Source organism: Rhinichthys klamathensis, unplaced genomic scaffold (genome assembly GCF_029890125.1).
Source record: "Rhinichthys klamathensis goyatoka isolate OS25496 unplaced genomic scaffold, OSU_Roscu_1.1 h1tg000011l_1, whole genome shotgun sequence".
Lineage (NCBI taxonomy): Eukaryota > Metazoa > Chordata > Actinopteri > Cypriniformes > Leuciscidae > Rhinichthys > Rhinichthys klamathensis.
In genome coordinates this window covers 1,140,366-1,212,209 of record NW_026606564.1, presented here as the reverse complement: position 1 = coordinate 1,212,209, position 71,844 = coordinate 1,140,366, and the positions used below count along the sequence as shown (strand labels likewise).

Genomic DNA, 71,844 nt, shown 5'->3' with positions numbered 1-71,844 from the left:
ACAGAAAAAGAGCCATTTGAAAATATGAACTTTTTTGGTGAACTTATTTTAAATGCCTCACTTATCATATATTATACATATTTTTCTGATTCAATATTTTCCCACTGTGTCTGTAAAAATCCATGGATTTCCCCCCTGCCATGACCCTTGATCCCAGGTAAGACAAAACACTGAAACTGAATAATTTAGTTAAGAAATACTTCTTATTTCTACGTGGATTCCACATCATGGCTGGGGGAAATCCATGGATTTATTACTCTTCACAGACAGTGAAGTTTGGAGGTGCTTTCTGACTCTGTGATGAATGGCATTTCTCTCTCCCTGCATAGACACTCATTTTTGAGACTATATGTATCACTTCTCCATTCAAATAGGTGGGGTTTGAGACATGTACAGTAAGTTCATAATAATGGTCACTCAGTCCTGAAAAAAAAAAAGAAGTGCTTTCATTGCGTAGAAATGTTAATTTCCTATACAAAATGTGTTTTCAGAAGGTTATTGCAAAACAATTGCAAACAGTTGCTAGACTAGGCTACACACACCAAAACACTGCATTGAATGAGAACTCTATTATCCCCATTGTCCTGTGCATTGGGTTACCAGCACCAAGTCCAAGCTTATTCATTTACACCCACAATGTAACATCAAATTTAGCATTTTAATCAACAGTACATTTTTTGTTAACCTTGTCTTGGAGTATTAGAATGACATCGTATCGTGAGTTCAGTGAACGCTGAAGTAAAGCTATGCAGAAAGTGAAATTCGGATTGTAACTTCCGGAATGCGACACTTGCGCTCTTTTAGAAGTAGAGACCAAAAGATGTTACACAAAACCCGACTTGTATATTTTAGATTATTCAATGTAGGTGTTATGTAAATCCTTTTTAAACCTGCGCTTTCTTGAATCTGCTGTTATTAATCTCTGCTCATAAAGATACCATCTATGTTGTATTGGACTACTTTTGGCTCCAAATAGGCCACAAAGAGATTTTGTCATCCTCAAGTTTGAGTGGCAGGAATAATTCCTCTGAAAATGTATTTATTGCTATTTGCCAACAAATTAGCACTCAAATCAACCATATTCATATTCATATTTTCTTTTCTTTTTTTTTGTTGTTCAAAATGCTTTTATTATTAATTTTACAGTATCTCATTGGATATATTGCATAAAATACAACATTGGGTATACATTAATACAAATAAAAACATTTCAAATCTAGAATTAGTGCTTCTAGATTTTATCCTTTTTTAACAGCAATTTTTAAAAACATTAGTTTTGCATTTGAAGAATTTCGTGGAAAACAACATCTGAACGTTTCTGAAATGTTAATTTTAAAACCATTTTCACTTTTTGAGAGTTTCTTTTATGTAATTCCTCAGAAAAATATATAAAGGCATTTTGCAGAGAGAGGATGATGAAGGTTCTTGTGTTTCTCAGCACATGCGAACAAGATCACTTTTCATACAGCCCACTGAACAGCACGTGGAGGGCAGCGTTTCGTATGTGTCTCTTCTTACTCGATCCATTTCTGCAGAGGTCTCCGTGTCAGTCTCCATTTCATAACCTGTGGGAAATCATTGTCATGTGATGTAAATCATTTTGGTTACCTCCACAGTTGCTGAATGAGTATGAGTTGACAGAAAGTTATTTCAGAACGCATAAGTCATAGGCTTTACAGCAGCAGGTGGCGCACAAGAGCTGAATTTAGAGAAAAACAGTTCTATACGACTCCTTCAGTCCTACCATTTCAATAGCAGAAACAGAATGCCAGTGTGCTGTTCTGTTCCCACATTCAGCCAAGTTTTATATTTATGCTTTGATTTGACGGCATAATTGCATAATTTCAGTGGGTCTTGTGAAAACTAAATTTACATGAGGATGCAAAGTAACTGTAATGCTAAAGTAAATTCCAGTTGATTTATAATCGATTCCCTATATAAATTTTAATCATTTATTTTAGTAAATTCATTCATACAAATATTTTTATAAAATAAGTAATATTTTTTCAATATTTTGATTGTATCATTATATAAAAAAAATATAGGCTAGATATAACAAATAATCCGCTCTTCATTTTTGCAGTTAAATACGTTACATTATTATATTATATTATATTATATTATATTATATTATATTATATTATATTATATTATATTATATTATATTATATTAAAGGCACACTAATTTTGACATTTAATACATTTTATAATTTACATTTATTTATATAAATTATAAATAAAGAATTTATATTTTGAATAATACTATTATTGTTATATAAAAAATTATAATCTTTATAAAATATCCCGTTCTTAATTTTGCAGTTCAATAGATTACATTATATTGTTTATTATATTATATTATATAAAAGGCACATTCATTTTAACATACAATACATTTTATAATTGACATTTATTTATATAAATTATATATATAAATAAAAATATATATATTTGGATTATTATAATTATTATTATATCAAATTAAATTCTATATCAGATTCTCTTCATTTTTGCAGCTCAAAAGATTATATTATATTATCAGTAAACCTGCAGGCCACTTTTAAACTATATAACATAGTTAAAAATTAAAATTAACCACCTGAAATTTTAGTAGCAGTTAGTGTTGATACAGTATAATAATCAACAACCACCGAATATGTAACATTAAGGGTTAGAAACGGATAGTTGTGTTCTGACCTGCATTTGCACTGGGATGAAGACTGCTAAGCAAAGACAAAAATCTATACTGACCATTTACGGGGTCCTCAGACTGGACCCGCCTCCATCTAGAACCCCCACACGTGTAGACGACAGCCCGAAAAAACTCCCGGCCACAGAGTCTCAGAGCTTTCTGGGTCTGGGCCGAATCTGCCCACGCAGCAAACACCAACAGCACTGCCAGCAGCACGACCTTCATGGCTGGAAATAGTGTCAAATCTGGGTCTTCCGCTGACTTTATGGATGTCTTTTGTTAGCTCGTGTTTTCTGACTTCAGAGCGTCTTCGTTTATATACTATGCAAAGCATGATTTATGTGTTATTGACGCACATCTTCTCCGTGACCTTTCAAATGAGGCAAAATGACCCAGAAAGCATTTGACAAAATGGGTTTGTTGGTTTTAAATAAATAGATGATGTGCAAATGGTGTATCAAAATACAGCTAATTTAACAAAGTGGCGTGAGGCCTTTGTTTTATTTGCTACAGCAAAGTGCTCTTTAATGACGTTTTAGAGATCCATGCCCATAAAACGGAATATGGCAAATTTGAGCATGTGTCACACCAGCATTATGGTGTGACACCAGGATAATGACAGCACTTACTTCCTCCCAAACCTTGTTAATTTGACCTAAAAGGCTGAGCACCATAATGCGTCGATTTATTTCTGTCTGGTAAACACTTTGTTGCCAAGTGCTTCCACACAACATCACTGTTTACTGGAGCAAATACCATCCTGTAGTATTTGGCAAAGGCTTTCACATTTAGATTTAATTGCAGTCATTCCTAAAGGAAACTTCTATGAGTCGTCATAAGACACAGCCTACCTAATTCTCTCACTTTGCGTCATTCGTTTTATGTAACTGTCAATTCATTATTTGTTTTTTGACATTGTTCATAAAGCAGCAGCAACTTGATTGACAGTCTGACTTGCTTTCGAACAGGCGGATGTTATAGAGTTGAACTTTGAAGTCTGTCATTGAAATTAAGAGTTTTGGAGCTATTTGAGGATGAACAAATGCAACGCCTCTGTAATGTTTTCTCCTTATGGTGTTTCCAAAGCTTGTATTTGTTGTTATTGTTGACCCGCAGGGCATGGAAGCAAAAGAGAACTATAAAATCTTATCTCAGATGTTTATAGACATATCATATGAAGTTGTAAAATCTCTACCACTACATGATAGTCATCCTTGGCATTGAACACCAGCACTTTGCTTAGCAGTTCAGAGCTTGAAAAGCTACCCCTATATTTCTATATTTAACACATTAATGATGTAAAGGAAAAACTATGTTTACATGAAACATGATTATTGTATGATTTTAACTTTGTAATTTCTTTTGCTCTCTCTGTTGAAAGTGGAACTGAACATTTTAATTGTTTTAGTTATCACTAACGTTGCAAAGGATCAAAGGATGTGTCTTCTGTTTCAAAGGATCTGTACACAAATCAGTTTTAAAAGAGCTTGTGTGTATTGCAATACAAAAACATTTAGAGGTATGTCAAAAATGAAAGTGCCAAATAAAAGCATAATCACGTGTGTTCGATAGAAGGGGTTATGAGAAGAGCTCTCTCGATGGTAGCCTACTGTTAATAACAACTTGATTAAAAAGATAGGCCTAATGATGTGCACGGACGAAACAAATTATAATAAATAGGCTACTGCTGACTTTAAATGAAATGAAATCAAATTACATTAAATTATTATTTTTAGTTAGACTATATAATGTAGATGTCCAAATAATTTCTCTTCTTGAACCCTTAATGCATATGCCTTTTGATATTTGCAATGTAAAGACACTACAGAAGACAACCCGAGCAGAGCCGTCGTTTAAAGGAGATTGATGTAGGCAGAGAAATTCTAATGTAGGAATGAGTGGCAGCAATGAGAAGCTCACGCGATCCAATAGTTGAAATTCCATCGCAGCAGTTTCAACGAAGTTGATCTTCAGTTCTTCAATTAAGACAAAAATGAAGCATGGTGTCCTTTCAAACACACTGGCGTTTATCAATATTAGATGTAGCCTTTAACTTGATCAACACTATTGATTTAATAATAAGATAATTTTAAAGATGTTTGTTTGTCCACCAGGAGGCGCATTGAAAACAGATTCGCGCTGTTAGGTCGAGCTCTTGTTTTTGAACAACACGTTCACTCTGCATTCCTAGAAAGCCACACTCTTCACTTAGCTGACAGTCTTGGCAGACACCTTTGCACATAAGGTGGGGTTTACTGTAATGTTCAACCTCTGAAAATGTCCTCTATTCAACCTGCTGTGTCTTGCCTCGCCCATTCGAACATAGTAACTTGTAATGCCTGAGGGGAGGAATATCCAGTTTCGCATCATGTTTTCCAGTAACTATGTGATCTTAATTGCTTGTAGGCTACAACACACACACACACACACACACACAAAACAACAAATCAGAGCACTGATAGGCTAGCCTATTTATCACCAGATCACCTTCCTTGTCAGTTTAACTGCTTTGTGATAGCCTAAATCGTTTAAAGTCAGTATTGGGCAATTAATTACTTCATTTTACTATTTAGATCGAAGTAGGCTACAATGTGAACTTTGGATAACCTCAAGAAGATAATCTGTATGAGCTTATACTGGTTTCTTTCTTGAAGAGAAAGTAGTGATATATAACAGGTCCATGACCATAGCCTGCCAATGATAAGCTGTTTACTCTAAGAATGGAAGTGTCAGAGCTAAAGATAGCTGTAATGTGCGCTTGCAGAAGCAACAAGTGCAGCATATACCACTTCTGACACTTGCGTTCACTGTTGTAGATGCCTTACGTTGATATCGCTTTATGAAAACTTGTATGAGGTGGCAAGATGGGCCTTTTGCCCCCACACAGGGGGTAGAAGGCTCACCACCATGGGGCAAAAGGCACAAAGTATTGATACAAATACTTTAGCTAAAATAATATGTTTTTAATAATGTCTACGTTAATACTCGTTCAAAACAATCACAAAGTTTGCACTATTTTCGGTTTATTTTGATAAATAAAAGAATTCATTTTTGTTCAGTAGACTACTACATATAGGTTATACTGTCATTTAAATATGTTGAATAATTGAATAAAGCTTTACAGTGGTAACAAATAAATATTTTTAAATATGATGGTTTCATTATAAATCTCTAAGGTGCACACCCAACTTAATATATGCTATTTACCATCTGAATCTAACCATGTCATGTCAACAAATGAAAAAGTTAGGCAGCTTTTTATTATCATGTTAATTATTGTGCCTTTAGTCCCGACAGCAGGGGCGCCATTTAGCCGAAATAGTAAATACTAAAAACTGACAGCCTCACAGTCTCCTCAAACATTGTGTTCATCCGCGCTGTGCCATGTCGAGTGTGTCGAAGTACAACTCACGTAAAGTTGATAATTCCGCGAATAACTGCAATTGCAGATTTCGAACAGAGATGGCGACAAAGAGGAAAAACTGCGGACTGCAGCTTTAAGTTTATCGATTGTCATTTCTACATAAATCTACAGCATTTTAAAAAACATTAAATATTAGATCAAATTAGCACAGAATCAACTTTGCATTGCTGTCCGCGATCACGTCAAGATAAGCCAAATTTCCACGTGCATTATCAAAAGCGTTTTTTAAGAAAAGTGCTGAGCTGAATTATTGTGCCACCTAGTGTTTTAAAAGAGAAAGTCAAATGTGCCTTTAGCCCTCTATTTATCCCATAATATTATACTTAAAGGTGCAGTAAGGATTTCTGAGAAGCACTGTTGATATTTGAAATAATCAACAAAAAACCTACCCAATAGGATCACACTACTATCTTGATAGCTCCGCCCTCAAATGCACAAACACACTATGCAACACAGGCCCCTCCCCCCTCATGAGAGGACACGCCCCTTACTGCTGATTGGATGTACGTGTGTTCTGGTGCTCAGGTCAGACCCACTTTTTTAACAGCATTTCTCAGAATTCGCTTACTGCACCTTTTATGCAGGTTCATATTGTTAGAAATATCATGCAACTGTGATTGATTCATTTATTTGTATGTACCCAGCTTAAAGGGAACGTTCTCAGAGCTTCCCCATCATTCTGGCAAGGTTTTTATGAACATTCTCTCTTATGTTAATAGAATGTTTGTACAAAGTTATGGTCTTTCATAACGTTTTCAAAACATTAGAACAAAAGTGTTATTTATACATCCTTCATGGAACGTTTTCATTTGGATGATGATTTTTTTTTTTTAAATGTTACTTGCTACTTTTTTTCAGATTGTTCAGGGAACATTTAAAAGTAACATTCCCATAATACTTGCAAAATGAGAAAATAGAGAAAACATGCCCTTGATGTTTTTTGCAACATTCTCTTAACCAAGAAAAAAGAAAAAAAGTAAAATTGATGTTTCTGAAAACATTCAGAAAAAACATAACTTAATGTGAATGTTAGCAAAACGTTCTTAGTACATTTTTCGGTTATCTTGGTGTGTTCGTTCGTATACACTGAAAAACAATTGGTGTAAATTGTCACTCAGGAACCGCTAGTTAGTTTCACAAACAATTACAAAGAAACGGCAAGTAACACATTGAATTAAACTTGGAAAAATGGAAATGGAAACTTCGAAAAACAATTTCTTACAGTGTACAGTACATGCAAGTCGTTATATAATGTTTGTCAATGACTTAATAATGAAATGATATATTATCAACTACATCAAATGTTAATAGATGTGTTTTGTTTGTTTAGAATGCATGTATACAAGTAAACACACTCGCTTGTGTGCCTATATTTAGCTTGGTCTAAAGTTTAGGATGTGCTCGAGGTATAAGTTCATTGTTTTCCATTTGTTTTGCCTAAGAGTTCATACCATGTTTGTATCAGCCATGCAGAGGTCAGGGTCTGCGAGATGGTTCACGCGCAAACCAACTGATATGTAGCAAACTATCATTATTGTGTATAAATAGTAAAAAAAATTATAATGTAATTTCAGCATCACACAGAGAAAATGTGACTATAAAAACACACACACACAAACTGAACAAACTGATATTGCTGATATGTACAAGCTCCCAGCATGCATTTGCCGCATGAATCAATTATGTCGTTATAGGATTATTTGATTTTGTTGTTGGCAGTGTTAGTTATTTGTTGTGAAAATTACTTGGCTATCAGCAAGTCAAGTCAAGGGTCCTTTAAAAATCAAACCGCACAAACAGAAAGACTCATATAAGGCACAGTTGCATGGACATCCATCAGTGAACTGGGAATGGGATCTTATGCTCACTGGTTTATTCTTGTCTCCAAATATGCTGAAAAATCAGCTTTACCATTACAGGAATACTTTAAAATATATTAAAAACAGTTATTTTATATTGTAAAAAATATTTGACAATATTTCTGTTGTTGCTGTATTAAGAGACAAGAACATTAAAAAAATCTTACCAACCCCCAACTTTTTTTGTATTTGGATAACAATTGTTGTAAATCTTTGCTAAGCTGCATTGGTTCTGCATCATTAAAATGCATAGGCTCTGGTGGAGAAACGTCACAGCAGTGTGAGGAGAGGTATTAGTCCAACATTGGATAGAGGAGAAAGTTTAGTAATCAGATCAGGCGTTGAAACAAGAGATTCATAGAAATCAGTTTAATCCTTTTTTTTCTTTTTTTTTGCTCTGATTTTACAAAGCTGAATCATAGACTTCTGAATCTCACACTTCTCCCCAATAAGCCGCATGATTTGACGTATGATTCATGTCTGTAGCAAAAACAGTAGGCTACAGGATGATTTAAATGCCAAAGTTTAATACTTAGGGATTTTTTGAAAATCCCTATAAGAATGAGCAATAGCAATAGTAGTGCTTTAGAAAACACCATAATGAGGAAACAAGAGTGCATCGTGACCAAAAACAATGTTTTCCTTTCAAAAACTACTCTTTTTTTGGAGAATTATTAAAGGGTTCATCCAAAAATAAAACTTCTGTCATTAATTACTCACGCATTGTCATTATAAAGTTGAATGACCTTCGGTCATCTTCAAAACACAGTGAAGATATATTTAATCAAACCTGATAGATTTCTATCCCTCCATTGAAATTCCGTTTGAAAACGTTGACGCTATATAAATATATCATAAAGGTAATCCATATGAATCAAGCATTTTATTTATTTAATGTACAGGTCCTTCTCCAAAAATTAGTATATTGTGATAAAGTTCATTATTTTCCATAATGTAATGACAAAAATTAAACTTTCATATATTTTAGATGCATTGCACACCAACTGAAATGTTTCAGGTCTTTTATTGTTTTAATACTGATGATTTTGGCATACAGCTCATGAAAACCCAAAATTCCTGTCTCAAAAAAATAGCATATTTCATCCGACCAATAAAAGAAGTGTTTTTAATACAAAAAAAATGTCAACCTTCAAATAATTATGTTCAGTTATGCACTCAATAGTCAATACTTGGTCGGGAATCCTTTTGCAGAAATGACTGCTTCAATGCGGCTTGGCATGGAGGCAATCGGCCTGTGGCACTGCTGAGGTGTTATGGAGGCCCAGGATGCTTCGATAGCGGCCTTAAGCTCATCCAGAGTGCTGGGTCTTGCGTCTCTCAACTTTCTCTTCACAATATCCCACAGATTCTCTATGGGGTTCAGGTCAGGAGAGTTGGCAGGCCAATTGAGCACAGTAATACCATGGTCAGTAAACCATTTACCAGTGGTTTTGGCACTGTGAGCAGGTGCCAGGTCGTGCTGAAAAATGAAGTCTTCATCTCCATAAAGCTTTTCAGCAGATGGAAGCATGAAGTGCTCCAAAATCTCCTGATAGCTAGCTGCATTGACCCTGCCCTTGATAAAACACAGTGCACCAACACCAGCAGCTGACATGGCACCCCAGACCATCACTGACTGTGGGTACTTGACACTGGACTTCAGGCATTTTGGCATTTCCTTCTCCCCAGTCTTCCTCCAGACTCTGGCACCTTGATTTCAGAATGACATGCAAAACTGAGCAACAGTCCAGTGCTGCTTCTCTGTAGCCCAGGTCAGGCGCTTCTGCCGCTGCTTCTGGTTGAAAAGTGGCTTGACTGGGGAATGCGGCACCTGTAGCCCATGTCCTGCACACGCCCGTGCACGGTGGCTCTGGATGTTTCTACTCCAGACTCAGTCCACTGCTTCCGCAGGTCCCCCAAGGTCTGGAATCGGTCCTTCTCCACAATCTTCCTCAGGGTCCGGTCACCTCTTCTCGTTGTGCAGCGTTTTTTGCCACACTTTTTCCTTCCCACTGAGGTGCCTTGATATAGCACTCTGGGAACAGCCTATTTGTTCAGAAATTTCTTTCTGTCTTACCCTCTTGCTTGAGGGTGTCAATGATGGCCTTCTGGACAGCAGTCAGGTCGGCAGTCTTACCCATGATTGCGGTTTTGAGTAATGAAACAGGCTGGGAGTTTTTAAAAGCCTCAGGAATCTTTTGCAGGTGTTTAGAGTTAATTAGTTGATTCAGATGATTAGGTTAATAGCTCGTTTAGAGACCCTTTTCATGATATGCTCATTTTTTGAGACAGGAATTTTGGGTTTTCATGAGCTGTATGCCAAAATCATCCGTACACTAAAAAAAATGATATGTTGGCTTTACTTAACTTTTTTAAGTAAACAGGTTCCACCGGTTCCACATAACTATGTTTCGTTAAACAAACATAATATGTTCATGTAACTTCAACATCATGGAATTTGGTCATTTTAAGCGACCCAATTAAACTCTGAGCTAATGAGTTAATTAAGCGAATAACTGAGTGATGATTGAGCATTATTGAAGACACCTGATGTTAACAAGCAGAATCTCTGAAGGAGAAAACCGGAATGTTTAAGTCACCATTATGGAGATAAGTGTGTTTTAGTTGGGCTCTTGACCATTAACTTATTAACTTTAGATTTTGTTTGGTTGCTGTACATGAGTTATAACAGCCGGATGAACAATAAACAAAGGTCATCTGATGGTGTTGGTTGTGATTTCACGAGTTTACATGTCAATGAAATCTGATGTAATATTATAATGCGTATTTGGCTTGCTGTCCGAGGGGAGGGCTCCGAGCTCAGAATTCGGCCCGACCCCAGAGTACTCCCCCCATAACCTTAGAGATCATAGGTAACTATGAGCGGACCCGGCCGAATGTGGGGTGAAGGGGTGGTGGTGGGATGCTGAGAAATTAGTCATGAGACAGGAGGTAAGGGAAGGCTTTATTTATACTGGCTTCTTCTTGTGCTGATTGGATGATTACCTGAACATGCTGCTCCCGAACTTTGTTTACATAAAACTTCATTTAACATAATCATTATTTCACAATCATTTGACCTCAATCACTGAACTTATATTGAACCCAATTTCTGAGTTAAGTTTACCTTATTGTCATTGTAGAGCATACTATTTTTAGGCTTTTCAATGAAATTCAAATGATCAAATCAAGAAATAAAACATAAACTTCTTTAAAAAATATGTTGAGTAGGCACACACAGACATCAAGAATCAGCATATGAATCTCAGCAATGGTGACAAACAGATCATAAGCTCATTATTTATTCATGCAGCAATGCATGATGGGAGCCATGAATGAGTTTTGATTGGTGGCACCCAGAATGCACTGCAACATGCTTTATAATTGTCACCATTGTTGAGATTCACAGGCTGATTCTTGATGTCTGTGTGTGCCTACTCAAAATATTTTGTAGGAAGTTTATTTTTTATTTATTGATTTGATCATTTGAATTTCATTGAAAAGTCTAAAAATAGTATGCTCTACAATGACAACGCTGCTATTATTCGTAAGGTAAACTTAACTCAGAAATTCGGTTTAATACAAGTTCAGTGACTCGGGTCAAATGATTGTGAAATAATGATTATGTTAAAACACAACCAACACCATCAGATGACCTTTGTTTATTGTTCATCCGGCTGTTATAACTCATGTACAGCAACCAAACAAAATCTAAAGTTAATAAGTTAATGGTCAAGAGCCCAACTAAAACACACACTTATCTCCATAATGGTAACTTAAACATTCCGGTTTTCTCCTTCAGAGATTCTGCTTGTTAACATCAGGTGTCTTCAATAATGCTCAATCATCACTCAATTATTCGCTTAATTAACTCATTAGCTCAGAGTTTATTTGGGTCGCTTAAAATGACCAAATTCCATGATGTTTAAGTTACATGAACATATTATGTTTGTTTAACGAAACATAGTTATGTGGAACCGGTGGAACCTGTTTACTTAAAAAAGTTAAGCCAACATATCATTTTTTTGAGTGTATTAAAACAATAAACAATAGAACATTTCATTTATCTGTTCTCAAACCAGGCTCATGCTCCACTCGTCACCATGATAAAAAACATAACAAAAAAGTATTCTAAATTAACACAGCTAAACATTAAACACTAATTCTCTAACCTTAATTTTGCACAAAAACATTAAAACACTTAATTTCAGCATGTCGAGTGTCATGGCAAAGCATGCTGAGAAATAGAAATCGCAACCCAGTTTCAATTAAATTTAAGTTTGTCTAAATTAAAAGAAACAAGTAAAACTCAAAACAATTCAGGTTACTTAAAATGTGTCAGTTTTGTGAACTCACAAGATTTTGTGAACTCAAAAGAAAAAGAAAGTCCTATATACTTAATATGACTGAACTCATTTGTTTAATTTAAGTTTACTTCTCAAACCAATGGTTTATTTTGCGCAGTGGGGTTTACAGGTGCAGGACTTGACCTCGCATGCAGAGATTCTGAACTGTTGCCCCGAGGCTAAGGTCACATACTCAGTGGAAGATCAATGGACTTCTGGATCTGTTTGGTTGTGTAGGTTGCCACAGCAAATCGAGAGTTATGTTTCCAGTATGAGGTCATGTGTGCTGAATCGATGCTGACCTGAAAAAACTGACACACATGTTTTGAAAGTACATGCAGGTGCAAAGTGCATGCATATCTGTGCAGGTGTGTGCTTGAGACATACACTTTAAAGGCCCAATGAAATCATGCAATGAGCAAAGTTTTCTCTCTTTGCTTTTAATAGTAACACTTAAATAGAGATGTGTTTGGAAATGCCAGCTTTACAATTAGATGAAAGTTGTCCATTAAGATTTCCAGTCGAAAATGTGAGTTATTTGAATGATTTTATTCTTTCTGCATTATTTGACATTTAGACTATAGGTGCTACAAATGCATAATTGGACTGGACTGTTTTTTAATGATTTGCTGGTTCTTAAAAAAATAGTTACCTTAATATTCAATAGATTAAAATAGACTGTTGTAACAATTTAATATGTTCAGTTAAAGTGACCATGAAATCAAAATTGACAATTCGTATTTTTTGTATGGAATATTTCAGTGTTTATTATAAATGATTTATCTGTGCACATAATTTTTATTTATTTATATGTGCCCTCATTTTCTTAAATCAAAATATCTTCCCCTCCTTCTCCTCTGATGATGTGTTTACTGATGTGTCACTCACATGACATCACAGCAATAGCAAACCTCAACCATACAATCAATTCCCCATGGACAAAATCAAGTCCTGCCCTATATTTTGCATTGTTCCAGAAGCAGTTTCACTCAGATATGTATGTCACAATAGGGAAGAAAAGACTATCGCAAATTATGATTCATGCCGACTTTAATATGATTTAAGATTATAATTATATCTTCTCAATTGTGCAATGGAAGGAATTAATTTGTCAGGGTTATTTCTATGTCCTTAGTTTCTTTGCGTTTTATGGTTTTCCCTGTTCCTGTTTGCCAGTGTTCTCATTCATTCAGTTTGTTTCCATGGTTTCTAATTAACTACACACCTGTTCTGTTTCAGTTAATTAGCTTCCTCTGTGTATTTAATCCATGAGTCCTCCTGTGTTCTTTGCCTTGTATTGAAATTATATTGGTTGTATAGTGTTTGTTTCTCCTGAGTTCATTAAAAGTATTATCGCGCATTCTGATCTTTTTGGATTGTTTATACACGCTAACCGGTATATAAGTAAGTTTAATTACGTTTTCTGTGTTTCAAACTGCGCTAAGATATACATTTACATTATGCTGGCTAAAGGTGTGGTCATATTTACTGTTGTTCAATGAATTTTTGTGGTAGAATATACCAGTCATTTCAATAGGAATCCACGCAATCAGGAATTTCCTGTCAGAGCGAAAGATTTTCCCACACACATTTGACAACCGATTCAAGTTGGTCACGTGGATTTGCTTTGTTGACCAATAGAAAGCTGCTTGGTTTGAAAGTACGAGCTAAAATTTATGTAATTGACTTGATTGCCTTAAAATGAGAATTATTTGTTGTTGTTTTTTTTGTTTTGTTTTTAAAGTTGCTGCCTTAAACATCCAGGTTGATTGTAGGCTTCTTAATTTAAGTCATTTCAACTTAAATTTCATTAAACTGACTTAAATGAGTTGATTCTTGTAGAACTTATAAAAAAGTTGAAAATTGCTTAATTTATTTTGATGAGTTAAGGCAATGTAAATACAAATGTTGTCATATCGATCATATAATTTTTTGCAGTGTGAAGTAGGAAGGGACGGGGCTATGGTTTACATCATTAGTAATTTTGTTCTGTTTTTCTGGAAGAGAAATACTGTAAAATTTGAAATATGTTTTTGCTGAAAGATAATATTTTCACTAATTTCCACACAGTAAAAAGGGTACAAAAGCTGTCACTGGGGTAGTACCTTTTTTATACACATTTATACCTTATTAACCACTAAAAGGTGCATATTGAATGTATATTGAAAGTGTACCGCCCCAGTGACAGCTTTTGTAAAAAAAAAAAAAAATCCGACGTGTAGTAAACTAGTATGTAAATGGCTGCTAAAGCTAATTAACATCGACTAAAAGCCACACAGGTCAAATTTTGACCGGTAATATGACATGACCAACAACTGATATGTACAGCACAGAAAAATAAACCACTGTAATGTAAAGAAACGCTTTAACTTTCACACTCATTTCAAAACAAATTCGTGAAATCAGAAAATAATATATATTTATGTTAAGACATGCGTCTGTGTGTTTGTAAATGAATGAGGAACTTTATACCTCTATAGGTGCAACCTTGCCGATCACCAGAAACCTTAAGAACCAAAGCACAGAGTGAACTCATAACCACAGTCATTGAGTCATATGACCTGTAAATGAATGCTTTTCTTGGAACAGCCTCTCAACTTTCTGAACTGTGTCTTTGATGTGTGACAGTGATGAGTAAAAAGGATACAGCATTTTTGCCATTGGCAGGTATATTGATTTGTGTGACAGATATGTGTACGTAATATGTATGTAAGACTGTTACAAAAAAAAAAAAAAAAGTACCTCAATTTATCATTCAAACTAGCATTATAAAGCAGTATAGTCTAATTAAAGTAGAAATGTCTGATAAACTCTAGGTGGGCCAAATATTTTTCAGGGTGGGCCGTAAAAAAAACGCGCACTAAGAAAAAAGTATATTGTAAGTATATGGTCTGTAAAACTATAATAAATATATCATGTGTGCATGTTTCTGAAGGAAAGGATGACCTTCACTTTCAACATGACCAACAGCACAGAAAGCAGTATGAATGTAAAGCGAGCCATGTTTCTCTAGAAAAAGTCATTGTCCATCCAAATTGAGATGAAAGATCTGTGACAGCGTTCGTTTACGATAGGACACTTTCCTCTTCTAAAGAAAGAGGAAGCGTGTATTTGGATATGTGAGAGGTGGGGGCAGTTTCACAATGAGCTTTAAGAGATATGACATGCTGCCAACCTTTCACAAAGAAAGAACTTCACAAACAATTTCCCATACAGAGGCAATACAGAACAAGATGTGCTATAAAAACTCAACATTGTAATGATAGTCTCATAGGCCAGTCTTTCAGCGCTTTGTTTGATTAGAAGTTACAGTCTTCATTTCTAGCATGCTACTTTTTACTATCCAAATGTTGTCATTTCTCCTCATACTGTAGGTACACCTTGCTAGTACCGTGCTGGACCTCCAGAACTGCCTACATTTTTCATGCCATAGATTTAATAAAGTACTGGAAACATTCCTCAGAGATTTTAGTCCATATTGACATGATAGCATCACACAGTCGCTGCAGATTTGTCCGCTGGACATCCATGATGTGAATCTCCCGTTCCTTCACATCCCAAAGCTGCTCTATTGGACTCATTGTCATGTTCAAGAAACCAGTTTGAGATGAGTTGAGCTTTGTGACGTGTGTGTTATCCTCCTGGAAGTGGCCATCAGAAGATGGAAATACTGTGGTCATAAAGAGATGGAGATGGTCAGGTCGGCTGTGGTGTTTGTTTACAGTTTTTCCTAATTGCTAAAACACTTAACTCAATTCTACGAACCAAATTCTCAATAGCCTAAACCAATTTGTCGAATAAATCACTTCATCAAATCGTTTCTGCAAAACAAATTCAGGCAGTTAGACACTGTTTGCAAATCTCTAAACACATTCTCACTCCCTAAAACACATTTTGCACTGTGACACATTTGTATCGCAAAACAACACTAATCAGGCAAAAGAGGCAAAAGGTAAACACAACCACAACACAGTTGTCATCGTTGACAGACAACCGTTTGAAATCGTTCACACTTATTTCTTATAATGTGATCAAACCAACTGTATGAAATATGAGCCAGTTCAGAGTGCATAGATGGACACAGTGATGGAAACAATCTGAGAGGGAGAGGATGAGGACGAGGAAGAGCAAGGTGTGGACAGTGTTGTCAAAGTGCTGGATGTGTCAGACTTGAAGGTTTTTTCCTTTGTTTGGCAAGAAACAACATCACCTGTGAATGTGATGTGGACAAAGTCCTCAGGCCAGAGCCAGCAGGAAGACATGATGCTGAAGCCGAATCAATCTCGCATTGACCTTGATTTTCCAGTTACACAACGTACAGTATTTGAGTGTACCGTAACGTGCTTTTCATTTAGAGTTTTATTTGACCCCTTTGGCTTTTGCAGTTTTTAAAGTATGCAAGTGCTGAATATATAGACATTCAATAGGCCTATACTATTCAATATTCAGTGCAATGCTATACTTGGAGTGCATACAGTCAGTATATATATATATATATATATATACACTCACCGGCCACTTTATTAGGTACCCCATGCTAGTAACGGGTTGGACCCCCTTTTGCCTTCAGAACTGCCTCAATTCTTCGTGGCATAGATTCAACAAGGTGCTGGAAGCATTCCTCAGGGAGTTTGGTTCATATTGACACGATGGCATCACACAGTTGCCGCAGATTTGTCGGCTGCACATCCATGATGCGAATCTCCCGTTCCACCACATCCCAAAGATGCTCTATTGGGTTGAGATCTGGTGACTGTGGAGGCCATTTTAGTACAGTGAACTCATTGTCATGTTCAAGAAACCAATTTGAAATGATTAGAGCTTTGTGACATGGTGGAAGTAGCCATCAGAGGATGGGTACATGGTGGCCATAAAGGGATGGACATGGTCAGAAACAATGCTCAGGTAGGCCGTGGCATTTAAACGATGCCCAATTGGCACTAAGGGGCCTAAAGTGTGCCAGGAAAACATCCCCCACACCATTACACCACCACCACCAGCCTGCACAGTGGTAACAAGGCATGATGGTTCCATGTTCTCATTCTGTTTACGCCAAATTCTGACTCTAACATCTGAATGTCTCAACAGAAATCGAGACTCATCAGACCAGGCAACATTTTTCCAGTCTTCAACTGTTCAATTTTGGTGAGCTCTTGCAAATTGTAGCCTCTTTTTCCTATTTGTAGTGGAGATGAGTGGTACCCGGTGGAGTCTTCTGCTGTTGTAGCCCATCCGCCTCAAGGTTGTGCGTGTTGTGGCTTCACAAATGCTTTGCTGCATACCTCGGTTGTAACGAGTGGTTATTTCAGTCACTGTTGCCCTTCTATCAGCTCGAACCAGTCTGGCCATTCTCCTCTGACCTCTGGCATCAACAAGGCATTTCCGCCCACAGAACTGCCGCTCACTGGATGTTTTTTCTTTTTCGGACCATTCTCTGTAAACCCTAGAGATGGTTGTGCGTGAAAATCCCAGTAGATTAGCAGTTTCTGAAATACTCAGACCAGCCCTTCTGGCACCAACAATCATGCCACGTTCAAAGTCACTCAAATCAACTTTCTTCCCCATACTGATGCTTGGTTTGAACTGCAGGAGATTGTCTTGACCATGTGTACATGCCTAAATGTACTGAGTTGCCGCCATGTGATTGGCTGCTTAGAAATTAAGTGTTAACGAGCAGTTGGACAGGTGTACCTAATAAAGTGGCCGGTGAGTGTATATATATATATATATATATATATATATATATTTTATTGACTCATGTGTGTATGATCTGAAAGCATTGCTTGATTTTGAGTACAGGTGAAATGAAATGGTTTTGAAGCAATTGCTTGACTGCCAGAAGAGTCAATGGTTTTGTGAGTTTAGTTTGAAAAATTGGATTTGAGAAAATGGGTGAAGGTTTCAGGAAAAGTGTCTTAGCAATTGTGAAGAACTGAAAAGGATGCTCAAATTGGTACTGAGGGACCCAAAGTGTGCCAAAAAAATATCCTCCACACCATTAAACATACAAGGCAGGATGAATCCATGCTTTCATGTTGTTTATGCCAAATTCTGGCCCAACCCTCTGAAAGACTCATCAGACCAGGCAACGGTTTCCAAACATTTCTTGTCCAGTTTTGTTGAGCCCGTGTGAATCGTAGCCTCAGTTTGCTGTTGTTATCTCACAGGAGTGTCACTGGTGTCTTCTGCTGTTGTAGCTCTTCTGCTTCAAGGTTCAACATGTTCAGAGATGCTCTTCTGCAGACCTCGGGTGTCACGAGTGGTTATTTGAGTTTCTGTTGTCTTTCTATCAGCTGAACCTGGCCATTCTCCTCTGACCTCTGGCATCAACAAGGCATTTTCTCCCACAGAACTGCAGCTCACAGGATATTTTCTCTTTTTCTGGACCATTCTCTGTAAACCCTAGAGATGGTTGTGTGTGAAAATCCCAATAGATCAGCACTTTCTGAAATACTCAGACCAGCCCGTCTGGCACCAGCAACCCTGTCACATTCAAAGTCACTGAATCACCTTTCTTCCCCATTCTGATGCTCAGTTTGAACTTCAGCAGATCATCCTGACCATGTCTACATGCCTAAACGCATTGAGTCGCTGCAATGTAATTGGCTGATTAGATATTTGGATTTTCAAGCAGTGAACAGGTGTATCATAAAGTGGCCGTATATTGCCTAGTATGATTACGTACACTGTTGGGTGTAATGCGTAACTTGAGCACTTTGCTGTAATTTAATTACTTTTCTCTTTAAAAAGTAAAGGGATTACTCTTAATTTTTCTGTTATTTACTTAATTGTAATACTTGATGTAATTGCATTATTTACTGTAAAGACCAATTTAACATCAAAACAAGTGCATTTAACATAAAAACTTACCGGCTAATGATACAAATTTTAACGTGACCTTCTCCCTTTAAATACTTTGGTCAGTTCAATAATAATTTATGCAATTTTATATAATTTATTTGAAAAAAAAAAAGAGAGAAGAGCAGTTTTACATCTATCTTTGTATTGTTCAACTGGTTGAGGTTGATATGGGATTTAGAAAGTATAGTAATCCAATACTTTTTTAAAGAGAGAGTATTAGTACGGCAATCTAATTACACTGGTGAAGATGTCATTTCTTTTTAGATTAAATTACCCAACACTGATTTTTGAGCTAATTTATAGTCTTAATTAGCATAATGTAAATTATTTAAAACCTTAAATATTTATTCTTAAATCATTTAAGTATTTTAAATATTATATTGAATTTGTTGAAAAATTATATAAGGTAATTATTTTAAGCTATAAAAAGTCAAATTATACAATTTCGAACAAATAAAGTAAGCTAAATACATGTCAAATCATGCATGAAACAACAAAAATAACAAATTTGCATTCATCAGACCTGTTGTAACTTCAGTACTCGATACTTTTATTACAAATGTTTTTTTTTGTTGTTGTTGTTGTTTGTATTTTGGCCTTTGGACCTCTTATCACATAAGGGAATTCATAATAGACTATTATTTCTGAATTTATTTTTTTGCTTTGCTCTTGGAGTACCTGAATGTGTTAGAAGAGAGTTTACAACCTAATGTGTGTGTTTCCAGTACCTCTTTGGGACTGATGTATAAATAGTGTTGAGATCTGTGTGCTCTGCGTTATGGTTCTGAATAGCTGCTTTGCTGAGTGTTAAGTTACACTGCTGAAGCAGTCATGAGCTTATGAGTGTGTGTGAGAGAGAGAGAGACAGAGAGAGAGAGAGAGAGAGAGAGAGAGAGAGAGAGAGAGAGAGAGAGAGAGAGAGAGACAGAGAGAGACAGAGAGAGACAGAGAGAGACAGAGAGAGAGAGAGAGAGAGAGAGAGAGAGAGAGAGAGAGAGAGAGAGAGAGAGAGAGAGAGAGAGAGAGAGAGAGAGAGAGTATTTGCCTCAATTGCCATCTGAAATCTGCTGTAATCAATCTGTGAACTCCCAGATCTTGTGATGTTACTTTAGAGAGCATGAAAATAGTAATATTAAAGGGGAAGTTCACCCAAAAATGGAATTCAGAAATTTAGAAATAACACCTGCTTAAAGTATCAAAGAGCACTGTTTGCCATTATATTACACAATTGTCTGTAAATTGAAGTGCATTTTTATATTCCCTGAAAATGAATGCAGAGAACAATTCTTTATTAATTATTTATTCGAGGTTCATCTTTCAGTTTTAGTAATTTATCTAGCTAACATATCTTTAGATAATGCAAAGGGTCAAAGACAAGTTTGAGGTTTATGAAATATGCAAATGAATATATATATATATATATATATATATATATATATATATATATATAATACTCATTAAATACACCTATGTACAGTAAACACAAATATATAAACAATATAGGCTATAAACATAAAAATGTAAAATAAAACGTAAATTGTGGTATTGGCATAGGTAATAATCTAGAATTGATGAAAAACAAATATCTAATGTCAACAATGTTGCCTTTTTACACATCTGACGTCATGAGAAACTTATCTCGGACAGACAAAAATAGATTGCTTTTTGTACATCTGTCTGATAACTTCATAAGACTCAAATGTAGCCTATGATTACTATACATTCAATAGCTGTGTTAATTCAACATGACATATACATATACATTAATGGAGGGGTCATATCGCGAGGAATCTGTACAGCAGTGAAAGGGTGGCAAGAGTGACGTAGATCATGACCGCGTCCCCGGAGCTATCCACTACATACAGACAAGCGGATTGTAATTACTCCAACGGCGTTAATAACTAAGCTACTAAAAGCAATGAAACGAAGTACGCATGTTAGTTGTAGAGCATTCAGAATGGTTTTTATGATATTTCTGGTAAGCAGTTGTTCAGCACTACAGAAGCGTGAAGCCCGAGAGGTCTGATCCCCCCTCTTGTGTGTCAGTGGTTCAGTCCACTGGTAAAATTCCGAGAATTACGAGCTGCGTCTTCTCAGAAGAGTTCTTCCAAGAACTGTCTTCGCCGGACTCTTCCAAGAAAAACACACCAGGTGACTCTTTTCTATCTAGCAAAAGGTCTAGACTAAACAACAGACGCTCTAGAGAAACGAGCTGTTTCTACAGTTAATTTTATATTGTTTTAAACCAGACTACTTTCTTGTATTTAGACGTGTCGAGTTAATTACGCAACTCCACTGTTGTCGGCCTAATTGCGTGTAAACTAATCTTATTCGTCTCATATGTCAGTTTCAATCTGTTACATTAAATTCAGTGATGTTCGGTAGATTTAGAAAGCTCACTCGGGAGTGTATGATAACGACAGGTTTACGCAACTTTATATGGGTGGGAAACTAAGTTTATTGCCTAGAGTAGACAGTCTGTGTGGTGATAAAACAGCAGACATACATGTTCAATTATGTCATAATCACTGTATTTCTAGAATATTTTTTTTACAGGTTTTCTCTGAATTTGTCATGTGATTATATGCTGGTGAAGTCTCAAAATGATCCATTTAATGGAAAATGTAATAAATGGTCAATGGTTAATTGTCAGCACGCGAACATAATTATTTGATGTTCTGTTACGATTGCGTCAGCTTTCAGCTTTCAGATTATTTACTGTATGTGTACTGCAATCTCTATTTCACTGAACATTCATGTATCAATCCGAAACCCCTGGTGTTTAACTTACTCTAAACACCTGTAACCAGTGCATAACTCATTTGGCTTTTATTTGTATACCGTCATAACATTTAATAAACCGTCAATATACCACGAGGTTTGATTAATACCAACATGCACCTTCGCTGTTCAACAAGTGTCAGTGACGGGAACAACTTCATGCTTGCATCATGCTGGTGTCTTAAATCATACAGCCTATGCTCACTATAGAGTGATGTTTGTCGTAATGCTACATTTCTGAAAATGCTATAAAATGCTTAAAGACGTAGTTATGGCGATACAGTGATATAAAAGCATAAATAATGCCGTTTAAGATTGTTTGCCCCTGTGATGGCCAGTCATGCTGTATAGGTAAGCAGCTCACTAGGATTCGTCTACACACTTTGCCATCGGTCTCTCAAGTGAAGTGCGTTTAGCTAATATGAAAGTCTGAATAGAGTAGTTTCGGGAGAGTTAAAATATTTGAAAGAATGTATGTGTCCTGTTTTTCACTAAAGAGCTAACTAAAATCAAATTAAATAAACAAACTCAAAGCAAACGATGACTACAGGGACACAATCACGAACTGTTATACATTTCACAAGGTATATTTACAAAATATGTTTAGGCTTAATGTGAAAGTTGGTCATACCTTCAGTTTGCAACTGTAACTCTGTGGACATCTAGTGTTCATCTGACTAAACTGGCTCGTCTTCAGTTTTGACGGGAAGATTTTATATAGCTTATTAGATATAACATTACCACTGACATTCAAATGTAAAAATGTTATGGTGTGATTTAGTTTTTTTATTATTATTATTTATTTATTTATTTTAGATAGAGATGTATTCTTTTTTGCAAATGTTTTACTATATTTTGAACTATTTCTGTGCAGGTGAACAAAATGTCAAGTGCAGCAGACGGCTGCGTTAAATTCACTCGCCATGCCGGTGACGTGCTGTTCAACTTCAACCGGCTCCGCAGCAGAAACATCCTGACTGATGTCACCATTGTGGTCGGTGGGCAGCAATTCCAGGCCCATAAGACAGTTCTGATGGCATGCAGGTCAGTGCCATGATTTGAAATAACAAATATTTGGCATGATGCACAGTAAGTGACATCTGTATTCCATCTTATCTTTTCCCAGCGGCCTCTTCTACTCCATGTTTGCAGACACTCATAAGAGCAACTTGAGCTTCATAAGTTTAGATCCAAAGGTGGACCCCGATGGCTTCGCCATACTGCTGGAGTTCATGTATACGTCTTGCCTCACTCTTAAAGATAACTTCATTATTGCCACCCTCAACACAGCCACATACCTACAGATGGACCATGTGATGGACACATGCCAGAGGTATATAGACTCCAGGTGAGTGCTTACAACGTCACAAAAACATTCAAGCACAGACTAGAGAAGATAGTCTGTTCAAAGGCATGTGATTTGTAACTGGACCAATGGTATAATGCTCATTTTTGTCTGTTAAATTATTCTACTTAATATTTGATTCATTCATTCATTAAAAAGCAATTCACTTTATTATGATGAATTTGTTTTTAATTTCTATATATCGAAATTCAAATTCTATTCAGATAGATAGATGGAAATTGGACTTGTTGAAAATGGTATAAAAGTTTTGCAAACCAATATGAAACCAACACAAATACGAAGATCACAGAACTTGACACAAATGTTTTAAATGAGATTTACAATTTCTTTATCTTGGACTGAATCACTGACTCAACTTCTACTGTTTTTCTCAAAGGGGCTTGTGTGTGAAGCAGACCAGAGCGGAGATGCTGGTTAATCACGGCTGTTTAACTCCCTTCATCCTCCGAGATGCCCTGAACAGCCAATCCAGTGTGAACCTCAGCACTTACGGTCCCCCCAACCTGCACTACGCAGTCAGCACTTCCACAGAGAGCCCAACTCGCTTCTACAGACATCTACCTCTCCCGCTGGAGACCTCCAACACCCCGAACCCCCTCAGGCAGATGCCCAAGACCGGCGTAATAGCCCTTCAACAGCACTCCACCAGGACCATGACTAATGCAGGGGAAGAGAGGACCCGTCCATCTGTGCTCTTTCGTTCAGCTCGAGCTGAAGCGGAGGGAGACCGCAAGGCTCCGATTCTGCACTCAGAGGTGGAGAACAGCAGCGGTCCCGAGAGCCCTCTCAGATCAGACTGCCAACCCAACTCCCCTGCAGAGTCCAGCAGCTGCAGTCGAGGGGCGGCGTCTCCTCCCAGCTCCATCACTCACCCGAAGGCCCACAACTGGAAGAAGTACAAGTTCATCGTGCTGAACTCCACCGATGGAGCGACTGACGGCAGCTCACTGACTCCGTCCCACGTAGTTGCAGAATCCACCAACAAGAACTTTGAGGAGCAACTCATCACGGATAGAAGGTCAGTGTGGCGAAAGTCTTGGATGCCAGCGCAAGCATTAGCATCTGACGCAGTGTTTGTAAACGTGGTGTCATGTGTTTGCAGATCTGCAGACGATTGCATCAAAAAAGAGGAGCGTGGCTCTTCACTTCCCAACACTTTGACAGAGGAGAGCAGCTTGAGACCCACAGGACCTGGTGAATGCACTTGTTTTCTACATTTTGAAATGTTTCTGGGCATAAACAGCATTTATACATGGGTTGAAATTTGGGTTAAAAGACATTCATATTTTGGAAGCATGTGTCAGTCAGAATGGTCAGATTAAATTAACTTTTTGTTTTTTCATAATCTAGGGTGGAATAGGTTGTCATGTCAGATTTGGCTTCTTCTCTTAGCCATTTTTGGGGGGAGATGATAACTATAATAATGAGAATCATTTATTAATATTTAGGAATAGTACATTGGATGTGAAATGTAATATATTACCTAAATATTATTATTATTATTAACTATTTATAAATCTTTGGGCCCCCAGTCTGTTTCTGAGTTTTATATATGTAATATGAAATGTTAATTGAAATATAAAAATATTTTAGTAGTTAAGGATAATATTTATTATGGTGCTGTCAAATCGATTAATCATGATTAATCGCATCTAACATAAAAGCTTTTGTTTATATAATATATGTGTGGATATATATTATTATATTTTAATATATATTATGTATGTTTGTGTATATGTATATTTATACATGCACATATATATATAAATGTAATAATATATATACGCACATATATCAACAAAAGCTTTTATGTTAGATGCGATGTGACAGCACTAATTTATTAATATTTATGCATTTGACATATTAGTGATGTATATATGCAATGTCTATTTAAATATTACAATAGTTAAAAATAATAATATGCATTCATATTTAGGCATTACATTTTATGTTTGTTATATATATTTGTGATTAAATACCTATTTCAATATTAAAATGTTTAAATGTTTTATATAATATAATCATATTTAGCAGCATATGCATGAATGTGAAAGATACAGCAGTACTGCCATTACTACAGCCAACAACTACGCCTGCTATTCTTAAATGTTGTGGATAAAAGTCTTTTGGCATCTTATTGACGCCGCCTAGATCATTAGTATCATAACAGATGTAGATATAGATATATATCGGATACTGAAGTCACAGTCTGAACAAACAGATCTGATTTCATCACTAAAAACCTGAAATGTGTGCAGTGTGGACAAAGGCTAATAACTGTTTTGCTTGTCTTGGCAGAGAGGGACAGACTCTATTGTAGCGAGTGCGAGTCCAAGAGCGAATCTGACGCAGAGAAGCCACAGTGGCTGCAGGACGGAAAACCATACAAGTGTGACCGCTGCCAAGCCATGTTCCGCTATAAAGGAAACCTAGCTAGCCACAAGTCCGTCCACACAGGTAAACAAACAAAGAATATTCTTCAGCGACGCTCTCTAAAACCTGTGTGTTGCCGTGTGAACATTCTCCAAATGGTTTATAATTACAGGAGAGAAACCGTACCGCTGCAACGTATGTGGAGCTCAGTTCAACAGGCCTGCCAATCTGAAGACACACTCACGGATCCACTCTGGGGAAAAACCGTACAAATGTGAAACCTGCGGCTCTCGCTTTGTCCAGGTAATAACAAACTCCCAGACCGTTTCTGTAGAGAAGCCTTCGTGTCAATCTGAGGCGCTTTATCTTCTTCTTTCTGCTTTCCCAGGTGGCTCATCTGAGGGCTCACGTACTGATCCACACTGGAGAGAAACCGTACCCGTGTGACATCTGCGGCACACGCTTCCGCCACCTGCAGACGCTGAAGAGCCACTTACGGATACACACGGGCGAGAAGCCTTATCATGTGAGCACTTTCTCATCATCAACAAACACTTCAAACGTTGATAAACACAGTGCAGAGTAGCTGCCAACTGAATATTAGCAGTACAGTTTGAAATGTCGCGTTTTATAGTATAGTTTGAAACTGTTTGTAGATGTTGCAATGTCTAATATTTAAAACTATTGAAGACGAAGAATGAGGGTTCCTGTGCATCTGACCTCAGGTGCCGTCAAAATAAAAGTCCGACACTTAGCAGCCAAACAACACAAACTATGGAAGACCATTTCGGCCACATAAGAAAAAAAAATCATGCTTTGGTAATACAGAAAATCTGACTTTAAAAGTCATAATTATGACATACTAAGTATAAAGTCTTACTAGTGTTAGTTAATAAATACTAAAAGTCTTAGCATACTATTATTATATTTAGTTGAAATGATGAAATGACTGTCTTAATTATGACTTTTGACTTTTCATAAAAAGTATGTCAATCTTAGTATACTTAGATTAATCCGATCATTTCAACTTTTTATGTCAGTCATGATTAACTTATGATTACATTATTTAGTATGTCATAGTTTTGAAATTTTCTGAGTCAGAATTTCGATTTTTCATCTCAAATATGAAAAATTTTCAACTTTTTATCAATTATAATGGTAACACTTTACAATAAGGTTTCATTAGTTAACTACTTTAGTTAACATGAACTAAGAATGAACTACCTCTACAGCATTTATTAATCTTAGTTCATGTTAATTTAAACATTTACTTATACATTATTCAAATCAAAAGTTTGTTAACATTAGTTAATGGAGTTAATATGAACATTTTTATTAACAAAGATTAATAAATACTGTAACAAATGTATTGCTCTTTGTTAGTTCTGTTAGTTAATACATTAATTTTAACAAACGAGTCCTTATTGTAAAAAAAAAAAAATTCTTATGTGGTGGAAATGGGCTTCCAATGTTAATGGCTGATGCTGATAATTAAAACATAGCAAATATTGGCCGAGGCGATATATATCGGTTGACCACTAGTTTCTTCACGTCCTCATTGAATGTCAACTTAAAACCGAAGAAGCATTTAATGTCCTAATGAAATGGTCCTGGCTTCTGATTTCAGTGTGAGAACTGTGACCTGCACTTCCGTCACAAGAGTCAGCTGCGTCTGCATCTGCGGCAGAAGCACGGTGCCGTCACCAACACCAAGATCCAGCACCGCAGAAGCAGAACAGACCTGCCCGTCGGCTCCCTCGCGACCTCTTGAGAAAACCTCGAACTGTTCAGAGACTCCACAAAAACCTTTTCAAGTAAAGCTATGCTGAAGGAGACCGGATCCTTTACTGGTACTGCCACAAGAAAAGCTATCAGAAAATACAGACGCTGATACTGCATGGATCTTTGTGATGCCAATGTTTACTCGTATGGTGAAGTTACATATTATTTCTGAAATATGAAGGACCTAGTGCACCAGCACGTTCTGGTTCACACTTCATGATTTCAGCCGGGTCTCATGATGGTTTAAGATTTTAATAATTATGTAAATACTGACTTCCAAGCATTGTACTTAAGTTCTTGTCAATACACACTGCAAATTCTTAGTGTAAGAACATAATTTTATCTCTATTTATTTTTTTAAGAATGCTATTTCACTCCCCCTCCTGGCAAACTATGCACTGTATATAAAATATACAAGGGGACGATTGGTACAAAAAAAAAACGTTTTATCAATGTGGTACATTTAAAGAAGCTCTGTTTGTCTAATTATATTGTATTTACATGTGTTTGTACAGTTGTTTTGGTACTAGAGGGCAAAATGTCCTTGCAATTAAATATTTGATACCAAACAAATGAGTGCAAAGTGGTTTCATCTTTGTGATGTCAAGTTAACTGAAGTTTCTTGATAGACAAATAATCATCAGTATTTCATTACACTTATACATCAACCTGGTCAAGCTCATAAAAAAAAGAACACAAATGATCAACTTCGAAAAGAAAACTTTTAGTAATATTGTGAAATATTACTACTTAAAATAACTGTTTTCTATCTTAATATATTTTTACAATATAATGTATTGCTGTGATGGGAATTTTCAGCATCATGATTCCAGTCTTCAGTGTCTCATGATCCTTCAGAAATCATTCTAATATGATGATTTGATGCTCAAGAAACATTCATTATTATCAATATAAAAAACTGCTTACTATTTGTAAAAAAAAAAATCAATTTCTTTTAAAAAACATACTTCAGACTTTTTTAACGGTAGTATGTTAATAATAAAAGTATTACAAAGTTATGAATTACAAATGTTTTGTGACATTGTAGAAATAATAATAACTTATTTAGTTACCAGGAATTAACAAACTTAAAAGCAATAGTTTAAAGGTACACTAACGTCCCTCTAACAGTAAAATAACAAAACTATGTATTTTGCGGGAGAACAACATTATTTTAGTTGTGCTTCGGCTCTGCGTGACTGTGCGGATGAAAATGACCCATCACAGTAGATCTTATAATGCTTTACCATGAACTCTGTTAAAGAGCTACATATGGCAATCTGTTCAATAAAATACCATACTCACCTGTTGAGTAATAGAAGTGCATTCAAGTGCTATCTCCGTGTTTTTACAACATTTCAAATCCCTCAGGTCTCGCCATCTCCAAAAAGCCAAGCCATTTTGATTCGTTTTATTACAAGCTCTGTTGCATTCTCTTTTTGCCAGCAATTTCGCGTTTTATTTTTAACGCGTGATTCCCAGAGGTTGAAGATTTAGCTGCTCCATATGTCAAACTTTCTCACTCGTTGTACAACTATGGAAGGCCAAGAGAGTCAAAAACACGTGAATTTCAACGCGTATTTTACGCGTGAAATACACGTGACACAATCAACGCGTATTTCACGCGTTGATATTTGAAATACACGTAAATACGCGTTAAAAATCCGTTCGAACGGGTCAGTGTCATTGGCTGCTGAAGACTTGGGTCTAACCATTTCTGTGAGCTTAGAGGGGTGTACGTCCCTTTCATAGACTTTGGGTGTTTCTCAAAACCAAGAATGCAAAGAACGGACTTGTGTTCTTGGGGAGAACGCTCTTGCTAGTTGTTCTTGGAAGAATGAACTCACAAGGTGACGAGCTCACAGAACGCTGCTGACAGTTTGAGACGATGTGTTCTTGCTGGTATTGCGCAATAATACCCCCGCACAGACACCGTCTGCAGTACCCAAACATAACGAGAATTATTGACGATAACAGCCAGGCTGCAATGGTCTCTTGACTGTGGGGTAAAACGAATCGGTTACCTAACGTAACCTCGGTTCTCTCTAGATGAGGGAACGAGTATTGCGTAAGCTAGCTTACGCTGCGGGAAAGATTCATCTTTGCTGAGAATTTGAAGCCAAAAAATTATTTCATAATTTGTATCCATTGACAACGCAGTTCCTCTGCGGCAGACCTTGAGCAGGCTAGCTAGCGGCTCATTGGTTCGCTCAGAGAGAACTGCTTAAGCCTATGGGAGAGCGGGGCTGAACCCGCTGCCAATGAGAAGCGCCCGCGCGCTCATTGCGTCATGGCCCGCCAGAATGGGCGTGGCTATGCTGTATATAACAGTCTCTCCCAGGCTTATATGTTGATTTATTTCAGCGTGAAGCGAAACGCTAGTAGCGCAAGCACGGCCGGGAACGCAATACTCGTTCCCTCATCTAGAGAGAACCGAGGTTACGTTAGGTAACCGATTCGTTCTCTTACGAGAGGTTCTCTCGTATTGCGTAAGCTAGCTTACGCTGCGGGAACACCTGGTCAACGCCGTGCGCGCTATGAATCCACTCATGAATCCCGGGGAGATACCGGGGGATTCTTAACGTGGAGTGAATGTAATATGAGGCCGGCAGAGCGGGCACATGAAGTGTATACATAAGCATCTAAGGGGAGCACAAGGGGCGAACCGGTTGTGTGAGGGACTCCCAGTAATGCAGCTTCTTAGGGAGCTGATCGTTAGACGGCTAGTACTTTTGCCTGCAAGGCGGGAACTTCCAAGTTGTAAAATCTGACAAAGGTGGACGGGGAGGCCCATCCCGCGGCCACACAAATGTCATGAATGGAAATTCCACAGGACCATGCCCACGATGAGGCCATGCCTCTAGTGGAGTGAGCCCTGATGCCCAGAGGGCAGGGCAGGCATTTAGATGCGTAAGCAGAGGCAATCGCGTCCACTATCCATCTAGACAGCGTCTGTTTTGAGGCGGCCAGACCCTTGGTGCGCCCCCCAAACGACACGAAAAGCTGCTCAGCGCGTCTGAACGCGGCAGCGCGCGTAGTGTACAATCGCAAGGCCCGCACCGGGCAGAGGAGATTGGCGTCGCGCTCACTATCGGATGAAGGTAGAGCCGATAGGGAAATAATCTGAGCCCTGAACGGGGTACCAATCGCCTTCGGGACATAGCCATGCCTAGGTTTGAGAATGACGACAGAATCATTCGGTCCAAACTCAAGACACGCGGCGCTGGATGAGAGCGCGTGAAGATCCCCCACGCGTTTTACTGAGGACAGAGCCGTCAGAAAAACGGTTTTGAGCGAGAGGTATTTTAGGTCCACAGACTCGAGCGGTTCGAACGGGGGTGCTTTCATAGCTTCGAGAACTATAGAAAGATCCCAGATAGGAACCGAAGGGGGGCGCGGAGGGTTCATCCTCTTAGCTCCCCTGAGGAAGCGGATGACTAACTCGTCTTTGCCCAGGGACTGAACGCGTCGGGGTTCCGCGAACGCCGCGACGGCTGCCACGTAAACCTTGAGAGTGGAGGGGGACCTGCCCTTGTCCAGCATCTCTTGAAGGAAAACAAGCAAAGACGGCACCTCGCACGACCGTGGGTCCAGATTTTTGTCGGTGCACCATTTTGAGAACACAGACCATTTAGACGCATAGAGCCTTCTCGTGGAAGGTGCTCTAGCCTGTATGATAGTGTTTCTTACTCCCTCTGGCAAATCGACGAATAGTCGTTGATCACCCATGCATGGAGCGCCCAGCGCTGTGGATGGGGGTGCCAGATCGTGCCGCGAGCTTGAGAGAGGAGATCTGCTCTGACTGGGATGGGCCACGGGGCTGTCTGTGACAGCTGAGTGAGCTCCGGAACCCAAGTCTGACTCTCCCAGCGCGGGGCTATGAGGAGCACCGAGTGGCGTGTGTCCCTGATCCTCTGAATTACCTGCGGTAGCAGAGCGATCGGAGGGAATGCATAGAGCGGGCGGCGAGGCCATTCCTGGTCTAGCGCGTCCTTGCTCCTTGAAAAAAATATTGGGCAGTGAGCGTTCTCTTCTGACGCGAAGAGGTCCACTTCTGCTCTGCCGAATAGCCGCCACAGTATTTGGACCGTTTGTGTGTTCAGGCACCATTCTCCTGTGGAGATGAGGTTCCTGGACAGTATGTCTGGACCGTCGTTCAGATGGCCCGGCACATGCGTCGCTCTAAACGAGAGCAGGCGGCTCTGAGACCAAACTAGAATGCGGTGTGTCAGCAGGAAGAGATTCCTGGATCTGACACCGCCCTGACGGTTGAGATAGGAGACCACAGCCATGTTGTCTGAACGGATCAGGACGTGGTGTCCCCGAATGAGCGGGAGGAAGCGCGAGAGCGCGTTCTCGACCGCAAGCATTTCCAGACAGTTTATGTGCAAGGGGCTTTTCTGAGTCGACCAATGGCCGAAGGCCGGTGAGCCCTCGCAGACCGCACCCCAACCCGTGTTGGATGCGTCTGTCGAGATGACCTTTCGGCGGGAAAAGGTCCCCATCGTGACGCCTCGCCGAAACCATTCTGCTACTGTCCATGGCTGCAGTGCCGTGAGACATGTCTGCGTAACCCTGATCAGCTGGCGGCCCGTGTTCCACGCGCGGTGGGGTACACGGCTTTTTAACCAGAGCTGAAGCGGGCGCATGTGCAGAAGGCCCAGCTGAAGCACAGCGGAGGCTGAGGCCATGTAACCCAGCATCCTCTGAAAAGTTTTCAGAGGTGTGCGGGTGCCCATCTGAAAAGAGGCGGCTAGTCGCTGAACACTGCGCGCGCTGTGTAGACAGGCGAGCCGTCATTGTGACCGAGTTCAAATCTATTCCTAGGAAGGAAATTGATTGACTGGGTTGAAGGGAGCTCTTTGTCCAGTTGACAGAGAGGCCCAGCGTTTTCAGATGGTCGAGGAGAACTGCGCGGTGCGACAGAAGCTCCGTCCGTGATTGAGCCAAAATCAGCCAGTCGTCCAGATAATTCAATATGCGCAGCCCCTGGCTCCGCAGGGGGGCGCGCGCCGTATCCATACACTTTGTGAAGGTACGGGGCGCCAGGGATAAGCCGAACGGGAGAACGGCGTATTGATACACATGACCCTCGAAGGCGAAACGTAAGAATGGCCTGTGACGGGGATTTATCTGGATCTGAAAATAGGCGTCTTTCAGGTCTAGAGAGATGAACCAGTCCCCCTGGCCCACCTGCGCGAGGAGTTTCCTGATAGTGAGCATCTTGAACGGTCTCTTCATGAGCACTTTGTTCAAAAACCTGAGATCTAAAATCGGTCTGAGGCCGCCGTCTTTCTTGGGAACCAGAAAATAACGGCCGTAAAACCCCGACTCGGTCATAGATGGCGGGACTCTCTCTATAGCGCCCTTTTGCAACAGCGTCGCAATTTCTGAGCGGAGCGTGTTGGCGGCCAGCGGGCTGACAGTAGATTCGAGCCGAGCGCGCGAACGAGGCGGGCGGCGGCGAAACTGTAGCAGATAGCCGTTCTTTATAATGCTTAGGACCCACGGGGAAATGCCTGGAATGGCTTCCCACACTTTGGAGCATGCGGCTAGTGGCCGAATGGCTATATCGCCCTGATTGCTGCACATAGCGGGCTGGACACAGTGTGTGGGCGCGCTTTGAATGTGTGTGGCAACGGGACTTACACTCAGAGAGGAGTCTATGGGCCGTGAAACAGAGCGAGCAGAGAGGGGACACGCGCATGAGCTCGTGGGCGTGTTTATGTTCTCTGATACTAGAGCGGGCTGTGCCCGCTTTATGTGGGGGGCTCTGAGAGAGACACGGGATATGTTATGCTTGTGTGTATGGGTGAACACATGATTGTGGGCACATTTTCTACACAACTGGCATATTTTCTCTTTTTGAGATTTCTCTGGGTAGCCGTAAAAACGGCTTTTTGTCGCTCGCAAGCGGGCTGGGACACCGGCTTGTTTGTGGCGGTAAACACTACAGCAGTCGGCGAAACAACGGGGACTGGCAGAGGGTGAAGCTTTGACGGCGGTCCGGCCGCAGCGGGAGAGCGCCGTCGTTTTCTTAACTGTGCTAGGCAGACTTCTGATGATCAGGCTTCAGCGTGATCTTGGGTCGCGGACCCCGTGGGGGCGGCGGTCTGCGGCGGCTGTCAGAGCGAGAGCGAGGGCGGCCGCCCTGTCTGCGCTGGGCTGTTTGAGTCTGCGGAGGAGGGCGCTGTGGTGGGGCTCTGGCAGGAGGCTCGCGAGAGCGGCCTGCGGAAGAGCTAGTGCGGCGGGGCAGAAACAAATTCATGGCCTGAGTGGCTTTCTGGACCTCGGAAAAGCGATCGACGATCCCCGTGACAGCAGATCCAAAAAGGCCCGTCGGGGAGAGGGGCGCGTTAAGAAACGCGGCGCGCTCAGAATCTCCCATGTCGGCGAGCGTGAGCCATAAGTGTCTCTCGGATACACAAAGGCTGGCCATGCATCTCCCCAGAGCTTGTGCGGCGGCTTTAGTGGCGCGAAGGGCGAGGTCCGTAGCACTTCTCAGATCCGTGACAGCGGAGGGGGGGGTTCTACCGCTCTCGGCCCACTCACGGAGAATATCGCTCTGTCGCACTTGGAGGACAGACATAGAATGCAGCGCCGCGGCGGCCTGACCGGCGGCGGCATAGGCGCGAGCATGAAAGCTCGAGGTCGCTCTGCAAGCTTTCGAAGGAAGCGTGGGGGAAGAGCGCCATCTAGCAGAGGGCGGGCAGAGGTGGGCAGCGACCAAGTCCTCAACGGGCGGCATGGCTGAATAACCTTTTTCGGCGGCTCCGTCCACCGAGCGCAGCGAGGCGGAGATATCGGAGCGGATTCTGGCCGAGAGTGGGGCATTCCAGGACTTCGTCAGCTCTGTGTGAAGTTCAGGCAGGAATGGGGCGGCCCGGTTGCACGCGGGGGTCGAGCGCCGATGAAAAAAGCTGCCGTCCATCCGGTTCGGGGCCTGCTCGGGTGGAGGAGACCACTCGAGACCGAGGCGTTCGACGGCCTGTGAGAGGAGGCGCATTAGTTCCTCCTCTATTCCGGCGCAGATCCCCGCCGACTCTCTCGTGGATCCGAGAGATGACCATTCCTCACTGTCTGACGCGAGCAGTGAACAGGAATCCTTCTCCTCCGCGGCGTCATCGGAAGCGACAGAGCGGCCACTCGGCGGCAACTGTATGTCCGGCTGGGGCGGGGAGGGAGAGCGGGAAGCGGGAGGCGGCGGCCCGCATGGTTCCGCAGGGGGCTCCGGCGGCCTCTGGGCGCGGCGTTTCTTCTTCCGCGGCGAAGAGAGAGGCGGCGCGGGAGCGGATTTAGCCACCAGAAGTCGTGCCCGCAGGGACGACAACGGCAGGCTCTCACAGAAGTCGCATCCTCCATCAGCGAGGGCGAGTTCCGCGTGCTCGAGTCCCAGGCAGAGAGCGCAAATGACATGGCGGTCAGAGCCGCAGGCGAAGCGAGGCATCTTTAAAAAGACGCTCGCGCTCTTTTAGATAATGAGAGAAGGATACAGTCGTCGGATGGCGCTAGCTTGCAGGGCGGCTGAAGGTGGCGAAGACGGGCGGCTTCTTCAGGGTCCAGGGGCTCGCTAGAGTGATGCCTTCTCGACGGCGACGGCTTTTCTCAAGTCAGCAGAAGCATGTAGCTCGCTGAAGATGAAATGAATCAACATATAAGCCTGGGAGAGACTGTTGTGTACACCATAGCCACTCCCATTCTGGTGGGCCATGACGCAATGAGCGCGCGGGCGCTTCTCATTGGCAGCGGGTTCAGCCCCGCTCTCCCATAGGCTTAAGCAGTTCTCTCTGAGCGAACCAATGAGCCGCTAGCTAGCCTGCTCAAGGTCTGCCGCAGAGGAACTGCGTTGTCAATGGATACAAATTATGAAATAATTTTTTGGCTTCAAATTCTCAGCAAAGATGAATCTTTCCCGCAGCGTAAGCTAGCTTACGCAATACGAGAGAACCTCTCGTAAGAGAACGAGTCTGTGAGCAAACTGGCCGGTTGGCTCGATAGCTAACGTTACACCCGCAGGCGCTTATGGAAATTCTCACTTCCGAAAACGTTTGAGCACATTTTCGATTAGCCATAAATTTTCGTAAAAATGCCAATATTTGAAATCTACACAGTTGATTTCTCGCATCAAAAGTTCTCAGAAGTGAATTTAGTGATGAAACAGTGTACGTAATTGTAGAAAAACGAAATACTGTATTGACCTGCCTCTCCTTCCTCGAATGCTGAATTGAATGCTGGGATATTTCTGCCGTCAAGTTCACACAAGTTACCAACCGATGCATCCTCGGTAAAAAGGGCGTGTCAAGAACACATCCAGGATTTTTAACTGTTCTTGCCACAATGCAAACTTGTGTATTGGGACAGTACTTGGGCCACAAAAGATGACGTTTCACAAGAACACAAGTACAGACAAGAACACAGATTGAGAAAGGCCCTAGGCCACCACCAGTTTACAGCTTATTCCGCCTATTTATTTAGTCCTTTTTTGTATAACCTATAGAAATAATTTATTTAAATTGCAGTTTTATGAAAATTTTGATACAAATAAAATGTATCAAATCATGCCTTTTTGTAAATAAACACATTAGTGGACATTCTAGCTTTAACATCAAAGCATTAACATTTGTGTGGGTAAATCAGTTACAGTGGATGCAGCTTTAAGATACAGACCACTGTAATCAATATCTTTCTTTGGAAAACAACATGAGCTTTTGTTGTGCTTACATTTGCAGGTGGCGCTTATTCAAAACTTTTTGTTCTGAAATTGGGCACTCGTCAGACAAACAGTAATTAGGTATACAGCTGATATTATCAATTTAAAGGAATTTAATGACTTAAAAGTATTTAAATATGGTATTTAAGGCTTTATATAAGTATTTAAGACTTTCAGGATTAGAATGAGAGCTTGCGCTCAGGTGAGCAAAACCATCCCGACAGCGCTGATATATATAACCACTTATAAACGCTTTACCATAGTGAATAAGGGTAAAACAAAAAAGTTTTAGTAAGTTTTGAAAGAATTATTGATGATGCACTCGTTATTTGAATTCTGTTCATTTTTAACTAAAAAAGTTAGTGTAAGAATCAGTCATTACAAAATACACAAATAACAGTTTCCTGGGGAAAAAAGTGTTTTTGAAAGAGACACTAATGCTGGTTCTTTTCTTTTTTTACATTTTCAATTTATTTCACGTGAACAAAAAAATTGATGATGCATAGCTTATCGCCTGCCATGTGAAGCTAGCATTTACCTCAGGAAGGCTTTTGTCTTTCTCCTGTAGTGCAGAACTTTAAAATATTGAGGTAAGAATCTTACAAAATTCAAATTAAGCATTCGACTGGAAGAGTCAGAAGACATTTTCTTCAGCGGGTTCTGTCATCCTTGATACATCATATACTTTTTTTATATTATTTACGGACTCAATCTGAACACAGATTGAACCGTCACATCAATATGACAAATTCAGTTTATTCACGAACGACCCCAAAGGCGCTGAGACAATCAAATAAAAACATGAGCCCGCATTCCCCACATCTTAAAATCTACAGCCTGAGCAAAGATGGCACGTGTTTGGAATACAGCAGCCACAATATGACAAAAGAAAATGTACAGCTAAAACTGAATTCTCAATTCTTGGGTAGCCAGCAATAGGTCCTCAGAACCTGCTGTGGATTACTATGCAAAACAATGAGAAACATGTCACCATATATAACAAAAACAGGTCTGGAAATCTACTAAAATACTCGTACTTCCTGTTGGTCATTTATAATCGCTCATTTGTTTGGGAGAATGAAATGGTTAAGTGCAGAAGCATTTTCCAACCTATTCTTGGCTTATCTCTAAATGTGTTTTATACACTGAATGGTAGACCTTTCTAAGCATCTCAAGGAAGATAATCTTCAAGTTAAGAGCAGATGCGTGCATGTTTTGTTCCTATAGTAGCGCCCTGAGCGTTATTGCTCAAGCTTGCTTGATTCTCTACTGAAATATTGTTCCTCTTCAGTGTAATATTGAGCAAGTACACAAGTGTTTTTTCTTTCAGACTTACAAACACGGATAGAAGCACACTCTCTCACGTCTAAAAAAAAACAAAAACAAACCCTATTTTACTGTAGAATGAGTAAAAATGTATATATATATATATATATATCTCGATAAATGGAGAAGGCATAGCACTGCCGACATCAATTAACAGACACCTTCAATTTTCAAGAATTTGGATTTTTGCTGTGAACATGTTTAGCCTTCTTTATCCAGAACGTTCTTCACATCTGCAAACACCTGAAAGAAGAGTTAAAAGGAAGCATAATGAAACCCCAAAAGATGGAAGGATGTGTATTATTTCCACATTTACCTCTACAGCACTATGGCACAGTGAAAACACAAGTTTTATTTAGGTTCCCAATCTTAATAATTGCCTTTTTTACTATACCGTCATGGTTTTTCAAATATTCCCTTTCATGCACTGTGTAATATAGCTTTTTGTGAATGTAAAAGGTCTGTAAAGTTTTAAAAATCAAAGCGGAAGACAAATAAAGTTAAGAATCGATTCTGAACTGCTGAAACGAGTCTGCAATTCCAGCCTCGCTTCCTGTTACAAACCTACGTAACAATGTAACACATTTGCATAATGCCAACCTATGGTCTTCACTGGCTGCCCGCAAACAACGTCTACTTTGACCCGCCCACAAACACTGAAGTTGTAGCTGAGGTCTGGTAGAGTTTGGGTTGTGTTGTCATGTCGAGAAGACGCTGGTTTCAGGCGCTGCGAAGCCACTTTGCATTTACCGTATTTTCCGCACTATAAGGCGCACTTAAAAAGCCTTTAATTTTTTCACAAAACGACAGTGCGCCTTATAATCCGGAGCGCCTTATATATGGATGGTGAACACGTTCACCAAGCCGGGGAGACAGCGCCGGGCGACTAAAGCCACTATCTGCCAATGGATCGTGGATGCCTGGGCTGATATATCAGTCTCACTGTGATCCGAGCTTTCACGAAGGCAGGAATAATGTCTTTATTAAGCCGGTTCACATACCCGTATTTACTTCCTGTTTTCGGCCGAAGTCCACAGTAGTTGATTGTCGAGTTCGCGCGCGCGCGATCAAACCTCCTCCGTGTGTTCAACATCTGATTCGGATGAACTATCCATTTGAGCTGATATTCTCAGAACACCACACAGCACCGTCATCGGCTGACAGTCTGAGTCTCCACTGTTGCTTAGTTACCAATGATCGCGCGCGCACACTCGACAATCGCCTACTGTGGACTTCGACCGAAAACATTCATATCTTTCACATTTACTGCAGTCAGATTCACCGTGTTCACTCACATGGCTGTGCACTTGTAATGACACATTAAGGTTGTTAAGAGGCTAAAAGCAGGTTTAAAACTTGTCACGTTTAAGTCAACAGGGTGCAAATTTTAAAAAGAGGATAACACGGTGTAGGCAACACCGGTTTTTGTCGTTGTTATCTGTACTGACAGCACTCCAAATTTACAAAAAATGAGCTCAATGTTAAAATTGACCGGAGTTTTCCTTTAACGTTTGAACAACGTTACCATAGGAGTGAACGGAGTTGTCAGAACGCTTAATAAAGTTTGACTTTATCGGACTGTTTTGTTGACATTTGTTGACATCTAGTGGATGCATAACGCAAACCCAGTCAAACGTTTGACTGCAGTATCTTATGCGCCTTATAATCCGGTGCGCCCTATATATGAAAAATGTTCTAAAATAAGTCATTCATTGAAGGTGCGCCTTATAATCCGGTGCGCCGTATAGTGCGGAAAATACGGGTACATGAAAAGGACTCGCTTTGGAATTGATACGGAAAAACTGATTCCATCGTTACTGTTCGAATCACAAGTGCTGAGGAAGCGTCTGGAGTAGGGCTGCAACAACTAATCGATAAAATCGATAATAATCGATTATGAAAATCGTTGTCAACGAATGTCATTATCGATTAGTTGGTCTGCTTACGTCACGGGGAGCGTTTACTAGTGATTGGTTGAAACGGGCCAATCAGGATGCTCTCTGTCTTACACGCGCTTCATGAGGCACACACACAAGGTCTCTCTCCCTCCGTTGCTCTGCCGCGCGCTCGCGCTACACGGTTTGGAGCACAGTCTCTTCTGTCTCGCATGCGCGCTCTTGCTTGCGCGCTCAAATCCCGGGAGTTTGAACTAATTTGCGAGGATCAGGGAGCCGCTATCAATATGCAGGTGACTTCCAGAACTTCCGGGAGACTTGGGATGTCTGCATTTTGCGTCTCGAGCATCAGGTTGCGCAATCAGTTCACTCCCAACATAAGTGATGGATTAAAATAGTGCTACCGCAGAAATATTAAATTAAAACGGTCTTTACAAAGCGAAGCACTAAATATAAAGGCAGTTAATAACAGCAGCAGTAAATTATTGTTTTTTAGTCACTGTACTCAGTGGTTTTCAGCGAATGTTTGTGCACTAATGCATTATTTTTCCTGTCTTTTTAATCAAGCCTGTTAGCTTGCTGCGTACCTCCATTACGTTCTCTTTATATAGCATTTGTCTAGCCTACTATTAATTTTTAATTGTTTTTCAAACGCGATCTACTGCGGCTCTGTTCACACGCTTGTTTTCAGTCTTTCTATATTTATTTTTACAAATTATCCTTAATTCAAGTAATTTTAAATAAAAATTAAATGAATTATATATTTGAGATGTTTTTAGTTTATATCTTCACATCTGAACAACATGTCTGTAAATTTGTTTTAACAAAAATTGTGTTAAAACAATATGTTGGATATAAATGTTTTTTTTTTTTTTTACATTAATCATGGTTGTCAACTTGCCATCAGCAATTATCATTAAAAACAATGCAAATATTGATATTTGTAAAACTCAATGTGTGGCTTTTGCACTTTTTAAAGTACACTTTTACACATAAATATCCTAATTTAGGGTTTTAGATAACATTTTATTTTACGGTGTCCTTGTTACATATGTTACATGTACTTACTGTAGTAATAACAGTAAATTATGCATAATTACATGCAACTAACCCTCAAACTAATCCTACCCTATTCCTATAGTAAGTACATGTAGTTACTTAATATTACTCTGTACTTAAATATATAATTACACTGTAACAAGGACACCTTAAAATAAAGTGTAACCGGTTTTTTTTTAGTCATAATAAACAAAAAATCTAATTGATTTTTTATCCGATTAATCGAAAAAATAATCGTCCGATTAATCGATTATCAAAATAATCGTTAGTTGCAGCCCTAGTCTGGAGCTGATATTCAGACTCAGAGATGGTAATAGGGGTTTAGTTTCCGAAAGCGCTGTAGGCGGTAGACCAATCACAACAGACTTTTCTCATACTATACATTGCACATCACGTTTTTCAATCATTCTCAAATCAATGATTCTCTAAATCCCTCCTTTCTGCGAGTCTACTCTGCTCTGATTGGCCAGATGACCCAGTCTGTGATTGGTCTCCCGCTTACAGCGAACGTCGGACACAACACTCATTAGTAATTATTACCATAAACTTCAGCTCTGTCCAGATGATTCCTCAGTCCTCAGGGATTGTACACACAGTAAAGACGCCGCCGATTTTACAATATTAATCCGAGCGCGAGTCCGATGATGAAACATTGGAAGAAATAGTTATTCAACCAGAACCTCCATCGCAAAGACGACTCGAGCAGGACGTTTTTCAGTGATACACTTCTCAGTTTGACAAACATTATGAGATGTTTCAACTGTAATTCCACACCATCAACATGTGTATGTATGATGTGTATATTTATAATTTATTGCAGTGCACATACGGAAACTGTATCAATAACAATATGTTCGCCCAGCACTAACGTGAATGACTGATGTAACATTAAAGTTTGCAAAACAAATCTTGCTCCATCCTTTATCTTTACATCTTGTTTACATCTTGTTATCTCATAGAAGTGAAAATCTGTATAAATAGACACAGTTTTAGGTAATAGTGGTAATAGTAGACAGTAATAATTTCAGTAAGTATTTCAGTAAGACAGTAATACATGAGTTAGCCGGAAACATACACAATATAAAACACAAAACTACTTATTTTAAAACACCTGGCAGAAAATATATACATCAATAATTATTAATACTTAAAAGGTTGTTCGCGGGCAGACAACATATAACATAGGCGGGCATTATGCCAATGTCTTATCTATTGACGTAGACGACTCGTTTAGGCGGTTCTTTCTTTAGGGAGACAATGGGTCTCATTCATGAAACATTCGTAAATATACGAGTAAATATGCGAGTGATTTGCGCGTAAAGAGACCTTCCCGAAAACTCTTCTCCTGATTCACAAATACTTCGTAAACGTCAGATGTGATAGTGAAATGTGTGTGTGTGTGTTAATGAATTCCAATCAGTCGTAAATGGGATGCGCGTGCACGTTCATTCTCAATTACCATAAATCCCGCCCATTAAATCCGACTGACAACTATATAGGAGCATCATATTATGACATGAATGCGAATGAAAAAAATAATAATTCTCAGATGCAGAAATTGAAGTTTTATTATCAGAAGTTCATTCAAAACGCCACATTTTATTTTCAAGCGTACATAGTGGCGTATCGGGTGCTAAAAAAAAGGAAGCTTGGCAGCATATTACAGATGCAGTTAATGGAGTTTCATCTGTTAATCGAACATTCCCAGAAGTGAGAAGAAAATGGTTCGACATTAAGCTTGAGAGCAAAAAACGAATTAGTTCACTTCGGAAAAATAGTATTCAAACTGGAGAAGGACCACCATCGCAGATGCTATTACTGGCTCTCATAATAAGAAAAACCGTATGTAATTACTATATATAATATTTTTTCAAAATGCTGTGCAAATATGTACCCGATTAAGGTGAATTAAAATGCAGCCTTATTAATGAGCAAAACGTTCGGGTGTTAAGCGCACTATTTACGCGTGGCTGGGAGCAGGTGTAGATTTCTTGTGTACCAACTAACATTTGGAAAATACGAACATTTTAATGAATCCGAAAATTTACGCCAGAACCACTTTACACACGATTTACACAAAAATTAGTTCTGCTCGTGTTTCATGAATGAGACCCAATAACTTTATTTATTGTGCACTTCCGACTTTACAACTTAGCAGAGAATTTACAATCACAAAGAGCTATATCACACACTGCATGAAGGGAATTTTCGGAAAAAATCATAATAGGGGGCACTTTAATAAAAATAACTTGTATTTGGTTCACCTTTATCGCAAAACTCCCCCTAAAAATTCAAAGAGAAGGCTCAAAGAAAAGAGAAAAAGATCAGTCATACCTCATCCACTGACCGGGAGGCATCAATCGTGCGCACCTTCCCTTGCTTCTCGTACTGCTCTATAATGGGCCGTGTGGACTGGAGGTACGTCTGGATCCTGACAATTGAACGAGAATTTGTTAGGAAAAGTTCAAGCAAATGAAAAGCGTAACCCAAAGTCGCTGTAAACAGGGAAACATTAGTCCTTCCATTCCCATATAATGCCAATATAACTATGGTGAGAGACACATTTTACAAACACGATGCTAATTTGTCAATATATTTGATATTTATTAGTGTTATTATAGAGAGGAAGTACCTCTTCTCTAGACTTTCTCTGTTATCATCAGAGCGTCCGCTGCTCTTCCCCCGCTCTAAACATCTATCAATGCACACCTGAAATACACAACCAGCTGAAATGACATTCCATGTTTTTGTTTAGATGACATTCATAAAAAAAAAAAATCAATAAAGTTACTACATTTTATTTTAGAAGAGTTTTTCCATAACCATGTCAAAGTTCATTCAAAATGACACATCTAATTCGATGCTGTTTTAATGGTAGAACAATAAATAAATAAATCAGAAACACCCTGAAACGTATGTTACTCCTCACCTCATTACCGCAGTCAAAGAAAAGAACAAACTTGACATCTGCCTTCCCGTCCATGACACTGGTCCACCCCTGTAGGTTGTCTTGGTTACGTGGAAAACCGTCAATAAGAAAGCGAAACTTCTTCTCATCAACTTTCATAGTCTGTTCCATTGCCTGACAAATACAGATATTTATTCACTTTATTTGTGTCCTTGTTACATGTACTTACTGTAGTAATAACAGTAAATAATGCATAATCACATGCACCTAAGCCTAAACCCGCTAGCACTTTATTTTACAGTCCTGTTCTGCATGTACATACTAAGTACATTAACTGTCACCGTCACGTATACGGGACGCCTAACTTTACTTCGCTATATTACTATTAAATCCTAATCTAATTATGACAAACTATATATGGTTGGAAAGGTCTAAGACTCCTAAATAGATATTTGACTGCTGTTTTTTGCTACACATTATGTAGGAAGAGTAACCGATGAATATTTGCCAAGAGTGCACCTAAAAAAAATCTGCATCATAACAGGAGTTCTGACCTTTGTCACAAAAAGTTGACGCACACACCTTTAATAATTGAAACTTTGGTTTTCATGCTAAAAGTTCATAATAAAACATATAATCTAGTATTTTTCAATAAAAAAAATTATAATATAATATTATCCTCTAAAAAGTACAATATATATAGTATCCTCTAAAATATAATAATATATTTTTTTATCGCCTTTTTTTATTACATCACATATTTTAGTAGTTATCATAAATTGGGTATCATTTGAAAGCTTACAAACTCAGAATTCATCCTGTGAAAACATCCGTGAAATTGAACGTTGCGTTACCATAGAAACGGTACTCTAAATTATTTTATCAGGCTCCTCCCCTTTTGGGCATCATTATATTTCATAATTTATGATCAAAACCTTTTCTAATCTTGACAAAACACATATTGTCAGAAAGGTCTAAGTCTCAAGGTTCCAAATTTTGTGACAGAATTGATATTTGGTACAGAAATTTATTAATTTGTTAAGGCAGAATGTATACAACTAAATTCAATGGAATGTATGTCTCCCGGTGGCTATTTTTGGTATTACGCCTAAACAAAATCTCATGGGAACTTCAATTTTTGTGACATCAACTTCAAATTTGGAACACTACTTGGTTAGATATATAGCTTTGATTTTATAGTAAAAAATATTTTGTAAAATAGTACAGTATATTTAATTTACTGTAAATTTAAACTTTCATAACTTTTTCATACTTTCATTTTTTGAAGTGTTTTCACTTCAGCAATAATCTGCTGAGTGTTTCCTTTAAAACAAGACCAAACTTAGGTCTATATCCCAAAGCATTCTTGAATAACAACCATTTAAGTTTGAATAGTGCATTTTAACCCCCATTCTCAAAAAGGGGGGTGACAGCGAAGGGGTTAATGTATAATTACACTGTAACAAGGACACCTTAAAATAAAGTGTAACCAAAAACTGAAAAAAAGATTTTCAGAGAAGACAAATATCTGAAATCTAAGATAGTCTAATAATCTGCAACTCAACTCACAAAAGGGGAGTCAGAATTAGAACTTTGTTATAAAGACGCGTGGCCGTTTTGTAATGGTATCGTCAGAGTTATGATTTATGCCTCTTAAGCCTGAGCATTTATACCTATAATAAACCGCTCTTTGAACTCTCCTCCACTGATAATGAAACTACACACATTTGTTATCAAGTTCACCCTCGTTAATATTTCTAACTGCTTGAAAATGTCAAACTCTAATGTTCCAGCTCCCTTCTACAGTCACCCTGACTGGACTGCATAGGCTTGTAAGACAGGACAGACAGGTGTAACAAGTCACCACCTTTCTCAGTAAGTCGATGGTGATTTCGACGGGAACGATCTTGCCCTCTTTGATGTAGCTCTCAATGAGCTGACCGAACTCTGAGCCCGTGCGGCTGCGCTCCTCTCTCAGGAGGTCTCCGGCAGACAGGTGAGTGTAGCTGTAGTTCTGAGCGCAGCGGGTTACACAAAAACATCACACGTTAGGAACTTCAATGCAGCACATCATGGTTAATGCACCCCAGAAGATTATAAGCTTTTTATCATGGATAATGACAGCTTGTCATCTATATGAATGGAGAGAGAAAAAGTGGGCTTGGTAAGCGAACAGACAGGCTTTGTAGCAAAAGCAGTCCTGATATTCCAAAACCTCAATCATGTGACAACGTGCGTCCAAACGTTTGGCTGCTGTATGTGTAGACAAATCATAAGCATACAAAAGACTCATTTAAGAACCTGGATTAGATGCCATATGGCTCACAGAGAGGGTTTTTAATAGCACTCGATGCACACACTCGATATCTTTAAAAAAGATTTATGGCTTCGATTTTTGTGTGTGCAGTTTTAGAGTAAAACAAGTGTTTGAAAAAATGCATTTCATATAAAAACTGAAAAGAGCATTTTTGTGCATTTTATTATAACAATACACATAAAATTCTGTAACTTTTTTTTAATTAAATTTCTTAAAATTTTTACACTTCAGCAATAATCTGCCAAGTGTCATCTTTGAAAAGAGATCAAATGCTCTAAAAGCATTCAAGATTTACAAGTTTAAATTTTCAGGTCTATGCTCAAAAATTGAATAAATGGATTATGACTACAGCGTAAATATAATGAAGTAGGCTACCATAAAATCCCCCAATATACAAAATATTAAATAAAAAAACATCATCGGACTAAAATATGGTACATTAATTTCCTATTTATATATATTGAACATAACCGTGCATGGACGTATTATACGTCAACTGCCCTAAACATATATAAAACTGTTTTCAAAGTGTAACTGGTAAATTATCCAAGTAGTAGGTTGCCAGAGCAGGCTAGCACAAAACCTTTTTTTTTTTTATCTTGCTTCACGTGTGTTAATATATTTTACATTAACATAACATATTTTTTTTATATGAAACACTGGAAGAAACTGCTATGATTGGTTTGTCACACTTTGAGCTTTAATGAAGGTCAAGTATACAAAGAGAAAGAATTATCGTTCCATCAAAGTAATTATGCTATCATGTCAGATAAACTGAAGTAGGACTGTAAATGGGACCAAATAGCATTGAAAATGTGCATTTTCCTAATGAAATGTCTTAGAGGACATGCGGAAATGAACAATCCATGTAAGGTGCAGCAAACCTGAACACATCAACACACTACAAGTCCCATAAAGCCTCGTTGCCTTATATAGAGCTCTTGAATAATTCTTCTCAGCTAATATAACGTTATGATAAATGCCGTAATGCGTTGCATCTCTCTTACCTCCACGATTCTCGCGCATTGTGTCCCTTTCCCCGCGCCAGGCCCGCCCAAAACAAACACAACCTGCGGCTTCATCATCACACTAATCCTGTGCACAACGCGTGGAAACTTCCCCGATAGCCTGTGCAGCAAGCCCACAATCATAAACTGTCCTGATAAGCGATAGTTGCACTCAATGAATGACCATCGACCCCTAAGAGTCGGGTAGAGAGCTGGTTGAATGACCGGTTGATGCGTGTCAAGGAAGTGCGCCGGGCAGATTCCACTTCCGCCGTACACGTGTCCGACCAATCAGAGAGCAGACGAGTCACATACGTCACTTTAACGACGCCCATAGCTCTGAAAGCTCTCCAGAACGCGCACCCCTCCTTCGCCCGGGGTTCGCGCACCAGCATCAGCACCAGGGTTGCCACGTCTGCTTGTTATAGCCTCAAGCGCACCGTGTTTGTTTTTATTCTTTTAAAGTTGCTTATATAAATATAACAATTCCATGGGTTTGGCCTTTTTTTCCAGAATATATTCCAGTAGGCTACTTTAGGTTTGCTGATGGTTTATCCTCATTATAGCACAATTAAGAGTGACCAACTACACTTGCTCATTCACTGTTTTCGCCTTTTCTAACAAAAAGTTTGTCTAGACACTACACAACGTAATGTTATTAAATATAATTTTAAAAAAAATGTAGGCTAGGCCTATTGGCACACACGTGTAAAGCAACATTTAAAAAAAAAAATATATATATATATATATATATATATATATATATATATATATATATATATATATATATATATATATATATATATATATATATATATATATATATATATATATATATATATATTATAGCCTAGACCCTAGGCCTACTTCTGGCAATTTTTTATTTTACTATTTACATCTTTTAACCAGTTAAACTTGTTTGTTGGCTATAACAAAAAGAAAAAAAATGTCTTTAGTATTGTTTAGCCTGTGTTAAAGGCCCACTGAAGTGCCTTGATGAAACGGACAGCATTATTCAATGTGTTGATGTAATTTCCACTGAAACAGGAAGGGGCATATCGAACAGCTCTTCCCCTTTTTAAAAATGTACCATTAGTGTTTCTCACAGCTCAGCAAAGATGCAGTTTCGTCTTAATCAACCATTTCTCCTCCTAAACTCCTCCATATGCTTTCAAATAGCATTCTCTGTAGAATTCAAATACGTTTTCTGGTCTGTGCTGACTCGAGTGTATGATCCGCTCTGTGCTGTCGTGTCTCTGGGCCGGGGCAGACTGTGTGAGGCCTGCAGTGGTTCGTGACACTAATGTGAAACCAGACTTCATTCGCTCCGATGAAAATAACCTGAATCGTTCCCTAAGCCCTATATAGTGCACTATGTGCCAACATGTGCGAACAAGTGACTGATTTTAGGGCAGCTTCAGTGTCTATAGGGGGCGGGACTATATCGATTTGATTGGACAGAAAATCTGATGAGAAGCTGAAGTGCAGAGTGATGTCAATAAAATCATTGATCTATATTGGTGGAAGTGAGAGACTGTAAGTTTTGAATGCTTGTATCGTCTAAATGCGAATTGTATCATTGTTTTGGAGCACTCTAGCTTAATAACAGAAAGGCTAGCATATTCATGCTAAAAGCCAAAAAACTTCCATTTTGATTTCATGGGGACTTTAAGGTGAATATTTAACAGCCCACGAAAGAGATAGCTAATTGTTAGTTTATTTAGATTGTACTTGTTTGTTTGTTCTTCTTCTTCTTGTTATTATTATTACCAAACAATAATTTGCAATTTAGCCATGCTTATTCTAGGTTTTATGTAAACCACCAGAGCAGGTTTTTACATGTTTTTCTTGCGCAATCTGGCAACACTGATCAGCACCTCACTGCAACTGAACAGCGACCATATAAGCACATGTCTGTTATAAGATGCTCTGCTGTTTTCCATTGGAGGAATATATTTAAAAATCCCTGCGCTATATAATGTTGCTGGGCGATTGCATTCGCTGTGTTTTTTATCATTATTATTATTATCATTATCTTTGTGTTCTCCAAAGATTTGCACAGGGTGTCTTCGCTATGGATGTAAGGGATGGAAACACACAAAGGAAAAAAACAAAATCAGTCCAGTGATGCCCATGACAGGCACTGCATTTGTAAAGGTGACCCAAGTTTGCATTGTAGCCTAAATCAGATGCACTGAATCCTGCCTTGGTTGGATCCGTCTGTGTGTCGCTTCTCCCTTTTCAAACGGATCCGCATCAACGAAATGTTGGGTAGGTCGTTCACCTGGAGGAAAAATAACAAACATACACTCTCTATGCAGCACCGGCTCCCTCTTCAGCACTGACATGCCCGCGCCTAGCAGAAAAACCAGGACCAAAGGGCTCAGAGATACAGCCGGACGCGTGAATTGGAAGGAGGACGAGAAACAGGCGCACACCGGGTGTCCGATTCGGTGGAGGCCGGATCACATCTGCTGGGGACGAGCATCAAGGGCAGTGCGGCACTCCAGCGCCTCAGAAACAGGCGACACGGATCATCCACACACCCGTAGTTTCCCAACACCGCTGTGTTCCCGTTACACATCTCCATCTGTCTCAAAGATGTGCTAGAACAACACACGGGGACTCTGGAATGAAACAAAACATGTCTTTTTCATAGCAGACATGCTTTTTATTGCTTTCACCCAGAGGATTTATCGAGGATATATTGAGTTGGAAATGAAGACGAGGAACTGTCAGCGTTTCAAGGGTTGCAAAAAGTGCCAATGAATATACTATTGCTTAAACATATCCTCCTTTTTTCGTCAGTGGCCACATTGACACCCCTAATAAGCAGGACCATGGGTTGCATTCAAAGCATCGCCTGCAAGCCCCGCATCCGACGGGAGAACATAGTGGTCTATGAGGTCTCAGCCTCCATTGACCAATGCCCGACCATCATTGAGGAGAATTCGCCCATTGTCCTGCGATACAAGACCCCATACTTCAGAGCATCGGCTGGGATCGTGATGCCCCCGGTTCCTAGAAACGAAACATGGACTGTGGGCTGGATTCAGGCGTGCACCCAAATGGAGTTCTTCAATACATATGGTGATATTGGCATGTGAGTAATCAATAATCCAAACAAACAACGACAAGCTGCTCAAGTGTCAGTATGTTTTATTGGTCGTTCTGTTGAGTTTGTGGTCATCAGTGGTCGACAAATAAGTGAGTATCATGTTGTGCAATTTGACATCTAAAACTTTATAGAATCTTTTCTTAGTATGTAATATTTATTGTAGTGTTGTGTACCATTTAGAATTGAACTGAGAATGCTTTCAAAACTCCCATTCAACTCCTGGATTTTAATTAAAGTAGCTAGCAAACAGGATGCAGTTGCAATTCGAATTTGTATGCAAATAAGTAAAATGAACGGCAATTCAAAGAGATTTCCACTGTATTTTTACACTGAACGATAAACTTTAAATGTTTGGCTTGAGAAAGCCTTCTTTCAAAGTTCTGAACAAGTTTTTAAAGCTTTAAAGTGTGAAGATTTAGGTCTTACTGAGAATTCATAACCCGTAATGTATTTCCTAAATTGAATTTCTTCGAATTGCAATTGAGGAAGTTGCTCTTCCTGTCATTCCACTCACGACTTTCACTTCCAATTCTTCAACTCAGAATTTTTGCATATTGGAAATGATTTTGCCAAGTAGGATGTGTCCATGGATAGTTTGTTGGTCCTAACATTGTCCTAACACTGTAAATAAAATCTGAGAGAAGTTATGGATTTTAAGCCCCAAGCCCAGCCCTAAACCTAACCCAAAAATCCAGGGCAACAAAAGGAGACCATCAGAGTAGGATAGAAGCTGAGAAGAGATAATTAAAATAAGTGGGTTGTCTAACTGAGAGAAAAAACACATTCATGAATATTTCATTCACAGCCCTGTCTTTTAATCACTGTTTTTCCATATTTGTATGAGGCACTTTGTACTGAGCAGGTCCTCTCACCCACCTTCACCATCTCTATTTACTTACCCTCTTCACCCGTTTGATGTATTAAGGAACTGCCGCTCTTTTGTCCTTTCTGACCGCTCATCTTCTTTTCCTTCCACAGGTCCAGCTGGGAATTACCCGAGCTTCGGGAAGGACGGGTAAAGGCCATAAGCGATTCTGACGGCGTCAGTTATCCCTGGTATGGTAACACTACCGAAACAGTGACCCTCTCAGGCCCCACGTCCAAGCCGTCCCGGCTAACGGTGAGCATGAATGACAACTTCTACCCCAGTGTGACTTGGGCGGTGCCAATCAGCAACAGCAACACGCCCATGCTCACACACATCACCCGAGACCAGAGCTTCATCACCTGGCTGGTGGCGCTAAACGCAGACACCAAAGAGCGCATTGTTCTTCAGACAGTACGCTGGCGTATGCGGGTAGACATTGAGGTGGATCCTTCCATGCCGCTTGGTTCTCGTGCCAAACTGATGGGACGACCGCACCAGGAACAGCCGCACATTCTCAGTAACAATGAGCCTATCCCGCCCAACGCGCTGGGCAGGCCCAATGCCAACGATGCCCAGGTGCTGATGTGGAGGCCTAGGAGGGGACAACCTCTGGTGGTTATACCACCCAAATAGAGTTGTCTTAACAGAGCCTAAAGAACACTGAAGACTGCATGCACTGTTTGGACACTGGATTTTGGGAAATCGCAAGCTGCTCTGTGGATTACCAGTTTGTAGGGTTTCTCAATTCCGCTGAACTAGAATGTCGAGAAAGGAAAAGTTTGACTACCTTTCAACTTCAAAGTACTTGGTCGGTTTTCAAATGACTGGAAGTAACTAGCACTAAATGAGCAGCCACTTGTTTAAGGAATAGTTCACCCCAAAATGTACCATCCCTCATGTCGTTACAAACTTTTCTTTCTTCTGCGGAACACAAAAGAAGATGTTTTGAAAAACGTTCTAGCTGTTTTTGTCCATAAAATGAAAGTCAATGGGGTCCAAAATGTAGGACCTCTCAAAATAAGACCTAAATGTACCATAAAATTAATCAGTACAACTCGACTGATATATTTCAAGTCTTCTGGAGCAACATGATCACTTTAATGAAAATATAAGCCTTTATTCACTCTAAAAGCGAATCATTGATCAACACATGCATACATACGGTATGTAATGGAGGCCAGCTAGTAGGAGTTGTGCGTGTAAACCTCACTCCCCTGGTCTCAAGAAGTGCACTAGCGACTGATGCTAGAGGCTGTAGTCTTTAGCATCCTTGTTAGCATGCCCGCCTCCCATGCCGGAAATGGCAATCCCGCGAGGCAAACGTCAAACCTCATTGGTTCTTGCACGTCATGTGACCAAATGTAATGACTTGAAATCGAAATTTGGGCAAGAACAGCTGAACACATTCTTGCAAATATCTTTGTGTTCCACAGAGGAAAGTCAAACAGGTTTGTAACGATATGAAGGTGAGAAAATGATGACAGAATTTTCATTTTTCAGTGAACTATCCCTTTAGGAAAACCCTTAGTTATAACATCTTTACAATTATTACTAAGCGTCTTAAGTTAAGGGGGTTTTGCAACAGGGCCCTAAACATTCAGGACGGATGGAATATAATGCATGAAAGAGATTGAATGTTTGGTCCCATACCACACAAAGTGGCATCACAAGAACCAAGGGAGGTCATTGCAGGAAACACTTTTTCTTTGTAGGACAACCAGCAAAACTCTTTGAAACTTTTGATCAGTTGATTGAGACTTGTGACTTCATTTTTCAAATGCTAGCAAATATCTTTTACATGCTGTAAGACAAAATAGGCCGCAGAGTGCATGAAGACATCCACCAGTTGAGGTGGAGTGTATCTAGTAATGTCAAGGATACACTCAGATACAGTCAGACACATCGATAGGAGTTTGTTTATGAGTCCGTTTGAGTTTACACAGTGGGTGCTGCACCATAGGCACTCACCAGATTAGTCACATGTCATACACACTCCATCTGTGCCATTCCACGTCCCCTGTCTCCCTCTCTCTATTCTCAAGCTGTCTCACACCGTCCTCTCCTACTGACACTCCTTGGGTAAATATGATCATTACAAATGTCAAAGGATAAAAAAAAAAAATCCTTTGTTATTTACTGAGCCTTATGTCATTCCAATCCTGTATGACTTTCATTCTTCTGTAGAGCACAAAATAAAGATAATTTAAAAACTGTTTTTGTCCGTACAATTAAAGTCAACAGGGTTCAAAACAACATTGGAGGACCCCCTTGGCTTTCATTTCATGTACAAAAAGAAACCACATACATTCTTCGAAATATTTTCTTTTGTGTCCTACAGGAAAAAAAAAAGAAAGTCATAGAAGTTTGTAACAACATGAGGTTGAGTGAATAACGGCAATTAACATTTTTGGCTGAACTATCCCTTTTAAATGCGGCATATAGCCAATATAACTAACAAAAGGGTGAAATGGGTTGCTTTTGATTAGGATGGCACAATCACTTAGTTTTTATGAAAACTAAATCCCTCCTTGCTACAGTTTTTAGATTTCCAAAATCATGCTTTTGCTAATAAAGTAGCATGTGTCACACAAATTATACACAGGGCTGTTTAAATACCAGTAAAGATACAATAACCAAAATAAATACATTGCGGTCTTGGCACGCAATGCAAATTAATATTTAAGTAAAGATTTATATAAAGCTAGCGGTTGATATAGTCGGATGTTTACAGAGTGAGGAAATATGAAAAATAGTTTTTTGAACCGTAAGTTTAGTCATCTTTCCCTAGAGGCACCAACCAACCAACATAAAGACAGTATAAGTGTGTGGCTGTTGCTTTCATGAGAGTCTGTTTACTAAATTTACTACATATAAATGACTCGATAGATTTATTCATTATTTGCATGCTTTTAATTTAATGAATTGCATTGTTTTATTATGCACTGAATTTGATATGAAGAGGTGATATCCAGTCTGGACATATAACTAAAAATAATGACTAACTCTTGAATCTAACCGAGCATTTATTCTTCGCCTAAATCACTTTCAAAGGAAACGATAGTCTTTCGTTGGAAGTGGAGATGCATGCAGTACGTCTAAAGCTTGGAGCACTGATCTAGATGAAGGTCGAGCAGATCATATGGGGTTCCTTCTCTGTAATATGATAAATACCTCACCTCATCTCCCTCTATCATTTCTCAGTTACATCTTCTGTATCTCTGTCAAAGCCATATTCCTCCTCAAGATGATCATCTAAATAAAGAGACATTCAAACGTATGAACCTAGTATCTGAAAATGCATGAACACCAGCAGCAAATAAGTGGTTTTTACTTCAAGATTTCAGCGTTTCATAAAACAGGATGTGCCGAAATGAGGAAGAACAAAAGTGGTTGTTGACATCCACATGCTTTCCCACTGCAAAACGAGTCTATGCAATGGACGAGACTAAGTTTACTGTGGAAACGTTTCATAGCATTGCATTATGGGCAAGAAAGACCCACTTGAGGGGGGGCGGAGGAGTGATTTTTCACCTCTCTTCTTGCATGCAAGTCGTTTTTGCATAAAACAAACTGTGATGCAACATATATATTTCCATCGAAACCCCCAGCAAAGAGCATCAAGGTCTGACAGTTCACATTGTTCATTCAAGGACTAATAAAAGTGCACTGAGCATCTCACAAGAGTCTGATCTCTTAAGCACCAGCTCAGCATTTCCCACAATGCCCGGATCATTCCACCAATCAAAACGCGGTCAGTGCTACCGCTGGTTAAACTATTGAGACTGAACATGGCAGGAAGACATTTTAAGAAACACCTTTTTATTGGCTTTAGAAAATGATATTTCTCAACGGATACATTCAAGTAAAACAGTCCCGTTTCCAATATACCAGTGTATGGCACACAAAATAAATATGCAAACTGTAACGTGTGGAATTTGTGAAGCTCTGTCACAGAGATCTCTCATTATATGTAAACACATTTTAAACAAAGTCCTTAAACATCCTCAGCTGAGTGTAACAATGTCTCATCGTAGCTCTCCATTTTTGGTTCTGTGTGTTGTTATGATGAAATGACATGGGGCACAGAGGACAATTCAAGTTCTGGATGGTTGTAATCTTAGGATCACTTCTTTTTTTTTTTGTGCTACCTTGTAATAGCATCCTTAAAATATCACTGGTTCTCTTGTCCTGAACTTCACCTGAAGCAGAGCATCTTAGCAGACGCTCCGGATGTCATTCATCACTTCCTGTCCAGTCTTCTATACTTTATTGGGGTTGCCCCGGTCTGGGGTTCTCTCATACCCGTAGAGAAACGTAGCAGTGATGACCAGCATCGCACCCAGGAAGAACACACTACAAAAGAAAGAAGCTTTATTTTCCCTGAAGTTCTACACAGTGGGTCATTCCCAAGAAACAGTGCCATTTATGCCAGAAAATTCAAAGAATAATTCCCTAAATAAAATAAAAAATTAGGTTATCACCACAATATTCAGATTTTTTCAACCCTGTCACAGTACGTTTGGAACTCATAACCTAAAACTTGAATAGATAACTGAATAAGTTGCCTAGCGAATCATATATTAGAACTGAAGAAATATGAATTTAAATGTCTAGAAATACTGATAAAGGCTCAGCAAACAAACGGAAGACGCATAAATAACCAGCAGAATTTTTGCATTCCTCTGTGCTGCTTTTCCATTGTTTTTCTATATAAACCTGCACTAGGCAGATGCGCTCAAGTTAAAAGTCATATTTGAAAAAAAGCCATATTTCATATGTTACAAACACAGCCTTCATTCACCTCAGAAGCATCGCTAAGCTACAGAACATGTATCTGTTTCTGAAAAGCTAGTTCATGCATTCATGTCCTTGCATCCTCAATAAACAAACTACAGTTATTCCTAAAAACTGAGCTGCTAGAGTTCTTATCAGGTCAAGAAAATATGATCCATCATCTCTACACTGGTAACCTATTAAGTTCCGTATCAATTACAAAGTATTGCTACTGACCTCTAAGGCCCTAAAGGGTTCAGCTCCTGTGTATTTAACTGATCTTCTATCGCCCTACTATCCATCACGCTCTGGACTTTTGGTAGTACCTGGAATATCCAAGTCCACTAAAGGAGGGAGAGCGTTTTCACATTTGGCTTTTAAACTCTGGAACAGCCTTCCTAATAATGTTTGGGGCTCAGACTCACTCTCCCAGTTTAAATTCTCTTTTGCTTGAATGTTATGAAAAGCATATACGCTAATTATTTTCCATTTGCTTTTCTCTTTTCTACCTCGGGATGCCCATCCTGAGGTAACTAGAGTATTACCCCAGCTCCAGCTTGGATCCAGCCTCTTACGAAGATTTAGATGGCCCAACACCTGTGAAGAAAGAGCGCCAACCCCTGCCAGGACTTCAGATGGCGCCAACTCTGAATAACCATGCACCACCGCCAAATTTGCTATTGTAATCACTCCTTTAATGAGATTATTGTTTCTGCTTAAATCAATAAATGGTGTTTGCAAACTACAGATATGTTTGAACATTACGCTCAGCATTAAAAAAATACAGTGATCAAGTTAAAAGTTCATCTTTGAAAAAAACTTTTTTCACTGCCCCGCGTCTCATTTTTAAATGCCCCTAACAACTGAACTGCTTTTAACTTGAGCAGCACATTTTTAGAATATCATGTTATGCACGACGACACGCAAGAAGTGAACGCAACGGTCAAACACATCATTCTAGCGCATATCTACATGCAAGCAATGGAAAAGCTGAAGAGTGCAAAAATGCGTTCCATGTGAACGGCTCCATAGGGTGTTAAAAACTCGAGATGCAAAGTGGTGGAATGAAAAAATTGCAAGGTTCGGCTACACGCTTTTTAAAAGTTGAACTTTTTAGAATGTCGTGCCGTTCGAACACACGTTTTTGCATTCCACTGCGTTGCTTTTCCATAGAAATGCTGTTCTGTGACCACTAGACAGACGTGTTTGACGGTTGCGCTCACGGCTCTTTTGCTGTGTCTCGCACATGACAGTGCGTTCTAAAAACGTGGCACTCAAATTAAAATTAAGTTCAACTTTTAAAAAACACATCTCTAAATGTTTTGCAGTATCACAAAGGTGTCAATCAAAGGTGTAGAAACTGCTGTGCAAATTTAACAGTGTAAACTGTGAAATTTACTTTTCTACTGGTAATACTTCTCCATCTGGTCAGTATTACTGTGTCTTACATTCAATGTGGGAAACTGTGGTGTAGTGTTTCTCTGTAACAGTTGTATCACCCACAGATCCTGTTTCAGGCGAGAAGAACAAATATTGTGTGTGTAATTAAAAGAAGGATTCTACTGCTGCAAGCTACAACAGGCAACACAATTTTCTGGAAAGTGGAGTTTATCTGCTCTGTTGCAGGACATTATGAATACATCTTACCAATATAATGAATGCGCACAAATGTTTGATTTGTTTTCCTGCGGATTTATGTGTCTTTGACACCCCTGGTATAAAAGGACTGTTTGATGGCTTGTTCAAAGGAAATGTTAATGTGTTCTGGCATAATTTGAACATGTAAAATAGCACAAATGTAAATCGACAAAAATGTCACTCTAGGCAGGACATGTATTTAACAAACAAAGCTGTAGTAAAACAGTACAAAATAAACACTTATGTGTGGATCTACACACACAAAAAAATCTACACAACATACTGTACTTCTGATTCGTACGTCTCCTTAGATAAAAGCATCTGCTAAATAAATAAATGCGAATTTAACCATCAAAACATTAAATTTCAACCAGTTCAACACAACAACACTGACACACCCGCTGGTGTGAGTTTAGGGTGGGAATGAGGATCTTTAAACACGTTCACACTAAAGTTAAATATAGTCTTGTACACACAGTTTGGTAATTCACAGGAATATTCAATAGCTTGTTACATGGCAGTTTCATGAGAAAGACCCAAATACAATCAATGAGTTTTGAAACAACTGTATTACCTAGTAGGGTCAAAATCCTCCAATAAGAAATAAGAGATGAGGGTGGACAGAATGATTGAGATGGATGTGGCAAAGCCCTTCAGGATGTTATCTGCAAACTTAATCACAGCTGCAATGACCAAACCACCCAAAGCCTACGGACGTATGTGGAGCAAACACAAAACACAAATTACAATATGACATATGCAGTCTGCATATGTGAGGACGTTTTCGTTTGTATTCTGAAGAGGAAGTGAAAATGTACCTGAAGAGCCACCACAGTCCACGTCACATTATTGTACCCTTGAAAGAGTCCATTCTCACGCACTCTTTCTCCATCGTACACAAACACTCCCACAAGTCCAAAAATCAGTCCAAATAAACCTGATATATGGGAGGGAACAAGTGTGATGAAAGAAATATGGATGGTGGCTCACAAACACACACACTTCCTGAAACCTGAAGCAGAAACTCGTAAACAATGGCTACCAAAACGTAAAGTGTTTTTGCTTCTTTTAAGGAATTCAATGGATTGTTGGGTGGTTTCTATGTACATATATGTCTGCTGACCTAGCTGAATATTACGGACCCAGACACTCTGCTTGCTCTCTTTGAGGATCTTTTCAAAATACACGCCAGCAAATCCACTGGAGAAGCAGGCCACAAGCACCGCCAGCAGTCCCATCAGCTGAGAGCCGGCCGTCAGATCCTTCTGCTGGGCGATTGATGTGACTTCAGTCGGCCACTGCTGGCTCAGGTCAAACAGAAACAGAGAAAGATTCGTTTATATACTGTAAATAGGGGGATAAAGGGAACGTCAGGTAAAGGGGGTCCCAGTTCAGAGAAAAACGGTATAAAAAAATTAAAAATAAATAACAGAAATGATTAAAATTAATTTAATTAATTAATTAAATTGAAAAAATAAATACAATTGAATTCAAAATACATGTAAAATTATAATTAAATTATATATATATATATATATATATATATATATATATATATATATATATATACACACACACACACACCTAATTAATTGCTAATTTCATATTTAAACTCCAAATTAATGGAGAAACATCATAAAGACTATATTTAAAAAGCCTATATTTAAAAAATATATCACCGATACCAATACTGCTACTCTATGTCTCTATGAAATTGATTGATTAGCCATTCAGCATTATAGTATAATTGAAAGATATACATTTGAACATTTATTAGGCTTTAAAAAATAAACTTTTAATTTAAGTGAACTTAAAACAATCTTCACATAAATCCAATATAATAAAATGTCACATTTACCTGTGCCCTTCAATATATCAGGGCTCAATTTTTCTATTGGCCCAGTCAGACCAGTTAAGATTTTTACTTGCCCTGTCAAAATTCAAATTATTATTTTTTTTCATTGTTTTTGACCCATGTAAACCTTGTAATGAATGCTTTAAGATTTTCAGGTAGGTTTAACAGGTAGGATATATACAGAAATTGAATAAAGTTATCAAACACTTCACAGTCTTCAATGCATAAATTATAAATTTAAAGCTGCCGTCGGCAACATTTTTTTGATCATATTCAGTGAAATCGACACTATAATCTGACAGAACAACATAAATAAAGTGGTTTTAGAAAAAAACCCGAGCTTCTAACTCCACCTGGAGCGTGTTATTTGTTTTGCAAAAATCCACAGCACCCGGTTCATCATGTCCAATCAGCGCAGGGGGGTGTGAGATCTGACTGTCAATCACAGATCGGGCACATGCACACGTCTGAAGTTCGCGGAAGTTCGCGCAGTAACGAAGACTGATGGCGGAAAATCAAGTAAGCTCATTTAGAGTATAAATGACGTTAGCAATTGCAATCTATCGGTAGATTAGCCAAGACCGCATACCTCCAAATACTCCATGGTGTTGATGGATGCTGATGAGACGGGCGCGTTCACAGATAACCTGGTGCACACGCACTGACGAGCACGAACTCGGTGGGAGGGTATCCGTTGATAGTGGGGGAGGGGCATGAGAGTTGTAAACATTCAAAATTTTCCTAAATCCACTCAATCTGCCAGACTTTCCGACTGCAGCTTTAAATATAGATTTATCTTTATTAAAGCTACACAAGTTATTTAGGCAAGAGCAGTGAGTGATTTTCTCTTCTTCGTTTGTTCTTTGATTAACATTAAAGGTGCCCTAGAATGTTTTTTTTTATTATTTTATAATGTTTCCTGGGTTACCCTTATAATGTTAGTATGTTTTTTAGATAAAAAATAATCAGAATTTAGAAATAAATGGCATTTTTCCTAGCCTGCTTTTAGCCTCTGATTTGAACACTCTGTTTGAAGGGGCGTGTCTGCTGTGGGATTCAGTGTAACCGCGGCCACTGCTGTGATTGGCTGACATGCTTGCATATGAAATAGCTAGTACGCATTACATGTGAAACTCTCTCCCGAATACTTTTACTACTGCTATTATACGTTTTTACTATAACAGCTATCGAGATTAACGAATCGTGAGATGTTTTTAAAGTATTTAGATCTATTCCCATCACATAAAATGTTGCCGTGATGAGCATTGAGCAAATGACAGTGTGTTGATCGCGAGAATGAAGATCTTATCATTGCAAAGCAGTTTCTGCACTCTCTCTGCTTTCACCAATGCAAACACGATGATGTAAATACAGTAAGAGCTTCGTTGTGCAGTAACGTGCGTCATTGATTTCATAACGAGTTTGGCAAGTGTCCAGATAAACTCGCGCTGTGTGGAAAGATTGTTCTCTGATCGCTTTCTGTATATAATTTGTTCACAATTTAAATACGATTATTTTCATCCTACTAAAAGAAACGATGTGAAGCTGATATTTTAGTCACTGGCTTGACTTACTGATGCATAAACAGTATTGAACGATTTTGAGAGAAAGATTACCTGTCTGAACTTGAACAATTACACATCAGAAAGTGTTGCTTGGTAGCTCGATCCGAGGCCAGCTCTGTATTGGCCCAAGTTGAGGAAACACTCGGTGAAATGTTTGGAAATTTCCAGAGAAAATAAAATTAACCCATTGTTTCTTCAGAGGCTCAGATGAAGGAACTAAAAAATACTTTTGTGTTCATGTGTACATCCACACTGAGCAACTGCCATGCTTCGGCTGCGCAGTTCCGCCTGGCATTGAGGGCTGGCATTATGCAAATATTTGGAGGCGTACATATTAATGATCCCGACTATTGCGTCACAGTCGGTGTTATGTGGAGAACCGACCGTTTTTCAGGGGTGTTTTTCATAAACGTGAATTAAATGAGAACGCGAAAACAGTCCAGTTTGAGATTCACTCTATGTCATGTCCATGCACTGAACTCTTGTTATTTGACTATACCAAGGTAAATTCAATTTTGAATTATAGGTCACCTTTAATGACAAACAGCAACAGGTTTATTAGGCTGCTGTCACTTTAAGACCTGCCGCACATGACGTGTATCTGACACACAACCCATTTTCCCAAAACTCTTTACGCACATTTAGACTTCATTTAACACATTTAAGACTGTGCTTTTAAATATATAAAAATAAATTGCATGCGTTAACGTGTTCATTTTGACAGCCGAAATATATATATTGGGACTTTTCACAAGAAACTGTATAGCCGTATAACTTTAGATTACGGTCCTATTCTCACTTTTAACTAACTATTAACTACGACCTTTGCCTCAATAAACTGCTAAATAATTACTGTTTATTAATAGTTAGTAAGGTAGTTGTTAAGTTTAGGTATTGGGTAGAATTAGGAATGTAGAATAAGGTCATGCAGAATTAATATCGGCTTTATAACTATTAATAAACAGCCATGCTAATAAGCAACTAGTTAATAATGAGAATTGGACCCTAAACTAAACTGTTAGCCTATACCCTTACCTGGACAAGTGCAATGCCAGCCATCAGAATGACTAGTGAGAGCCACTGGTAGATGCCGAGTCTTTTGCCCAACATGGACACGGAGAACAGGGCTGTAGTGAGAATTTTCAGCTGATATGTAACCTGGAAAACCAAAAGGAATGTAAATGAGATATAAAGACATATCACAAAAGTTTGGGGTCAGTAAGTCTTTTTTCTAAGGAATTAATACTTTAATTCAGCAATGATGCATTAAATTTGATCAAAGTGATATTACTTTTTGATCAAAGAAATATTACTGTTTTTACTGTATTTTTGCTCATGGGTTAGTCTTCTTTCATGGGTTAGACTTCTTTCAAAAACATTCAAGAATTTTGAACATCAAGTATACATAAACAAAAATCTCCTCCACGGAAACATCAGCAGCAATTGGATTTGATTATTGATTATATATTGACGTTTGACTAAATTAGAGGATTCTAGAAAATACAATGCAATATATCTGACATTTCAAATGTTAATTAGTAATATCAGATACATTTACTGGAAATAACATGTATTTTGTATGACAACATGTTTATGGGTAATGAAATGTATTATGAACTAATTTTATTTCTACTCAGTTCAATTCTAAATGGCACACATATTTTTAAAAAAGTGCCATATAGAACTATAACAATCTAGAACTAAAACTATTTTAAAAAATTCTGTTCATTGAAATAAAGCTGAAATAAAATAAAATATAGATAATAGTTGAAAAACTAAACGAAAACGAGAAACGTTGCCTTGGCAATAAACTAAAATAAGTTGAAGTTGAAGCACTAAAATTATTAGCTATAAATAAATAAATAAAAATTGAAATTAATTCAACCTAAATACCAATATTTTAAATAAAAATAAAATGAAAAAAGCACATAATGAAATGAATAATTAAAATTAACATGAAAACTAAAATTATAAAGATAAAAAGCCAATTAAATATATTAAATGTACACTATGAAACTTTTTTTGCTACAAATGAACAAAATGTAAATAATGAGTCAAAACATCATCAATCTTTTTTCCAAAATGTGTTTTTGTTTTACCCTGGTTCACTATGGTAAGCCTGCTATGTGTTTATATATTAGCGCTGTCGGGATGGTTTTCGTGGAAAATTGTGTACATTCGTCACTCGCCCGTTCGTGTCTCGTCATATCTGTAAATAGAGAAAGGTTTCTCTGGTTACTTTGATGTGTGTTGGTGTGGGAGTGGAATAGGTTAGTTGTCACAGCGAGTGAGAAAGGTTGACATGGAGCAGCTAAATCTCGATCCTCCGGAGAATCACCCGTTTTACAAACGCCGAACAGAGGAGAGTCTGCTGGCAAAAAGAGAATGCGACAGAGCTCGTAATAAAACAAGAATCAACATTGGCTTGCCTTTTCCGAGATGGAGAGAACTGAGGGATTTGAAATGTTATAAAAGAGATGACGTTTTTAATTCTCAACAGGTGAGTAAGGTATTTTATTGATTTTATTGACAAAGCACAACCAAAACAATGTTCTTCTGCAAAATGCATGCAGTTTTTTTTTTAAAGGTTTTTTTTTTTTTTTTTTACAGTGTACTTTTAATAAAACTAAAATAAAAACGGTAACACTTTAGTTTAGGGTCCAATTAACTAGTTGCTTATTAACATGCATATAACTAGGATAGTTGGCTGTTTATTTGTACCTATAAATCACATATTAATGCCATATTCTACATCCTTAATATTCTTACCCAATACCTAAACTTAACAACTACCTTATTGTTAATAAGCAGTAATTAGGAGTTTATTGAGGCAAAAGTCATAGTTAATAGTGAGAATTAGTCCCTAAAGTAAAGTGATCATAAAAATTCATCTAAAAACCTCAACTAAACCAATGATCTGGAAGCTTTCAAAAAAAGGGCCTTCTTCTGGATAGAGGCTTTCTCACCTGGTAGGTCGCTGCATCTAGATTAGACAGAGCCACATAGAGCAGGTTGTTCTGCAGGGTGTAGATGCCCGAGGGAATGGCCAACTTCAGCGTCAGCAGAGGCTTGTTGATTATTTCCTCCTTCAACGCCCGATTCAGAGCACGAACACTGAAACCTAAGAGTCACACACAGCACTGCACATTAGACGGTGAGGCAAAACTCTCCTCCACTGCTCTGAGCTTCCGTTTGAATCGAATTCAAAAGAAAACTGCTATCTAGAGATCTAATGCAGTACAGACAGACTGCATGATTAAGTAAATGATTACATTGGTTTTCGCACATTAAAATTCAGGTTTTGAGCTTACTGAAATGAAACATCACTATAGACGGATCAGATAACTCACTTTGATCTCTGAAGACGAGCAGCAAGCATGCAACAATCTTAAGAACTTCAGCACACACTACGGCAGACGATGCCAGGTAGCGCGGCCCTTCAGATTGCAGCATTCGGGAATAACGCATTGTCAGCACCAAGGAGGTGGTCTGCAGTACCAGCACCCCTAGAGATACATACTTCAGTCGTGATGAGGTGGGCGACATGGACATACTGGAAGCATCCGTTGATACAGAGACGGGGGACAGGGATGAGTGTCCCTGTTTAGTCTAAACAGAGAGAGAGAGAGACAGAGACAGAGAGACATCAAAGCTGATTTGAAATAGAATCTTTTGTAATAAATGTCTAATGTATTTACTGTCACTTTTGATCAATTTAATGCATCATTGCTGAATAAATGTATTCATTTCTTTCCAAAAACAAAAAATTCTTACTGACCCCAAACTTTTCAACGGTAGTGTATAATGTTACAAAAGCTTTCTTTTTTTCAGATAAATGCTGTTCTTTTGAACTTTCTATTCATTAAAGAATCCTGAAAAATTATTTTTCTAAGGGATCATCATCATGTGACACTGAAGACTGGAGTAATTATGCTGGAAATTCAGCTTTGCATCACAGGAATGAAATATATTTTAAAATATATTCAATATATTTCAAGATATTTCACAATATTAATCTCACACACACACACACACACATTAAAAAGTTTCAAAACCAGTAATATTGTGAAGTATTATAACATTAAATATAAATATTATTTAAAATAACTGTTCATGTTCCTGTTCATGTGATGCAAATCTGAATTTCCAGCATCATTATCCAGCCATCAATGTCACATGATCCTGCAGAAATCATTCTAACATGATCTGATTTGCTGCTCAAGAAACATTTGTTTATTAGAAATATTAAGCAGCACAACTGTTTTCAACATTAATGTGATGCACTATTTTAGGATGCTCTGATAAATAGAAAGTTCAAAAGAACTGAATTTATTTGAACTAAAACTCTGTCTGTTACTTTTTATCAATTTAATGCATCCTCGCTGAATAAAAGTATTAATTTCTTACAAATTAAATCTTTCTCACCCTAAACTTTTGAACAGTTGTGTACAGAATATATGACAAATATAAATCTTTATCAAAATATAGAGTCAATTAGGTAGCTGCCAAATAACAATGACAACATGTTTGGTTATAATTTAAAAATATTATTTAAAAAAAGCACATGATGTATAAAAATATATAAAGCACATTTTTGACATTATTTCAGACAAATGCATTAATACAGAGTAAAGAATTGACATCACAACTCGGTATAAACCCATAATGAATTTCTAAGTGTCTATGCCTCCAAACCATTAAAGCATTAGACATTACTAAAAGAAAATGGCCATGTTTGATCAGTAACACCTCAAGGGACACCACTCAAAAATCATGTAACTGTTTCATTTATCCTCTGATCCATGTCAATGTGAGACATTAAACTGAAATCTAGCTTTCACCATGAGAAAACCCTTCAGCGCTCATGCATATTCATGCAATATGGAATTAAATAAGCACTCATACATCATGCTTTGATAGCCCACATCTCTTTACAATACACCAACTCTGACAGTTTCACAGATCAATAATCCTCACACTCACTCACCCCAGTCAAAATCATCGTAGCGGTGTCATTGCTGAGATAGTGAGAATTGTCCTGTCATTTCAAGCAGCTATATTTCAGAAGAGACAGTATCCTTTTTACAGACAGCAAAGAAGCCAACGTGAGCCACTCCCACTGACACACAGCCGGATGGAAGGAGGATGTCATATGGTGTTGCAATCCTATATTTCCACAAAAGAAAAGACTATTTACGAAAGGCCAACATTTACAAGCACTATCATTGTGACAAATGGAGTCTCAAGGTCATTGGAAAAAAGAGGTGAAAGTTTTAAATTGATCGCTTCACATAATGATTAGTGCAAATAAGACTTGGCAAACAGAAGTTTTGGGTGTGATTGAGAAAGCTGAGGTGAGTTAGGCTGGCCAGTGCGCACACACACACACACACAGAGCAGAGCACACAGGCTGCCTTATTCAAAGATGAGGCTGTGCAGAGAGGGGGTCAAACACACAATTCGGCTCTGTGTGCAGGACGACACGGCTCCAGCAACGGCACCATTGGAACCTAAAAAAAGTGCAGTCTGAGTACCTGCTTTTGATAGTGGGAAGTTTTACCTCAGTCTGAAAGTTCACGTAACAAGTAACAACCCCCTTTCTGTTTAACCAAGAGTTGATTGAATGTACAAATGGTGAATTTATTTAGCCACATCAGAAAAACAATGGCGGGTGTGTTAACTGTAAATCAGCATTTTACCTGATTTACCTGTTTTACAACAACCTTCTTAATGCATGATCTTAATGATGATGATCTAATGAGTGTCATTAAAAACTGCTGATAAGTTGTCACAAGGACTTTTTTTGGGTTATTATCCAAAATCAAATTCCAAAGATCATATTTTGAATGCGACTACTGGGGCATGTCGTCACAAAATTAAATGTGTGTTAGTCTGATTTATTTGTTTTCAATAATGACTGAAAATTTCCAATAGCTTTTTGTAGGCAGGACTTTATAACACTTTTTCAGAAATGACCCTATAAAGCCTACTGGGTCATTCCGTGTCAACTCAACCAAAACCAAAAATTTAAAATTTTGATCATTTATTTTCTGGTGAAAGACGTACACTGCCATTCAAAAGTTTGGGATCTGTTTTAACTGAATGCAACTTGCTCTGGCATGTCTTAAAATATGTCAGTGCCATTGTTTTGTCTCAAGATGCGCACCTGTAATGTTTTAATATTCAAGGTAATTACACATTTAACAATCTGTTTAAGATCTGCTGATTCTACGTCCTGACATAGTATGGGATTAATATCCTGCCATGATTCAAAACTGAAAATAAAGTTCTGAAAGGTTGAAACTAAGTGTTCGAAAACTCAAAATCTTACAAAAAAAAGTTTTGCAAGATCGAAAAATAAGATTTGCAAGCTTGCAAAATGTAAAAAAAATTAAAAATATCTCTGCAAACATTATGTTGTTTTTGAGATTTCCTCCTTCAGAACTGCAACATTTTTTTTATGATGTTGCGCAAACAATTTTTCAGAGTTTCAAATTTGTCAGTGTTCTCCCACTGTATTAGTTTGTTTTCCAGGTTTGCAACCTTGTAAATGGTGATCTGAAAACTGGTGTGCGAATGTGTGAAAAAAAGTTTTGAAACTCTGAAAACAGACTTTTGCAGGCTTGCAAAGGGGTAAAAAAATGTAAATCTCTGCAAACAGTCCAATCACAAGTCGTATTTACTGGAAAGGTGGGATTGACCGACTGCTCCGCCAATGACGAAAGCGTATGGAATGAATATAGTCAGTCATATTTATTTATAGAGCACATTTAAAAAAAACAGCTGTTGGCCAAAGTGCTATATCAAAATATAGTATCAAAATGATTAACACGTGCAAGCACAATTATCAATGAACTTGATTAATGTTGCAGAAATGTTTTATTATCCACAACCAAAGGCCTTTCAACAGGCCTTTTCAGGGGCGGCTCCAGATAATTTTTAACGCAGGTGCTGAGGGGGTGCTAGATCATTGACAGGGGGAGCTGCGCAATTATATATATATATATATTAGGGGTGTGCAAAGCAGCCGGTATTTGTATCTGTATTTGTATTTGTTGAGGGGGGAAAAGTATTTGTATTTGTATTTGTATTCGAGTAAAATTCCAAATAGTCGTAAAATTACTTTTTTTTTTCGTTACACTTCTAATTTACGTTATAGTGTAAGACTTACATTATATATTTATACTAAGAATACTTAGTATTCTTTAATTATATCCATTATAATAATTATGGATATGCAAAATTGGTTGATGTTTTTCCATAAATCCAGCAATGAACATGTAACAAGGAACGTCATTGAAAAGATAATAACAATATGATATAATAAAATGCTTCCACACAGAACTTGAGCAAGTTTTTTTGGCTGGTGGAGGACCAAGAAAGAATATTGTCGTTCTGAGACCATTTACATCTAAAATAATGAAAATGGCATAATAATGCAGGTAGGCCTACACCTTTTCAAAGATCAAAAAACTTTTATTTCTAAAGACTATTTAACACTGAAAATGGAAAACATTTTAAATATCCACAATAAATGAACAAAACAACCAAAAACAATAAAAGCAATGTACTCTCAGTCTCTGTTAACAAAAAATGCACTTGAATAAATACCAAAAACAATAAATAAAATGGATGTAAACAAAACCTGACCCTACCCTATGATAAATTATTTTTTATTAAAGCATTAACACACAAACCACTGTTAATTTAACATAAAAGTAAGCAGCTACTGCGTGCATGGTTTGCCATGACTGAATGCGCTCAAAGTGCGCTCCCTTAATAATCCCTAAAAAGCTGACAGTTCATCGCGATCTCACACATCTCTGTTATTATCAATGAATCTTTCATAATATCCACACTTTGTTTGTTATAATTAGAGGATGTACCAGCATAATTCAGCACTGAACAAAAAGTCAGTTTTGAGCGGTGAGGGGAGTCCATCGTAAATGCTTCTGATTGGCCAATTGCGTTCAAGAAATCAACACATATGTCTGTGATTGGCTTCATCGCTCAACGCTGCAAAAATGTTATGAATAGAAACTCTGGCCTGTAAATCGTTTCTATTTTGTTTTAGTTGTTCTTGTTGCTTTTCTGCAACAGATGAATACAAATCTATTAGTCTTTATATGTTTTATTCATAGATATTTCTAGTTTGTGGGAGTCCCGCGAATCGTTTTATTCTCCCGCAACCCGCACACAGAGAGTGCATTACCGCCCGCGCCCGCGCTCGGCCATTAGATCTAGTCCCGCGCCGCGTCAAGTTCGCTTCCCGAAAGTTATAAAATGCCTCCGGAACCCAGTTAAGGTACAAAAATCTATTCAACAAAAATAGTGATGCAGTTAAGTGTTTTTCGCTCGGCCGAGCCCTCTCTGTTGCTGTGTGGAGCAGCCTGAGTCAGTCACCTCTTCCTGAACATCACACACTCACTCTAACGGGCATGCACTGCAGTGCGGTCTCACGAGGAAACGCAGCTTTTTGATATAAAGTTTTTCTTGTTCCCGAATACAAATATTTTTAAAGTATTTGTTCGAAATAAGTATTCGTAAAAAACACGTTATTTGTGCCTTTCCGAATACCGTATTCGGGTTCGGCTCCACCCCTAATATATATATATATATAGGCTATATACATACACACACACACACACTATTATTTAAATGAGCAAAATTTATAATGAGATGCTCCAGCTCATGTGCAATGCAATCGCGCCCGTGCCTCCATGATCATATTGTCAGCTATTTGCTTCTTATGTATTATATATCCAGGCAATTGGTTGATGAAAAATTGATTAAAATTAAGATACAATTTATACAAAACGAAATTCACTTTAAAGAAAGGCTTTCTACAAAAAAAAACTTAATTTAGTGGTCAAAATCATGTCTGACCCATCATATCTTCCGATATATTGCGCATCCATCTTACTCACGCTGTTCAATTTTCATCAGCATAGATGTGAAAAAAATAACATTATAATATTTTAACAAAAATGAAACTAAATGCGCTTATTTAATGGCTACAACACATATAGTGGGCCTATACAGACTCTCTAAATATTTACATTAATATTAACAATGATGTAGAAGTGCAGTTTGTTGATAGTAGGCTAAATGTTAACTAATCTATAAGTGTTACCGATTTTTTATACACCGATTCAGAGGTCTCGTGAGTTCAGTGTTGGACAGGTTATTCATTAAAGTGAATAGTTAAAATGAGTCATTCGTTTGCGTATCGGATTTGTCATTAGTGGACGTCTAGCCACGGAACGCTTGTGTGATTATCTCGGCAGTTTAGGACATCGCACAAGATTTGCAATTTGTACAAATAGAGACATTTTTGTGAATACAAATGTTTTCTTTTGTATTAGTGTTTCATAATTTGCCATCTAACAAAGAAGACGTGCATGTGTGGATCTGGTGACGCGCGTGCATTCATTGACGTCTTTTCTGAGTCAATCTCATTTGATTAATTTGGATTTTGAGACTTTCTTTTAAGCATTTCACAACCCACACACAAACAACTACAAATGAATAGGCCTGGTGCTTATTATTAATGTGGGCACAACTACACATCTATTTGACAAATTCATAAATGTGCGTCACTACATTTAAACTAATACAATACAATGTGTGCGCAAAATCCAGAATCACATGAATGTGCAGCATTTTGTACAACTAGAGCCATATAGTTGTTAATACAAAACCTCGATTTTGTAAATAATGTAGCTCAGAACTTGTGCATACAACAAGATGTGCAATTTTTGATCAGGTGACACGCGTGCATTCATTGCTACGTTTCTAGAATGCATGAATATATTATATTCATTCCATACGCTTTCGTCATTGGCGGAGCAGTCGGTCAATCCCACCTTTCCAGTAAATACGACTTGTGATTGGACTGTACGTCAGCAGACAGCAAAGCATTGGCCAAGAGCAGAAGGCCCTCCCTCCAGGCTTTTTTTTAAGTTGCGAGGTTGCGAAGCTTCATTTTCACTCAGTCTGAGTTTCAGAGTTTCAGAGCAGAACTGCGTGACAACGCTGCCACAAATCACGTGAGTCGCAAGCTCGCAACTGTGTGGGCGTATCTCCGCAAACTGGGTGTTGTAAACTCAGCTCTGAAAAAATAGTCTGCAATAGGAGTGCACATGTAATGTAATGTAATAAGTTTCGCCCTTTCGAACCTCAGTTTTCAGAGTTTCAAAACTTTTTTTCACCTATTCGCACACCAGTTTTCAGATCACCATTTACAAGGTTTCAAATCTGGAAAACAAACTATACACTGGGAGAACAGTGACAAATTCGAAACTCTGAAAAAATGATTGCACAACACCGTAAAAAAGAGTGTTGCACTTCTGAAGAAGGAAAACTCAAAAACAAAATTATGTTTGCAGAGATTTACATTTTTTTACCCCTTTGCAAGCCTGCAAAAGTCTGTTTTCAGAGTTTCAAAACTTTTTTTCACACATTCGCACACCAGTTTTCAGATCACCATTTACAAGGTTGCAAACCTGGAAAACAAACTAATACAGTGGGAGAACACTGACAAATTTGAAACTCTGAAAAATTGTTTGCGCAACATCGTAAAAAAAATGTTGCAGTTCTGAAGAAGGAAATCTCAAAAACAACAATGTTTGCAGAGATATTTTTAATTTTTTTTACATTTTGCAAGCTTGCAAATCTTATTTTTCGATCTTGCAAAACTTTTTTTTTGTAAGATTTTGAGTTTTCGAACACTTAGTTTCAACCTTTCAGAACTTTATTTTCAGTTTTGAATCATGGCAGGATATTAATCCCATAACATAACATCACATGAAAACTAAAGGGATATACACTCACCTAAAGGATTATTAGGAATACCTGTTTAATTTCTCATTAATGCAATTATCTAATCAACCACATGGCAGTTGCTTCAATGCATTTAGGGGTGTGGTCCTGGTCAAGACAATCTCCTGAACTCCAAACTGAATGTCAGAATGGGAAAGAAAGGTGATTTAAGCAATTTTTAGCGTGGCATGGTTGTTGGTGCCAGACGGGCCGGTCTGAGTATTTCACAATCTGCTCAGTTACTGGGATTTTCACGCACAACCATTTCTAGGGTTTACAAAGAATGCTGTGAAAAGGGAAAAACATCCAGTATGCGGCAGTCCTGTGGGCGAAAATGCCTTGTTGATGCTAGAGGTCAGAGGAGAATGGGCCGACTGATTCAAGCTGATAGAAGAGCAACTTTGACTGAAATAACTCGTTACAACCGAGGTATGCAGCAAAGCATTTGTGAAGCCACAACACGCACAACCTTGAGGCGGATGGGCTACAACAGCAGAAGA

At 38.6% G+C, this 71,844-nt stretch overlaps 5 protein-coding genes across 8 annotated transcripts; 2 read left to right on the top strand and 3 right to left on the bottom strand.

The window, feature by feature from the left end:
* Positions 1-1,376: 1,376 nt before the first annotated feature.
* Positions 1,377-3,441, bottom strand: insl5b (insulin-like 5b). Its single transcript, XM_056266630.1, has 2 exons — positions 2,752-3,441; positions 1,377-1,565 (listed from the first exon to the last, which is right to left on the bottom strand). Exons 1-2 carry the CDS (start codon positions 2,915-2,917, stop codon positions 1,435-1,437), a joined length of 297 nt encoding a protein of 98 aa, XP_056122605.1. The 5' UTR covers positions 2,918-3,441; the 3' UTR covers positions 1,377-1,434.
* Positions 3,442-21,229: 17,788 nt separating this feature from the next.
* bcl6ab (BCL6A transcription repressor b) lies at positions 21,230-28,057 on the top strand. 2 transcript variants are annotated; one of them, XM_056263462.1, is made up of 9 exons: positions 21,230-21,333; positions 22,838-23,007; positions 23,090-23,296; positions 23,706-24,347; positions 24,432-24,523; positions 25,628-25,786; positions 25,875-26,005; positions 26,091-26,228; positions 27,330-28,057. In XM_056263462.1, exons 2-9 carry the CDS (start codon positions 22,847-22,849, stop codon positions 27,471-27,473), a joined length of 1,674 nt encoding a protein of 557 aa, XP_056119437.1. In that variant the 5' UTR covers positions 21,230-21,333; positions 22,838-22,846; the 3' UTR covers positions 27,474-28,057. The 2 variants fall into 2 exon arrangements, with proteins under 2 accessions (XP_056119437.1, XP_056119432.1); XM_056263457.1 differs by having other exon boundaries at positions 23,090-23,311.
* Positions 28,058-37,640: 9,583 nt separating this feature from the next.
* On the bottom strand, positions 37,641-46,969 carry cmpk (cytidylate kinase). The gene is made up of 6 exons (XM_056263445.1): positions 46,707-46,969; positions 45,250-45,396; positions 43,404-43,556; positions 43,107-43,183; positions 42,809-42,905; positions 37,641-37,763 (listed from the first exon to the last, which is right to left on the bottom strand). The coding sequence occupies exons 1-6, from the start codon at positions 46,848-46,850 to the stop codon at positions 37,722-37,724; spliced, it is 660 nt and encodes a 219-aa protein (XP_056119420.1). The 5' UTR covers positions 46,851-46,969; the 3' UTR covers positions 37,641-37,721.
* Positions 46,970-48,555: 1,586 nt separating this feature from the next.
* On the top strand, positions 48,556-51,763 carry fam78ba (family with sequence similarity 78 member Ba). Of its 2 annotated transcripts, none has more exons than XM_056263421.1 (2): positions 48,556-49,809; positions 50,803-51,763. In XM_056263421.1, exons 1-2 carry the CDS (start codon positions 49,472-49,474, stop codon positions 51,323-51,325), a joined length of 861 nt encoding a protein of 286 aa, XP_056119396.1. In that variant the 5' UTR covers positions 48,556-49,471; the 3' UTR covers positions 51,326-51,763. The 2 variants fall into 2 exon arrangements, with proteins under 2 accessions (XP_056119396.1, XP_056119407.1); XM_056263432.1 differs by lacking the exon at positions 48,556-49,809 and adding an exon at positions 49,824-49,913.
* A 2,731-nt stretch (positions 51,764-54,494) lies between these two features.
* On the bottom strand, positions 54,495-65,696 carry slc35a3b (solute carrier family 35 member A3b). 2 transcript variants are annotated; one of them, XM_056263401.1, is made up of 8 exons: positions 65,511-65,696; positions 63,874-64,132; positions 63,490-63,644; positions 61,559-61,681; positions 58,227-58,404; positions 57,922-58,040; positions 57,678-57,811; positions 54,495-55,045 (listed from the first exon to the last, which is right to left on the bottom strand). In XM_056263401.1, exons 1-8 carry the CDS (start codon positions 65,523-65,525, stop codon positions 54,952-54,954), a joined length of 1,077 nt encoding a protein of 358 aa, XP_056119376.1. In that variant the 5' UTR covers positions 65,526-65,696; the 3' UTR covers positions 54,495-54,951. The 2 variants fall into 2 exon arrangements, with proteins under 2 accessions (XP_056119376.1, XP_056119383.1); XM_056263408.1 differs by having other exon boundaries at positions 58,227-58,401; positions 65,511-65,695.
* Between the last annotated feature and the right edge of the window lie 6,148 nt (positions 65,697-71,844).

Coding starts and splice junctions, on each gene's coding strand:
- insl5b (XM_056266630.1), bottom strand. CDS start 2,917: ATGAAGGTCGTGCTGCTGGCAGTGCTGTTGGTGTTTGCTGCGTGGGCA. Junction 1,566..2,751: donor GTCTGAGGACCCCGTAAATG/GTCAGTATAGAT, acceptor GATTTCCCACAG/GTTATGAAATGGAGACTGAC.
- bcl6ab (XM_056263457.1), top strand. CDS start 22,847: ATGTCAAGTGCAGCAGACGGCTGCGTTAAATTCACTCGCCATGCCGGT. Junction 26,006..26,090: donor GCGGCTCTCGCTTTGTCCAG/GTAATAACAAAC, acceptor CTGCTTTCCCAG/GTGGCTCATCTGAGGGCTCA. Junction 26,229..27,329: donor CGGGCGAGAAGCCTTATCAT/GTGAGCACTTTC, acceptor TTCTGATTTCAG/TGTGAGAACTGTGACCTGCA.
- cmpk (XM_056263445.1), bottom strand. CDS start 46,850: ATGATTGTGGGCTTGCTGCACAGGCTATCGGGGAAGTTTCCACGCGTT. Junction 45,397..46,706: donor AATGCGCGAGAATCGTGGAG/GTAAGAGAGATG, acceptor CGCTGCGCTCAG/AACTACAGCTACACTCACCT. Junction 43,557..45,249: donor CCATCGACTTACTGAGAAAG/GTGGTGACTTGT, acceptor TGTATTTGTCAG/GCAATGGAACAGACTATGAA.
- fam78ba (XM_056263421.1), top strand. CDS start 49,472: ATGAATATACTATTGCTTAAACATATCCTCCTTTTTTCGTCAGTGGCC. Junction 49,810..50,802: donor ACATATGGTGATATTGGCAT/GTGAGTAATCAA, acceptor TTCCTTCCACAG/GTCCAGCTGGGAATTACCCG.
- slc35a3b (XM_056263401.1), bottom strand. Junction 63,645..63,873: donor GCTCGTCTTCAGAGATCAAA/GTGAGTTATCTG, acceptor TGTGACTCTTAG/GTTTCAGTGTTCGTGCTCTG. Junction 57,812..57,921: donor GGACTGTGGTGGCTCTTCAG/GTACATTTTCAC, acceptor ATACGTCCGTAG/GCTTTGGGTGGTTTGGTCAT.